General features: G+C 38.1%; 2 protein-coding genes across 2 annotated transcripts; both read left to right on the top strand.

Moving 5' to 3' along the window:
- The first annotated feature begins 18,495 nt into the window (after positions 1-18,495).
- LOC131975957 (tetraspanin-8-like) lies at positions 18,496-20,003 on the top strand. Its single transcript, XM_059338798.1, is given in 2 exon segments — positions 18,496-18,562; positions 18,565-20,003. Coding segments are annotated over 2 exon segments (717 nt in total). The 5' UTR covers positions 18,496-18,510; the 3' UTR covers positions 19,230-20,003.
- A 4,938-nt stretch (positions 20,004-24,941) lies between these two features.
- Positions 24,942-58,279, top strand: znf385d (zinc finger protein 385D). The gene is made up of 6 exons (XM_059339879.1): positions 24,942-24,957; positions 25,525-25,776; positions 46,538-46,882; positions 50,061-50,242; positions 53,263-53,364; positions 57,302-58,279. The coding sequence occupies exons 1-6, from the start codon at positions 24,942-24,944 to the stop codon at positions 57,554-57,556; spliced, it is 1,152 nt and encodes a 383-aa protein (XP_059195862.1). The 3' UTR covers positions 57,557-58,279.
- Positions 58,280-72,089: the final 13,810 nt, after the last annotated feature.

Genomic DNA, 72,089 nt, shown 5'->3' with positions numbered 1-72,089 from the left:
TTCTCAGACTATTCATCTCACTTCAGTCTTTTTATTTCTCCACAATGAGAGTCAAACCCACAGACTGACCAACAAAGGATTCAGTCAAACTGAACTGAACATATATATCATATATCATATATATATGATATATGATATGATATTAAACATGTATGGACGACAACAACTGCAGCATTTTGTCAAACTTTCAAAAACTTGAAGCTCTGAATTTTTTTAATGAAACATTATATATTGTATTAGGAATTTCCTGATGTACATGGTGTCTATAGATCCCTTTGATCTTCTAGTTTCATATGATATCAGTGTCTCCAGTATATATATTTTTTTAAAGATATTCTTTGGCCATTTTTGATAGAAACAAAGTGAAGGGGGAAACAGAGGGGAAGACATGCGGGAAAGGGCTCCGAGTTGGATTTGAACCTGGGCCGCCCGGTCACAAGGACAATGCCTCTATGGTACACGCTTTACCAGGTGTGCCACCGGGAACGCCCCTCCAGCATATTCTTAAAAAGAGAGCCCGCTAGGGCCTCCGAAAAAAATGACGAAAATACTAACGGCCAGCCGGCCATTGGAACACACAGAATCGATATATCGATATATCAATATAATATCGCCAAGCAAAATATCACGATACTATGCTGTATCAATTCTTTCCCCCACCTCTAGCCCCAATGAAATATTCAGTCCATTAGTGGAAAAAAGTCTGGACTGCCCATAAATTGTGTTTTTCTCTTAAAGGAAATTCAAAATATGAGACATTTCATGAATGCTGGTCCTAAATTACTTACACAAGCTGCTTGAAAACAAATCTGTTTGTATGAATTTAAAATTTAAAGTTACAATCTTAAAAGATCTGTTTTATTCTCTTTGGGGCCCCCAATGGCGAGTAGCTGTAACTGTAGGTGTGTTTTAGGATCTGACTTGTTTCTGAAGTTTAATTTTCTATAGTCATTGCTCTTTTCTTGCTTGTTCAGCTTTTGCAACCATTTACTCACAGCGCTAGCAGTGACCAGAAACTAACTCACTAACTGTGCGCCACATTGTGATTTTTCCGCTACAGCCATCAAATTTTAAAAACTGTAAATGAGAGGGGCTTTTATCAGCGGACCACAGGCTCAGTAAGCTTTGTGTTCCCTCATTCAGCAATAGATTAATTGACATTTATTTAAAAGAAAATCCTATAAATTTAACTGCACAATATTAAATAGCTTCTTTCTCGTTTGTAGGAAGGTTTCACTCCCATAAATGTTGCCTCAGAGTAAGAAGAGGATTTTTACTTTATATAGTTAATTTTGGTAACAAATTTAATCTCTAAATTTACTCAGATTAACCGATTATTTTCCTGCAGAGAGGTGCAGACTTTGCATGACAATCAGCCTCAGGAAAACTGGTGATCTTATCTGAATCACTTTAAAAAAATGCTAGAATGAGTTTTATCCTGCATGAGGCCAGATAAATGTATTGGTAACAGAGTTTGATATGGCTTGTGTCTTCCAAAAGCAGAATTAGGTAAAAGACAGTATCTCTTTACTGAATAATTAAAAACAAAAACAAAAATAAAATAAAATAAAAACCTACAGCTTGTTACTGGAGCTTTTCCTCTCTTGACTGTGGTTTTGCTAGACACCTACAAGTTCCTCCACGGTCCTGTTGAGGCACTTACTCTATTCTCCTTGATCTACCGTCACCTGGATTGTACCTCATTTGTACGCCGCTTTGGACAAAAGCTTCTGCAAAACACAGAAGACGTGCGCCTCTTGTGTGTGGATCTGTTTTCACACTGCATTGATCGTTTAATGAGCTGTAAGAAATAAACCCATCGGGCCGCACAATGAAGGAATATTTCACCAAATGCATGGGTATTTTTGACGATTTTGGGACAAAACTCAAATAACATGAAGACAAAAGCAGACAACACAGACGATGCTTGTTCTTTGGTTAAATTCATTGCTGTTTTTAGTCTCTGTTGGGGAATTGTTGATGATAATAAAGACATGCAATGATGCCAGCGGTGTCCCTAAAGTGCTCACTTGGGGGGTACTCAGCCTACGGTCGTTACAGCGAGGATCCTACAGTCAAACGCTGAAAATTTTAGCCTCAAGTGAGGAGATAGGGTATAACTTCTTGATATGTCTGTTAGAGTCTGAGCCAGAAAGCACCTGTTGAGGTGAAAGATGAATGGCTGTCTTTCTGAAAAGCTCCAGGCAGCCTGTTTTCTCTTTACAGCCTAGTGAGCGATGGAGAAGTGAAGGTGATTTATAGGTCAGCTTTAGCACCGTTTTAATTAGCCTCTCTCTGTGTCTCCGTCCGTCTTCCAGATGGACCCCGTGCAGAAAGCCGTCCTCCATCACACCCTCGGCCTCCCTCCCACCGCAAAGAGGAAGCACGTCTCCTGCAGCGTCTGTCAGCTGAGGTTCAACTCACAGGTGAGCAAGTTTTCTTCTGAACAGAGAAAGTTCAGAGTTACATACGCGTGAAAGAAACACAAATTCCACTTCATGAACTCTAAAGAATTTCGTTTTTAACCTTACGTGCTCTGGAGTCAGCCATGTTGTCCTTCACATAGTTATCATTCTGATAGGGAAAGCCATATTTTCTTATGCAGTAACAGTAACATGAACAGTGTATTTTCAGCCGTGCTTACACCATGGCTTTGTGGATGGTTATGTTACTATTTGATGGACCACAACTTTGGTCCGGACTTAAATATCTCAAAACCAGTCCAATGGATTTCTATCAACCCATTAAAACCCAGACCTATTTATCCTTAAAGGAAAATTATGGGGGATATACCACAGACCAAGTGGACCACGTAGAACACATTTATGATGTTTTAAAAAAAAATACTACCCCTAAATGTAAAAGATCTGTCATGTGACGTATACATTACATTGGGCATTTATAGTATTTATGTTTATAATATTTTTTATTTTAAAATGAATAAACTAGACACGTTTTCTGCTTACAGAAACACAAATTTGCCTTTTTCTTTGCATCTCCACAACATATATTTTAATTTTAATTAATAGTGCTGTTTAACAACAAATTGTTTTTCAGATTTGTTTTTAAGTAACAAAATAAGAATAAATCAATAATAAATAAAAACAAATAACCATTTGCCTTTTTGTTTGCATCTCCACAACATATATCAAAAAATGTGACTTTGATTTGTTATTACAGTCACAATAAGTTATGAGTTCCCTATTAACAGATTAGAATTGTTAAATGGGTTTAAACTTAGCCTTGTAACAAAAAATAAGCTTTTTTAAATGAGCTACTTTTTCCACATTTCTGTTTCCATGTCACAGTCACATGACCACCACACCAGGGTGTTGAGTGTGTGTCGCTTAGGTACTTAATGAGTTAAGGTGAAGTATAAAGCTGAATATGTGAGATTCTAGAAGATTTAAAGTGTTTGTTACACCCGTCTCACCGTGGGTTCTTATGGGTTAAATATCTCAAAACCTGTCGAATGGATTTCCATTAAAGTTTGTACAGAAATTCACGGTTCCCAGAGAATGAACCCCCTGATTTTTACTCCAGCACCACCGCTACAAACATTGACTGTCAATTGTCGTTATTCAGTGTCAAATTCTAATAACTTTTGAAGTTCCAAATTTTAATTATTTAGTAAATTGTCTTGACAACTATTGGATGGATTGGCACAAAATACAGTACAGGCATTTATGTCTCCCTCAGGATGAATTGTAATAAAAAATGGTATTTATATCATTAGTTTACGCCTAACCCCCATATAACAGAGATGCTTAACTTGCTTTGACCTTTGCCAGTTCATAAATAATAAAAATATTAGCATTTATTTATCCTCCACTGGAAAAAAATATATAAGCAAGCTCTTTATTCATGCTTTTATGCACTCTGGTGCTTATTTACATTCCAAGTACAAAAACTGCCACTGTTTGAAAGAAGTGAACTTAACCTCCTGAATCACCTGAAACCAGCATTCATTTTAAAGGCCAGAGATTGAATTTTTCACATAGAAGTCTATGTGAAAATGATCCCACTTCTCACCTGATTTATTACCTCAGAAACCATTTTCCTGACAAGTTTGTAATCTCAATCACTAGTTTCAAGTCATCTTTAATACAACATGATGATAAAAAGGAAAATTATGGTCCCATTTAGAGTAAAAAAAAAAAAAAGTTAAAACAGGATATGCTTTTGGGCTTGGATATCTTAGTGACCTTTCCATCAGGATATAGGCTTAGCAATGTATATCCATGGCACGGTGTACTTTTAAATAGCTGCGCAATTGGTTTATTCAGATTATAGAAGCAGGTCCACCCAGATTTAAAGCCATAGTTCACAATCTAATGGATGATATTTAAAGTGACTGCGGCCACTTCTTTTATAATCTTGCAAAACTAATAACATTTGTACTTTATGGGTAGTGCTATTTTGTTGGATTTGCAGGTTTGTTTACAACCTGAGCTCCAATTGTGACTGACCTGTTTTTCACTGTGCTGTCTGATAGTAGTTTGTCTTCAGGTTTGTCTGAAGCTTCTGAATGGCCGTCGTCCGTATTTTAATTTGTTGAACAGTGTTTGGATAACCTTTCTTTCTGACCTATACATTCATAAATGAGGTAAAACAGTTAAATTGGGATTCATAAGGGTGGCCATGGAGGCACATGTGTGTGCATAAACGACAGAATCTGATTGATTTTTATTTTTATTTTATTAATTTAAAGAAAACACAACATAAATCACCAATGGACAAACACAGTTAAAAAAAAAAGGAAAGAAAAAAAAAAGAACAACAACAAAATCACAAAAACAACCTAAATAAATAAAACAACAATAATAAACAAGAACTTTAACACATTAAATAACATTAAAACTAAACTAGACACAAACAAACATCAAACATAATTACCACATAAAACATACAGTATATCAGTAAACTTGATAACCTAAGAGAAAATAATAAAGGGTTAAGTTAAATGCCAGCCTTCCACTTCAATAAACCTTTCCCACCTTTCCAAATACCGTCCAACATCACCATTCCTATTAGCAATATAACCTTCCAAAACAAAATAACGTTTAATAAGCAACCTAAATTGATTGATGTTCAAAGAATCTGCATTGACAGCTTTAAAAATAAATAATTTCCCCAACAAGATAATTATATTAACAATATAACTGCTTGATTGATATTATTTGGCAAGTTGTAAATTAAATATAACAAGCGAAACAACCCTCTGCTCTGAACACTAAAACCCAACTTAAAGTTATTCTAGATGCTGTTGGCAGTGTTACAATAAAATGTTCCTACATGTGCATACAGGAATAAAGGTGTTGTTACCACTAAAGGAGAGAAGAGCAATTTACAGTTTCTGACCTATTTCCTCCCAACCTTGCCTTGCACCTTTCGCTATCTGCCATCTGTGCTGTATCACTGATTAACAAGTGCAAGTTTTTCAGGTTTTCCCTTTTCGTGAACAGCATTGAGGTGCATTACCACCATCTAGACCAGGGATGGGCAACTTAAATGCTGGAGGGGGCCACAATTTTTCATCGATACTACCACAGGGCCACATATAGGACCGTGCACTTAACCAGATATGATGAAACTGCAATTTTAAATATGTTTACAGTGCAGTCACTTAACATATTTCATGCTCAAATGCATGTACAGTGCAAAAAGGTGTGTCTAAAAACAGGATAAAAACAGTAAATCTGAGGGAAATGATCTTGCTGCATGGACAGATAATTTCACTTGACAAGATTTCTTAAATTAAGATGATTAAATCTAGAAATCTAAGTTGGTTTTATCTTAAGAACCAAATAATTTGCAGTGTATAACAGTATAAATAGGAAGAAAAGATAAGAAAATAGAAAAGGTTTGAAGCAAACAAAAAATAACCACTTACTGTGATTTCTTTTGTTTTCAGTGCAAGAACAGCAGATCAACATTAATTGCAAGAAGTAATTTTGTGCATTTTTACAATGCACTTTTAAGATTTCATGCTCAAATGCATGTAGTTGTACTGAGGACCACTTCAAGTGAGGGTGCGGGCCGTATGCGGCCCCCGGGCCTCTAGTTGCCCATCCATGATCTAGACAGAAACCAACCCAACCCAGTCGTTACCAAACCATTGACAGAAAATAAAGAAACCCTGTGAAAGTTCTGATGTTCACATGTTCTTACATCACCTCATTTAGGAATCTGATGCAGAGGCACTGTTTGAATTTTAAGACAGATAAAACAGATGTTAAACTAAGAATCTTTTGATAAAGTAAAAACACCCACACTGTAAAAAAAAAAAAAAAAAAGAAGGTAAAAAGTAAAAAAAAAAAAACACTTACCGTGAAATAACATTAGACAACCGTACATTATTTCAAATAATTTCTTTTAAATGTGGCTTATAAACAGTAAATATCCAGATTTTAAAAAAATAATAGTATTTTTTTACTTTAAAATTACTGTTTGTGTTTGGTGACTTTTGCTGCCAGACATTTTTTAAACCATTTCATTAATGATTTCTATTTACATTCTATTAACATTGAATTTAAAGTTTCACTGTAAAAAAAACAACAACAGACAGTTGCCATACTTTTACATTCAACAATATTATGTGTATTTTTTACATAGAATTCACTGTATTTTAACATTTAAGACCATTACCCAATTGAATAATATTGTAAAAAACAAAAAACCCTTTAATTTTATGGTTATTTTTTGTTATAAAAGTAATTTACTTTGTTATGGCATTTGCACTTGGTGTAGAAAAAATGTCTTTAATAAAAGAGTAGATTTTTTTTCAATGTATTTGCAAACACATTTCCAGGTAGTGAACGACGTAAACATGAGATCAAACCAGCACATCAGACCTACCGCCATACATAACATATAACATAATTTACATTATTATGGTAAATATGCATGATAAAAGGATTTTTAGACTATACAAATGTCACAATGTGACATAGGAAGATTATGAAAATACATTTTATAAAAGTTCATATAAAGGTTACTGACAAAAGACTCTAAATCCCTTCATTGGCAGTTTGTTCTGCAGCTGAAAGGGGCAGAAAATAGGTGAATCACTGCAGCAAAGAGCTAAAATGCAGTCCTTTCTTCTGTAGGTGTTGAGAATGAATCAGACAAAAGGTTGGTAGAAAAATCACACATTGTTCGCTGCTGTTCTGTGATTACTGCGCGGCTTTGGTTTGTCAGATGGACCAACAGATGTGAGAGAGAAAAATGTGAGTTTGTGTCACATTACAGCAGGTGATGGAAAAGCAGCAGTAGGTGTGAGGGTTTTATTAGCTTTATAAAGTCAGATCCATCACAGAGACATAACACGGAGGTCCAGATGAATCTCGCCCATTACACACATCTCTGAGAAACTTATACAAGACATGCAGCGATGTAAGAAATGACACTTTTCTGACCGCTCAAAACCTCTGCATTGAAATAAATCACAAGCTTTGGTGTGATAATAAACGATTCCATCATATCTCAAGAAAAACAAGAACCAGATGGTTTTATTTGAGATGCTTTTGTCAAAATCTTTGTGTAGTTTTTTGTCATTTACTGTTGTAGAACTGGGTTGTGTTTGAAGTGGAAATGCAGACGTGGAAAATGAAGAATTTAAGTTTGGATTTTATCAGCAAAGTCAGTGCAGTGCTACTCTGTTATTTGTCTGATTTCATCTTATAACAGATTCATTTCTTCAGATTCAGTCATCTTTAAATGATGTGAGGAATGAAAAACATAAATAACAATATGGGAAATGGGAGCAATTATGTACTGATAAGCAGAGCACTTTATTTAAGAATAAACTTTCATTCCCTGTATGAAACTTTGTCATAGAGCTAAACCAAATACATCACCGGAAAGGTCTTGGCCTGGAGAGTAACATATATCAATTTCAAGGTTCTATAATATTCTTGCTTTGGGATATTGACCTTTGAACCTTAACCCTGGGGCATATTTAAATGATTATAACTAAGAGACAAAAAGGGTTACAGACATGAGACCTACTGTTATAGAAAGGTGTTGACATGGACTATAATGTGAGCATAGTCACTAAGGGGTGGGAGTGGGGGGACTTTAGGATATGCTGAAAAAATAAAAACAAGACATTGAACAAGACAATATTTAAATTCTGATGCCAAAAATGTGATTGACAACCCCTCAAACCCTTGGAAAGCCACTAATTAAGTATTTCCAACTTCCAATTTTAGGGGAAACCCTGTTTTATTATAAAAACTACAACTCCCTAGACCTCTCGTTTTGTAGTTCTTCCGTATTAGGGTTGTGAAAACCTATTTCTACCCAATATATCGAATATCACACACTGTCTAATAAATAATTATACTGTATGTATATTATCTATGCTAAAAAAGACAACAATGTTTGTTTAATAAAGATATTTTAACTAAAACAGGAGAGCAGAGTCCGGACCATTTACAGTGAAGCGCGATTCAATGAGATTGCACCACATCCGGTAGGATCGGACCACATCCGGTAGGATCGCGGTAGATTACAAAATAAAACAGATTTCAAAATAAAACACAGCGGATCGTCTTTTTCTGGCGAGATCTTCGCCACAAAGTGATTATGTACATTCACTGAGTGAATATTTAGGAAATAAAACATATATTTCTCGCTAGAAATGTAATCAAAATCAATTTTTATGCAGAAACAAAGTCAAAATATTGATTTTTTCACTAAAAATGAGATAACTGTCCGCCATGTTTTTCGTTCCGACCGCCGGAACCTTGAAAGTCACGTGACTTGGACACAAACCAATAGGAAAAAATACCAGGTTGGGATATCACTGTCATTAACTTGCATTGTAGCGAAATCCGTGTCAATTTCACGGAAATTTGAGTGATTCCGTGGCTATTCCACAGATTTTGAGTTAAGAAAATCCGTGGCTATTTCACGAATTTCTGTGAGACCAGGTTGATATTTTCTGTATAAAAAGAAGGTTTTTCCATCAAAAGAAACGCTGTTTTACCATATAATTGACAAGAAAACACTTTTTTATTAATGCCGCATAAATTAAAGATTTTACCATTAAATTTTTGTTGAGATATAGTGTTTATTACATTTAACAGTGAGAAAAAGTATTTTTTACAAAAGATAAATGCAAAAATTACAATGGGGGCTTGCATATATATTACATTGAACCTGGTCTCACAGGAATTCGTGAAATAGCCACGGATTCGCTTAACTCAAAATCTGTGGAATAGCCACGGAATCACTCAAATTTCCGTGAAACTGACACGGATTTCGCTACAATGCAAGTTAATGACAGTCATATCCCGTGGCTATTCCATGGATATTTTTTCCTATTGGTTTGTTCCAAGTTCCGTGACTTTCAAGGTCCCGGCGGTCAGAACAAAAAACATGACGGACAGTTCTCTCATTTTTTGTGAAAAAAAATCAATATTTTGACTTAGTTTCTGCATAAAAATGGATTTTGATTACAATTTCTAACGAGAAATATGTGTTTTATTTTCTAAATATTCACTCAGTGAATGTACATAATAATTTTGTATGTTGGAATAGCCATGGGATATGACTGTCATTAACTTGCATTGTAGCGAAATCTGTGTCAGTTTCACAGAAATTTGAGTGATTCCGTGGCTATTCCACGGATTCCTGTGAGACCATGTTGATTACATTAAATACATATTACAGTGTATTTTACGGTGGAGTAATGTATTTTTCAAAAAATAAAACTAAAAAATACAGTTTTGGCTGATGTTTCATTGTTACTGAAACTGAATTAACCCATTTATCATTTTACGGTCTTTTACTGTCGTGGTTTAGCAGTTTTTCACCGTAAAGTCTACAGACATTTTTTACAGTGCATGGTTGCTCACTGTTGTTCAGGTTCATGACAGCTTCATTACCACTGGCTCTCTCGTCTTTATGTTTGCTTTCAATATAATGCATCATATGAGGAAAGCAAATGACAGGAAGTAGGTTGTCTGAGTCTGAGTTCACCACAAAGTATTCCAGCAGTCATTAGCTCATGTGTGCGCCCCACAACACAATAATGAAACACACTGCATTAAAACAAGCTTGCTAAATCTAACCGATGGACCAGCAGATGGGTTTCGATTTCCCTCGCACCTAATTTCCATACAATTTCGAAAGTAATCAAAATATTTGAAAGGAAAATCACTGCTGCTGCTGCGTGTTGTTAAATCAGTTGCATCCCTAAATAGCAATGTCATCGCTCCTTCATTAAAGGAGTAATCAATCTATTTCTTACACTGAATGTGCCGGTGATTACTAAGGATGAGATTATTATGTTTTACATGGGGAAATCTATCCCGGTATATATTTACTGTCCATCAGCTGTTCATTGTAACGCTTCATTACAGAGATAGACTCGTGTTTACCTGTCAATCAACAGGTGGTGAGCAGGGAGGTCTCAAATACCCCGCGGGTATCTTCTCTTTGTATTTTAACCAGCAGAAGAGTATCTTAATTTGCTCCAATGACAGTTTGTCAAAAAGTGAAACTGCAGCTCGGCCTGATGCAGAGCAGGAACCCCGTGGTTTTGTGCTAAACACTGATCCAAGCTGCTCTGTCGAAGAGCAGACAGTCTGTTTGTAAACCAGTTAATGATCCGAGATCATGAAGAGAAAAGAGCGACTCTCTTTTAAAAGATTTTAAGATGTTTCCCCTTTACTAGATGCTGTCAAGTTTATGAGTCAAGATCATAAAGTGGACTAGAGTCTGTAATCTGTCGAGAGCAAGTGAGTCACCAGAGAGTCTTGTCTGTTTAAATTTAATGCATTTAAAGCGTTTCCTTTATCTCTTTACCTTGATTTGACTAACCTAAAGGGGATTCTTTACATTTTCTTGAAATCGACAAGAAGAAGTGTGCACTTAATTTCTTATTTTATTCTCATTTTCCATCGTGGGAATGTTTTTTTTATTTTTTTTATTTTTTATCAGCAACTGTTATGTTTAGGTCTCCTGCAACCAGTAAGGGTGCTAAATTTGGAAACTCTCCTGTGGGTCACATCAGAGGGTAGGAACAAACAACATATGTGGTGGAACGGTTTAGAGGACGTGTTGTTCCGAAGCTATTCAACTATCTAAAAGAAAGCAGCTCTGAAGAAGCATCCTGTGGCAGCTTAAACAAACACTTGGTGCCACTAATATCACAACCCAGTTTGCAGAATAAATGTTGGCATTGTGCAATTCTGCAAACCAGAGATATGTTGAATCTCAAAGTTTCCAACCTGGTCTCACAGGAATCCATGAAATAGTTTTATTTTTTTCAAACCTTGGAAATCTGCCCTAACAGACTTAGATTCCCACAGCCAGATTCCCTCATAGAGCTAAACCAAATACATCACCGGAAAGGTCTTGGCCTGGAGATTAACATATATCAATTTCAAGGTTCTATAATATTCTTGCTTTGAGATATTGACCTTTGAACCTTAACCTTGGGGCATATTTAAATGATTATAACTAAGAGACAAAAAGGGTTACAGACATGAGACCTACTGTTATAGAAAGGTGTTGACATGGACTATAATGTGAGCATAGTCACTAAGGGGTGGGAGTGGGGGGGCTTGAGGATATGCTGAAAAAATAAAAAATCCCCCACTTAACGAGACAATATTTAAATTCTGATGCCAAAAATGTGATTGACATCCCCTCAAACCCCTGGAAAGCCACAAATTAAGTATTTCCAACTTCCAATTTTAGGGGAAACCCTTTTTTATTAAAAAAACTACAATTCCCTAGACCTCTCTTCAGTACTTATGTCGACATCAGTAAACTTATTGTAGTTCTTCCGTATTAGGGTTGTGAAAACCTATTTCTACCCAATATATCGAATATCACACACTGTCTAATAAATAATTGTACTGCATGTATATGATCTATGCTAAAAAAGACAACAATGTTTGTTTAATGAAGATATTTGAACTAAAACAGGAGAGCAGAGTCCGGACCATTTACAGTGAAGCGTGATTCAAAGAGATCGCACCACATCCGGTAGGATCGCACAGCACATCCGGTAGATTACAAAATAAAACAGATTTCAAAATAAAACACAGCGGATCGTCTTTTTCTGGCGAGATCTTCGCCACAAAGTGATTATGAACATTCACTGAGTGAATATTTAGAAAATAAAACATATATATTTCTTGCTAGAAATGTAATCAAAATCCATTTTTATGCAGAAACAAAGTCAAAATATTGATTTTTTCACTAAAAATGAGAGAATTGTCTGCCATGTTTTTTGTTCTGACCGCCGGAACCTTGAAAGTCACGTGACTTGGACACAAACCAATAGGAAAAAATACCAGCTCGGGATATGACTCATTAACTTGCATTGTAGCGAAATCCGTGTCAGTTTCACGGAAATTCAGAGGGGGGGCAGGAGGGGCGACCGGCCCCCCTCATGCTTCCATGCTTGAAAAAGAGCTCTAAAGTGCCCTCAAGAGTGGTGAAAATGAGAGGAAGTGTCGTATTGGCTGCTCTTTACACATGCAAAAAATGAATGGGTGCCCTCTAGGGTGCTCCTTCATATAATAAATTCTGATGATGTGCCCTCTAGTGCAAAAAAATTCGATAATGTGCCTTAATGAGTGCCCTTCTAGTGCCCTTCTGCACTTCTAGTGCCCTTCTAATGTCCTTCTAGTGCCCTTCTAGTGCCCTTCAAGTGCCTTTCTAGTGCCCTTCTAGTGCCCTTCTGCACTTTTAGTGCCCTTCTAGTGTCCTTCTAATTCCCTTCTGCACTTCTAGTGTCCTTCTAGTGCCCTTCTAGTGCCCTTCTAATGTCCTTCTAGTGCCCTTCTAGTGCCCCTCTAGTGCCCTTCTAGTGCCCTTCTGGTGCCCTTCTGGTGCCATGGTGCCTCTCTTAGCCGATGAACGGGGAAAGTGAAAGAGGCGTTGCTTTCATGTGGCGTCAATATGACGGACAGCTACATCGAGTGGTACTAAAATCCAAAATGGATAATGAAGCAAAAAGCGGATTAATAGTCTGCCTGTACCCGTGGTAGAAAAGTGCAATCAGATGCCAAGTTAGACAACACAATAAAGTGCCCTAGCAATAGAGAGAAAAAGAATCATCTGCAGTGATACAAAAATGTCACATTAGGATATCAATAAAGATGCTATAATACAATATCATTGAACTGTGAAAAATGTTCTGTGAGGTTTTTGCTATCATTAAGCTCTCAAAGTGCACAAGATTGATGCATTTTACTTAAAAATGTACACATTTTCTCCCAGGCGGGCATACCCCCGACCCTCCAACATGTTTTGGTTCGATGGTTTTGATTGTCAGTACCATATCATTAATTACTTTGATCTGGATCTCCTTTTAATTTAGTGCTAATCGTAATCAAGGATCAGGACTATTTCATCATACATGATGCATCATAGCTTTTTGTGCGTTGGTGGGCCCCATGTTGTGCAGAATGTGCCCTTTTTATTTTTTCACCCCTGCCCTTCAAACAGTCTGAGTCCGCCACTGCAGAAAATGTTTAATATAAATGTTTCTGTGGTCTGAAGAAACATATGTCAACATTTTGTACTGGTGACTGGGCTGGATATCAATGTTTAGAGTAGGGGTGGACAGTTCTTTTAAAGTTTAATGACATTAAAACAAAGTTATATGTAGTTTGACTCCCTGAGAAGTCTAAAGAAAGTGAGATAAAGAGAAATAGAGTGTGTGATCGAAATGAAAACAAATCTTAATTTAAACCTTTTATCTGACAAGGAAGGAGCCTCGCTGGAATTAAACGTCTGTTTTCACACAAAGACATCAACAGACGGATCATTTCAAAGAGACGGAGCAGCAGCCAATCTAAGATAAGGGAAATAAAAACAGATTCAATGTTTTTTTTAATAAGTGCATAGAAAACACAAATCACAAAACAGATAACAATGATTAAACTGTGACATTGCAGTAATGTACTAAAGCCGAACTAAACTAAACTCTAGGACTCTGTCTTGTTTTCTTGTGAGTGAAAATTGCATCTCAAACCAGGTTCTGTTGAACCAAAAACTGTGGATCTGGATCTTTGTGGTGTTATTTGGATACTCCAGGTGCACTGTGCTAAGTCCATTGTGTGAATGGCTCATTGCAGGAGTTGCAATGGTCTCAGAAAGTTAAAAAAAAAAAGTTTCCCTCAAAACAACCCAAGGCAAACTGTAGGGTTTGTGGAAAAAGGAAAACAACTTTATTTTACATTGTTCTAGTTACTTTTCTTAATGTTATGATAACTTTACAAAACGATTAACAAAAATGATTCAATCAATCAATCAATCAATCAATCAATCAATCAATCAATCAATCAATCCCTGAGTTTCTTTAAATGTTTCTGGTCATTCTGACTTGGTAAATTAGCAATTGCCCAATTTACAAAAACATCAAAACATCTTATTATGCACTGTTTCCTTTAGGATTTTTTTCAGGGATAAATGGTTATTCGTCCCCTGGATGGTGTGCGCATGTAAATATCAATCAGCAATTTAGAAAGTATTTAAAAAATGACACTCGACTGCAAAACAAGCTTCAGAACCAGTGTTTCCCACAGGATTTTAGGAGACTATGATGGGGGGCCTGAATCAAGTCGGGGGTCTGGGGACATGCTCCAATGGAGAAATGTGTTGCCGTAGAAGAATACATTTGTTGGCCTCTCCCACATTCTAATGCCACTATTCCATCATATACACTGAACTTAATCATTGCATATTTAAATGAATTATTGTAAGGGAGAATAAGGGAATTAATTCATATGGTTTCCAATTAATACCAACATTTTACATCATCATACTCAAGTTTAGCTTTTTGGGATTGTGTACTCACTTTGCAGTCACATTGGCCTTGTTAAATGTAGTCCGTATTAAAGTCTGTCCAGGCTACTAACAGCTAAAATACTAAAGTATTAGTGGCAGCACTACTAAATGAACATATCGGAAACCCTTGTTGTGTCACTCATTGACATTGACATATTGCATTTGTTTCACAATAAAACTACAGATGTGACTAAGTCAAGTACTCTGGGTATTTTGTATTGAGGCTGGATAATTTGAGGTCTGAAAAAGGTTCTTTTATCCTCACTCCTAACGCACGATAGTTTGATTCAGACTGGAATTCTCGCCTTTATCTTTGGTTTCAATATAATGGATCACATGGGCAAAATTTAGTCAAGAATGGAGGAATAAGTACGTTTTTAGTCATAATTCAATAAGGCAAGACAAATCCAAGGATCCACAACGAAAAGACTGAACCAATAACCAGGTATCAAATACAAACTGATTCAACAGCTGTATCCCAAAGTCAAGGAAGGATCCTCAAACGGCTGGATTTGAAGGATACTACGTCATCGACATCCGCTGAAGGACTGTCCCAATGTCCAGGATCCTCCAGAGGACAGAGTCCTTCTTCTGCCCAAATTACAAGGATGCATGTGTGTATCCTCCGTGCGCTCCGACTACCCATAATGCCTTGGGCACACCGGTCTACCGAGAGAATAAAAAATGGCGAGCAAAGAAACAGCGACGCCGGCGGCACAATATGCATTTAAATATATAAGTATTTTCAGTTTACACTGAATGTTGTCACATAACTTACAAAACGTGTGTTCAAAGTCAACTAAAAACATTGTTATTGTTAATTAATTTATATGCGTTAGATGATGACGTACTATGTGTAAAGTATATTTAGCTCTGCCATTCAGAAAGTTATACATGTGTTTATTGTGTTAACACGGACCGACAGTCTGCTATTATCCTTTATTGTTATTTATAAATAACTGTTATTAAATTGCGGCACTGAATTTAAGCAGGATGTCCAATTATGCAATGACGCACAGCTGCACACTCGGTCTCTGAAGGATGGATCCTACCAAGGAAGGATCCTTGACTTTGGGATACAGCCAACGAGTGGATGAAATGAAGGCGGAGAAAAGGGCGGAGGAGGGGAAGGAGGTGATTAGGCAGCAGAGCAGGCAGGGGGCTGATAGGAAAGGTACTCAGGGACTGATTAAGCTGATACAGAGCAGGTATGAAGACGAGTAAAGGAGGGAAAGGCAGCATGGGAACACAGATGGATATATTCCAACTGAAAACTAAACCCAGGAAAACAGCTACTTATAATACTTAAGTAACAAACTTCAAACTGTCTCTGAAAAAAACTGGGGAACAAAATCCTCTGGAGTAAAAACACAGAAACTAATGTAAGCAACTTAAAAGATATATTTGTCTTCTTTTGTTCAGTCTGAACAAAAAGTCTGAGGGCCTCAGCCACTAAATAGATTACATGAAGGAGATGGAATTACAAACTGAGTTCTGCACAAAGTATTTCTATGATGAACATGATTTCGATCCAAGCCCCCAGGAAAAGCGTCAGGCTTTGAAGCCAATCCGACATAGTGGCCAAATGTTACATTACAACGTCAGTGTCTGTCACGCGATGCCATGGAGCCAAAACAGACTTTTTTTTTCAAATAGAATTACATTGGGAATGAAGAATAGAATAGAATAGAATAGAGGATTAAATCATTTTAATCTCTTTCAAGTCAGTAGCTGAAGTAGCTGGCTCTGCTGTCGGAAGTCTTGGTGCACTAGCTCTATGATCCCTATACATGCAGAAGATTCATCGAAAAACTGGGTTTTTTGATGCATGGAAGTCAAACTTTTTTGGCTATATGCACCACTGGGCAGCTGTCATATAAATATATGGGGCTCTGCCTCAAGCGCAGGATCCAGTTCTCTTTATTCATCAAAGTTTTGAACGGTTTTTAAGGCTTCCACACAAAAACATTTACATAAACTTCTATTTCTCACAGAATATTTTCCCATTTTCCAATGTGCCAATACATTTTTTTCCCTATTTTTGTGATAATTTCTTTTTAACGCTGACCAAAGGTGCAAATGTGCAAAGAGAAGGCTTACCACATAATTTGGTTTAATGAGCCCCCCCCAAAAAAGAAAAAGATGTTTAAGAAAACGGAGTGGTTGCCCCAAACAATGAAGTGAAGCCAACGTCAAGTAAACACGACCACATTGTAAGAATGATCGCATGTTGATAAATGTGGCGGCTGGAAACAAGTGCGAGAGTTTATGACATCGAAGGACGCAATACAGGCAAAAAGAGGATTATTTTTCCCTTTTTCTTCTTTAAGTCACCTTTATTGGCAATTGCACCGTTACAAATAATAGCACAGAGAAGCGAAATAAACATTTCAAGCAGAAATTCGCAGCAATGGGGGTTTATGAAATAAAAGAATTATATACTAAGGCAAATTCACTGAGTATTTTAAATTTGGAGCACAGCTTTTTTTCACAGCTTTCTGGTTGCAGGAGGTAAGCAATGTTGTAAAGTAAGTTTAAATTTCAAATGAAGTGGAATTTCTCGTCCAACAGCTGCAACAGAACCAACTGGTTTTGTCTGGCCGCATAAATAGTTTAAACAAAGGAAATCAGTTTCCACTGTTGCAGGGTTTATTTGTTTTTAATGATGTTTAAATGATAAATGATATGACTTTCATCAGAGTTAGTTTTATCAGCTCCAGGCATATAATCTAAGATCAATTCTCAGACTCAGACGTGTCGACTTTACGCTGATTCCAATTTGCGTAGACGAGCTGAGAGCAGACGTGAGATCTGATCGTACCCTCCGCTCACGTCCAAATTGATAAATGCTGAGCAATGGGTAGAAATGATCGTACGGCCACATTCTGTTGTACATTATTTTGATAAATGAGGGCCATTGGGACTAGAATGCCTAATTTTCACTCTTTTTAATGAAATAAAATGCAATCAAGAAGCAAAAGAAAATGTATCAATTTACTTCTTTTGACTACTTCGTAAGTGGATTATTTGGACAAACAGAGGCATCAATTGTTTTATCTGAATTAATTGAGCCTCTCTTTTTCCCTCCATGTCATTCTGTTGTTTGAGTAACCACAGTTCGGGGTTGAACAACTGGGAGAACTACTTTTTAACCACTAAGGGCTAGATTTGCATGTGCTCTGCTTTCAACAAGCCGATTCCTCACTGACTGAACACGCCCCTAACTGTAACGGGTCGTGTATGGACCCAATTGCAGCACACAGGAGGCAGAAACAGGAGGTAACCAGTCTTTAATCACAAGCAAATGTACGGTACATGGGAGTTCAGTCAGCAGAGCAGGCAAACAATCCAAAGGGATAAGGCAGAGGCAGAGTCCAAAAACAGGCAAGCGTCAGAGTCAAAACCAAAACGTACACAAGAAAACCGCTGGAGAGTAGGACACATGGTACACTAACAACCTGGCAGTGAGTGTGTGAGGCAGGAGTCTTTATAGTGGCTTAATTAGTGATCAAGGGCAGCTGGGTAAACAGGTGAAGAGAGTCTGGCTGATGAGGAGGGAGTGGCTGACAGGTGGAGTGAGGAGGAGGCGGGCTCAGTGCAAAATTACTGGGAGACAGAGCTGAAACTGTGACACCCAACAGGGAGTTCCCACCTGTATTTAAGCATGCAGTGGCAGAGAAGTTTCATGCAACAATGACGCTCAAAAAGGTCACCAAATACCTTCTCTTCGTCTTCAACTTGTTGTTTTTATGGGAGGAATCATTCTCATCTCTTGTGCCGTACATGTGAAGAGCAACAAAGCAGACTACGACCTGACTGATGAAGCTCTCCCAGCCATACACCTCCTCATATTTATCGGCACCATGAGTATGATATTAGGCTTCCTGGCCTGCTGTGGAGCTATCCGAGAGAACCGCTGCCTGCTGACCTCGTTCGTCCTGAGCCTTGCCGCAGTGTTCTTCCTGCTGCAGGTCATGTTGTTGTTGGTATTCTTATCAAGAACGGTAGCTGCCCGGGAGCTGCTGAGGAATCAGATGAAGCCGCTGAATGAAAAGCCAGAAGACTTTCAGAAGGCTTTACAGGGTGCTGAAAGGAGAGAGTTCTGCTGTGGTCTCTTCGTTGGACACCTTGATTGGGGCAACTCCACGGTGGTGCCCGACTCTTGTAACTGCACGGACACCTCTAGGGACTTCATAGATATGGACGGACGCCAGGTATACTCAACGCCCTGCATGACCATATTCTTCAAGTGGTGGGACCATGTGTCAAACTCAGTGATGGGCACTGGGTTTGTATTTGGCTTCATAATCCTTGTGGGCTTGGTTTTGGCACCCATCCTGGCCAGTTTGATTGCAGAAGAAGAAGAGAACACTACTACTATTTTTTATAGGAGAGTCAGAAATGTTGAGTAATTTGTGTAGCAGAACTTGTATTGTATCTCCTTCTCCTCCCTCTTTAATCAGCTCATGACCCCTCAGATTCATCTTGTGACCCTTTGGAGGGGCCTGACCCCTAGGTTGTGAACCACTGAACTAATCTATCAGAATGAAAAATGAAAACTACCTCACCTCAAGCAGCTACAACATTAAAGTGCTGCATCAGTACCTATTATACTTACTCTTGAAATGGAGCATATTTGTTGATTTTAATGGCTTACATGTGCTATTTTTAAACATAATCTAACTTATTCTTAGACCATAAATTCATGCTTAAACATCCTTAAGGATTTGATTTGGATGAACGTTACTGAGGGAAAATATAAAAATCCCCAGCACATAACCAGGTGCTGACTGCAGTCTGATGCCAGAGGAAAAAATATCTTTAAAATGTGTTTATTTCCTAAAGTGATAAACCCCCTCTCAAGTTCTTGACTCCACTCATCTGGTTCTGGTTCATCTCGTTTTTTTGTTTCTGTTTCAATAACTATACTTAGTCAGTGCTATACATGTATGCAGCAAACTATCTTTTTTTAATTTACTAGTACTATCATTTGAGTTGATGTTGCTCTTGTCATCGATGTTATCACATGATAAAGTACTGTTTGCAGAAGAGAACCTGGATGAAGGAAGACATGGGGCAGATAAACTAACTATTATGGCTTTTATTGTGATTTTCAAATTATCATTATCTTTATTTTTTTTCTGATTTTCAAGTTGCCTATCAATTTAGGTATAATTATGTCTTTATATGAGTATTGTGATGGAGTGTAAATGCTTTTGCAAGGATGTGATTTTGATTTTTTTTTTCTTATATATAATATATAAACTTATAAATATTTTATTTTTTTAAACCATTTTCTTTATTTTTATGTTTTGATGAAAATACCTCTTATGTTTACAAGATGTAGAGCAACATGTATGTGCTGTTTTGTTTTTATTCAAATAAAAAGTTTTTACAAAAAAAAAAGTGTTTATTTCCATTTGGTGTAGATAATAACTAGGCGGACCTCCAACCTAAACCCCAAAAATCTGCATCACAACAGGCTGTAATTTACATTCTCTGCTGCATTACATTGTCCTTCCATTCGTATGGAACTCCTGGCTCTACGCTTTGGCATATACTCTCCGAATCTAGGTCATAAAGATTTATGGCTGGCTAAAAATGGTGCATAAACTTAGTACCACAAATAAAACCGTGAGACGACTTCAACTCTATAAATTAAACTCTATCAAAAAGAATGAAATAAAACTGGTCTACAGATGCAGAAAACCCTGTGTAATGTATTCCATGAATAAAAGTGATTTAAGGGAGTTTACCCTGCATTGCATCATTGTTGGGCTTTGGAGATACTTTAATTTGAACATTAAGTTAATAAGAATTTGTTGGATGGTTTATAAGAACAGGATTCAATGAATCTGAGCAACTGAAAACACACACAGCTGTACCGTGTTGAGCTCTCGGTCTGTTCTGAATAACCCTGACCACCACTGCTGTTTATGGAAGAAACTGATCATGGATTTCACATTGAGTTAATTGAATTATGAAGCCGGAGTAACATGTTCCGAAAACCTTTTAGTCATGATACTTAAAATTTCCCCTCTTTTGTTAGTGAAACAATGACCAGTTTGATGTTGTTATTACAATGTCAAACGTGGTTTTTCAAGAATTTCCAGATTTTTGGAGACAAGTTTATCTTGTTTTCCACGTCAGCCTCACCTCCCCTGCCTGATCACATCATCGTTCAATAGACTTTACTCACTGGTTGTTTTAAACATTAAGTCTGTTATGAATAGGGTTGCAAAGGGGTGGAACATTTCCGTTAAATTTCCATGGGAAGTTAAGCTGGGGAATTTTGTAAATATTGAAAAATGTTGGGAAATTATGAAAATTAACTGGAAATTGGAGGCACCATATGATATCCTAACATAAATATGAAGATTTATGTTTTGTTATAAGCAGGCAAAATAATACAAATAAATCTGTTGAAATGTCATTTTTTAAATTGTAAGTAGAGCTTTATCAAATTTTAATTATTTTATTTAAAATATTACTTGTCTGCCTTGAACCAACCCATTCAAAAATTAAGTAAAATGGTCTAGTTGTATTTGTCAAGATTATGCTAAAATATATATTTTCCTCAACTATATTTAAGTTCCTTGTTAAGGGCCATTGGTGAGAGAAAAGAAAACAGTTGTTTCCAACTTAAAGTCTATGAAAATACAAGTTCAAATCTCAAGGATTTATCTGTAACCCCTAGGACTAAATAAGAAAGTTAACAGTTGAAATCGTCAGATATTATTTAGGTTATTAGAAGTTAAAAGCTCAAATAGTAGCCAACTAAAAACTAAGGACAGGAGTGCAGAAATCTGTCATGAAAGATTCACCACAACTTTTGGTCGGACCCCATCGATCTTCGTAAGAAGCCGATTTAGCAAATATGTTTTCAGCATAATCTACATTTCATCCGACAGTCACATTCAGGTTTACTTACAGAGCCAAAAGGGGCTCATGTCTGTTGATGGATACACTGGGATTTAAACTGTGACCTTTTGGTTTCCAGACAGCCCCTCTAAATCCTATAACAACCCTCCCAAAGTGATTTGTGTGATGTCTTCCCCCCTAACAGAGCACCTGGATGGAAAACAAATGATTCCCTTCCCAGTTTTAATCATGCATGTGTCAGACTTGGAATTCAGGCAATTCTTCCACTTCATTGCTTTGATGAAAGATGAATTATTGGCGTAGTCGCATTAAACACTCATCCATATCACCTGAGTCTGATGACAAAAAAAAAGAAAGTTATGTCTGTGGTACCTGGAGAGTGATGAATGTGGGTCAGAATGAATGGTTTCATGCCAGAACAAGATGTGCACTCAGTTTGAAAAAGTGACGCCTCATCCAAAAATGGTTTCTGGAACGAAGGGAAAACATTTAAGGCACCTCAGCAATTTCACAACCTCTGCCAACAAAATGATTGAACTGCGGTAACTTTATTCCCCTCATATAATGAAACCTCTTTACCTGTCTCTTTCTATTAACTCGCGACACTCGTAAGTTCACAATCAATACTGTAAGTAAATTAGGCCGAATTCAGCAATGAAAAATGCTAAAAGAGCAAGGCCTGACATAATTACAACATTGATTATTGTATGATAAATAGGCATGAACACTGTAATTTTGGTTGACCTCCATATCTCTCGTTGTGTTGACATGCTGGTTTGTTTACTTAATAATGTCACCAACATGATGTTTGACAAACAGCAGGTTTTACCCACTATTATAAGATGTTTTCACAGCCCAATTAACAGGAATAAAACATAATTTCTTCTTTGTTGTTCTATTTATTGAGGATATTTTAATAATATTTCACATTAGTGTGTACATTTTCTTAAGAATGAAAAGTATACTGCTCTTTGAAAAGGTGAACTTGTATAATAATCGTATTATATTATCATTATATCAGTGGCATAAATTGGTCTTAAAATTAAAATAATATAATTTCTGGGACAACATATCATATATCAAAAATAGTTATAGTGACAGGCTTAATAAGAGCTTTGTCATGAGATTATGAGCTTGTTTTGTACTTTTTCTTGGACATACTTGTACTACCAACGTATGTTACTTTATACTTCAACTCCACACTTTATTGTACTTTTTACACCATTACATTTGACAGTTTGTGATTAAAATATGCTTATATGATGCATAAAGGGTTGCAAAATTCTGGGAATTTTCAAAGTGGGAAACTTTTCATGGGAATTAACAGGAATTTATGGGAATAAACGGGAATGAAAAGGGAATTTGGCCCTTAACAGGGAACTTAAATATATATGGGGGAAAATATATTTTAGTATAATCATGACTAAAACAACCCGATTTCATGCAAGTACACTTGAATATCTGCTATTCTTCAATCACATGCACACACAGCACACTGCTTACTGCAGGGCTGCTGAGGCCACGCCCCCTACATGCACTGTGCATTGATTTACAAGTTGGAGGGAGAGGGGCTCTTTAATAAAATTATTAACATGTTGAATGGGACTTTTAGGTTTTTTTTTGTTTTTTTTTGGGTGCGGCAGGGGGTCATTTTTCTTAATTTTTGAATGGGTGGGTCGGGGGGATGAGTAATATTTAACTCAACATTCACGTTTCTTTTGTTCAATGAAACAATTGATTGTTCAATAAAATAATTAAAACTTGATAAAGTTCTACTTACAAATCTGTTGAAATGTCATGTTTTTTATTTTATTTTATATTATTTCAAAAATTCTCCAGCTTAACCTCCCTTAAAAATGAATTGATATCATGTTGATAATAATGTATAATTAATCCAGAGCCTTTTTAATTATTTCCATTTCTTTCTGTCCTCGCTTTTTTTGCCTTATTGTGTTGATGGCAGAAGTTTGGTCTTGTGAATTATTTTGTTATCATTTAATCTCTACGCTTTTGTACAATAAGACTCTCTTTCCAAATCCCTAAAATCGTATCTTGTGTGCAATTAATTTGCCGAAAAAGAGAAACACAATGCACCAGACACAAACTAAAAAATTAATTTGATAGCATAAAATAATGACAAAAATTGCTATAGATATTGCAATAAATCAATAATTATTTCACAGTAATCATATAGTCAAATCAGTACTATACTACTGATCTACCCAGTACTTTTACTAAAGTTCCATTTTCAATTCAGGGCTTTTATCATGTAACAGAGTATTTTTAGACTATGGCATTTCTATTTTTATTTAAGGAAAGAGTAATTTATTCTACCACTGGCTCAAACAACCGGCTAATTGCTATAAAGGAACAACAGGAAACAGGAGGAGTGTTTTGCTTGTGTGGTGCTGCAGAAAGGACTACCTGGAATGGTCTCTTTGTCCCAGCAGTCTTTAGTGAATATCCCCACTGTGGCCCATAAATAAAGATGCTTACAAATGTCTTCAGGGGATGCATGGTCGGCGCACTTATTTATTCCAAGAGGCAATTGCATCTCTCCTGATACCTTCCTTCCTGCCACAGGCAAAGTATGCAGGGACGTGTGCAGAGGTAAACAAGGACAGCTCAAAGTCTTTGCATATGTCCCACTTCTGTGTGCCTGGGTGAATATTTTGTGAAGGTGAATGTTAGTGGGGCTGCGTGTTTGGACTTTAAAGCGAAAAGCCACTTCATAAATTATACATCTTGGGTCACACAAATGTATCAATCACTAATGTGTCACTCCATGAGTTTTCTTTATTAAATTCAGAAATGAGCTTGTTTTTATAAGTTTGAATAGCTGGACAAATGTGAAATCTCAACAGCTATTCAGGAGCTGGAACCAAGGAACAATGACTCAGATTTTACAAAATTAAAAAGTAAATTAATAAAAAATATATTAGCTATCCATGGCTTGGAATCAAGAAAAGGGACTAATATACGGGAAGGATTTAAAAAAATAATAATAATAATAATGAATAAATGAATAAAAAAAAACATTTGACACTAAGGCACTCTAAGCCAGTTTATAACAGTAAAAACATAATCTGAACAACTATCCAGGGGCTGGAACCAAAGAAAAATGACAGGTTTTGCAAATAAAAAATAAATGGATGAATAAAAATATATATCTGACATCAAGGCATTTTAAAGCAGCATATTGCTGTAGAAAAATATCTAAAATCTCAACAATTATCAAGGAGATGAAATCAAGGCAAGGTGATTTATATAAATGGGTAGATTTAGCAAAAAATAAAGTTGTAATAAAATATTAACTAATTAATAAAAAATGTTTATATATGACATTAAGGCATTCTAAAGCAGCCCATTTCTGTAGAACCAATTTTAAATCTCAACAGCTATCCAGGGGTTGGAACCAAAGCAAAATGACATAGGGAAAAAAGAAGAAAGAGAAGAAAAATGAATAAATATTAAAAACAAAATACATAAAATAAATATGTATGTATATATACACACACACACACACACAAATCAGTGCATTATACACACATCAGTGCATTTTTAAGCAGTTAATTGCTGTAAAAAAATTTAAATATATATATATTTAATTCCAAAATGCTAATATACAGATTTGAATTAAAAAAAGGAAAGTTATTTCCTCAATACAGCCAAAGCCACCTAAATTACTTAGAAATACAACTACCTGTGTGTTTTACCGACTTTGTAAGGGAAGATTTCATGTCACCACTTTTTGCTGGACTGCAACATGTATCAACTGCTAATTATGTTTAGTCTGGTTCATTGACTCCGACTCTGCTCCTCCAGTTTTCATATTCCATTTCATCCTGGCTCTGCACGGAGCTGCTTTCCCAGCGTTTAATCGAGCCTGTTATTTGTTCTCCTCACAGAGCCAGGCCTTGGCCCACTACAAGGGGACCAAACATGCCAAGAAGCTAAAAGCCCTGGACACTCCGAAGAGTAAGCTCAAAGGCTCAGTGGTCACCAAGGAAACCACCAACCAGGAGATCGCCAAGGGCATCAACACCTCGCAGGTCCCCGACGGCACCGACAGGAAAGGTTTGTGTTTTCCTGCTTGCTGCACATTCCCCAACACATGTTCTTTGTTGTTTTTCTTTTTGTAGCTGCTGCCCGTCTGTTGAGAGTCAATGTTTGACCCAAAAACCCACGTTTTTTATTATTTTACATTTGCTGCACACAACATGCAATCACTTTAGGAGCTGGATGGGCTCACTGCTGATTATATCAACTCCGTGTTGGCCGGTCTGCCGATGGCTGGCGACTGACTCAGTGCTCATAAATTGAATTTTTAGAGTTCAGAGATGTCTGCAGGACACGGCGGACAGTCAGACAGATGAAGGATGAGGTAGGGCCTCAGTATATTTCAAAATAAATGTTCCGTTGTATAATCTGAGGCTGCGTTCGAACAAACAGCACTGTATAGAAAAAAAACATGGTTTCATTTCATTTGAAAGAGATTATTTAGTCGCTGCAACAACAAAATGCAGAGCTGTTTTCAGTACGGAGGGCCAATACCACTTTCTCAGGTCAGATGCTGGTCCTGATACAATCCCATACCGTCTTTTCCCCTTAAACAACTAAGCTGTTAAAAGATATTTTTTCAGTATTCACTTTGCTTAACCTGGCCATCTAAAAACATCAGGCTCAAACTGTGAAACTCCCCTCGAGGAAGAAATGCATTGCCCACAACAATACTCACTAACAATTTAACAATATACTCAATATAACACTAACTGTTCAGGTCTCTCTACAGCAGCAAAGTTTAGTGAAGCAGAAAGCAATAGTTTAGTCTTATGGATCGGATTATAACTTTATTCCGATATCCGATCACTTGTTCTCCTCATTCATCAAATCACAACAAAAATGCATACTATCAGAGAGGTTGTTCAGTGCACATTCAATCCACACAATGTCGGATTCAGTTTTGGCTTCAGAATGAATGAAAACGTTATAGAGACTGAAACATCTTATATCCTCATCGTGGCACGGTGCCACTTATTCTGCTACATTTAACTTTGTGCTTACATGGTAAAGTTGTCAACATATGTTTACAATGTATGTGTTCATGTGTGGTCAACTAAAGTGTTCAGTGGCAACACAAGTCTTGTTCCTCAAATGCACACATACCGTATAAGTTTACGCTGAGCTTATGGATACATGCTGTGCAGAATTACTTAGAAATGCATCCTAACACCGATCCAGTGATTTTGGCCAATATCAGCCAATTCCAATACCCAATATCAGTTTAGTGCAAGGTTATTATAGTTACAAAACTAACGAAATAACTAGAATTGAAAAAACATTTTCGCTAACTGAAATAAAAATAAAAACGAGTTTTAAAAAAAAAAAAGATAACTCACTGAAACTGTATTGTGTGGTTACAAAACTAACTAAAATTAACCAAAATTATAGTGAAAATGTCCCTCGTTTTCGTCTTTGTCAACTTTTTACGTAAACCTTTTGGTTGATATGAAACCTATTTCATGTATCTGGTTTTATGAGTTAATAAACTTATTGGGGCTGAGATGGACGGATTTCGCTACAATGCAAGTTAATGACAGTCATATCCCATGGCTATTCCATGGATATTTTTTCCTATTGGTTTGTGTCCAAGTCACGTGACTTTCAAGGTTCCGGTGGACAGTTCTCTCATTTTTAGTGAAAAAATCAATATTTTGACTAAAAATTGATTTTGATTACATTCCTAGCGAGAAATATACGTTATATTTTGAATGTACATAGTCACTTTTTTATGTTGGAATAGCCACGGGATATGACTGTCATTAACTTGCATTGTAGCGAGATCCGTGTCAGTTTCACGGAAATTTGAGTGATTCCGTGGCTATTCCACGGATTTTGAGTTAAGCGAATCCGTGGCTATTTCACGGATTCCTGTGAGACCAGGTTGGATTTTTCAACGGACATAACAGCTTAATAGATTTCAGAGGGTTAAGCCTTAAAATTTGACTTTGGCTTCCATAAAATGACTTAAATCACAAAGTAACGTATACTTTAAGGACTTTAATGACCAAATGTGGAACAGATTTTCAGTGCTCGGCTTCACTTAGCACACCTGGGTAAGGGCAGATTTCAATGGCTAAGAAGGTTTGGTGCATCTCTTATTTTTTCTCTTCACAAGAGAAAACATTCAAAAGAAATTTTTATGGAGAATGTTTCTGTGTGAATCCCGTTTTCGGGTGGCCTTTATCAGGGTCGTCCTTTTAAAAAAAACCCAGATGAAGGTTACAAGCTGGTCTCACAGTGAAGCAGTTCTTTGTACAACATAAGTGTTGCTGGAGTTTTGACCTTGAGTGGGAGAGAAGTTTTTTCTCTCCCAATCTTTCTTTCTCCCTCCCCATTCTTTGCAAAACCTCCTTTGTCACGCTTTTGTTTGTAAACCCGAGTGCAACACGGTGAATGCCTTTGAGGAGAGGCTGTCTGAAAGGGTGTACCATTATCACCGTTGGTACCTTTCATTGCGGTGACACTACAAAGACACGCCAAAGCCACAGAGTTCTTGGAGAGGGATCCGGGAGGCAATTCATACAACCATGTGCTCCGGAACTCACTCCTACATTGGATTTGTACTTTGGGTTCGCCTATTATCCCGTTTTTAATTACACTTTTGCTGGTGCACGTTGTTGTGTGCTGACTGTGTGTAACTTAATATTCATCACGTTGCAGCCAGGTGGCTGTTTAAATCCGGTTATCTCAGCCAGGTGTCTGCAGAAAAACATTCTCATACTCTCAGTGGAACTCCTGCTTTAAACATGTTGAAAAAAGTAAACAAACACTAACTGCAACTTCCAGCACCTGACAGAAGCCAGATGCAGATTATTTTGAATTATTTTATCTGCTGTGTTTCATATTGCTTGTGTGGAGGATAAGGTCTTTGGCTGCCGAGCGGCCCTGCTCTCCATTCATCTCCTGTGCTGCAATATTCTTTAAGCTGCCTGTTATTATGTCATGAAATTGGCCCAATGAAAGTCTTCCCCTTTAACTGTAACAATAGACTTTTTTTCTACAGGAATTGGAAACACATTTAGCCTTCGAGCTCTGGGATTAATTTTACCTCTTGCCCGTGCATTCTTCCAATATTCCACAAGTATTTAAATTAGGAGCACATTTCTGGAGCTCATCGTGTACCGTGACCTATTTGTCAAGTCTGACCTATTCATGCTTGACGCTTAAAAGGTTGCTTGAGGTGAAAACACATCCATTAAACGCTTGAGATGCCCAACCAGGTATTCATACCATGTCTCAGAGGGAATGTGTGAGTGATTTTGGCTCATGACTGCTACAGATATTACTAATGTTCCTCTGTTGAGTTCAAAAGTAAGTGAGAAAACAGTATTAACAGGTACTTAATGCTACATATTTAACCTCACGTAGGCCACACGATATAGTCTTTATGTTATTTTAAGAGCTTCACACCTGGAAGCGTTCTGCTTTGCATCCCACAGAGTTACTAAGCTGCTATACAAATATAAAAACCGTTAAGTGGAGCAATTTGCACTTTAGCAAACCCTGAGCTAATCCACGCTGCAGTTTGTCGACATTTACCGTAAGAGAGCTTTCAGGTGATGTAACGCAGCCTCTGGTTGCCATCTTGGTGGTCTCTGGGTGTCAGGTAACAGTGTGTTTGAAATCTTAGTTTCAAGGGTAATTAACAACTCACATGAGGTTTTTTCACACTTTCATATTCACGGTCATCTTTCCTTTATGGATCTTTTTACAACAACTTAAAGAATGTTAACTGTGACGTGTTCAAGTGCTATAGGAACCTTGAGCGCCCAAGACTTAGCCAAGCAGATCTGAAAGAAGCTTTAATGAAAGAAGCATAACACAAATTGACTGAATAACTTTGGAAATAAATATAATGCAGCCCACAGATATGTCTGTAAAACCTTCATACAGAACTTGTTCAGATAAAGAGTTCAGATTTTGTATTTTTCTGAAGTTATTTCCTTTAATGTCAGCCTTTACATACATGAATTGCACATTCAATTGTTATTATAGAAGCTCTCTTACAGCCTGAGCTATCAATCTATCATAAAGGAAGTCATGAAAAGTGTTTGATATTGCATGATTAAATAAAATAAATATTCAGATGAATGAATACTGACAAAAGATACAACCATAAAAATTATTAAAATAATCAAAATGTTTTGAAATTCAGGTCATTATTGACTGTTTATTTTATAATCAAATTGGTCACCTGCCAATCAATCAAGACCAACAGGGCAGAGCCAGCTGTGTGTGTGTGTGTGTGTGTGTGTGTGTGTGTGTGTGTGTGTGTGTGTGTGTGTACACTGTCTGCTGTTTCAGACAAAAAGCAACATTTGTATTTTCAGATTTTCCTAGTGAACATCCAGAGAAAGTTTTAGAGAGAAAATAAAAAATATCTGAGAAAGTTCACACCTCAAGTGGCGGCGAATGTTCAGATGAATTATAGCTGCCAGGAAGTAATTTAGTAGTGACAAATATTTGTTGCACTGCATCTTTTTACCCCTGTGTGCTGGGCTTCAAATAAAAAGATCACTCTTCAGTTTCCCACTCACTCTGTGCTGGTAAACAACAACAAACCAAACCCAAAGATATTTTCAGTTAAATTCTATTGGAGCCTTCTAAGTGAACTTTAATAAGATGTGGTCTACAACCCTGCTCCTGGAGAGCCACCGTGTGTTTCAGGTGTCTGTCGACTCTAACACACCTGATTTAAATGGTCAGTTTGTTATGAAGCCCTTGAAGAGCTTCAGCTGCTTAGGATGCTGTGAGAGAGCTGAGCACATTCTGAATCAGATTATTCCCCAAATTCCCAAAAACACTATACTGTAAAAAATGTCTGTAGATTTTACAGTGAAAAACTGCTAAACCATGACAGTAAAAGACCGTAAAATGATAAATGGGTTCATTCAGTTTCAGTTACAATGAAACACTCTAAATGTATATATCAGCCAAAACAGTACCCCATTTTACCGTAATATTAGGTTCTGGCAACCACAGCTGCCGTTTTTTTTACTGTAAAAACAACATGTTTTTTACAGTGTATAATGAGAACAAAGAAACCAAGTTAAATCACAAGAAAAAATGCATTAACCTTACAGTATAAAGAGAAGCCGTACTGGGCAAAAGATAAAGGGAGAGCTGTTCAATCAGTTCAGTCTGTATTTTGTCAATTGGATCTGTATTTTAATACTTTAATTAAAATCCCGGTTGTTTTCCAAGAACTCTTCATTGTCGTCCATTGTTTGTCAAGATTTTCCTCAACAAGATACCTTAAACATGCAGGACAGCAGCTGTCCAGGAGCAATAAACATCATGCCTGAACATGCTGATAGAGAACAATATGCATGTGACACTGTTACTGGGAATCCCCACTGGGAGCAATATGTGAGTGTGTACGTTCTGTTGTGCAATCCCCACTGACTCCATCTTCCGTTGCATTAAGTGAAGCATTTTCTGCATGGACAGCTCTTTAGGTCACACACATATTTCACTGTGTGTGTGTTTTCAACGTATTTACTGCATGTTAATTGATTAATCAAGGTTTGTGGTTTCTCTGTAAGCTTCACTCTGCAGCTGTCTGTCTGCAGGAATTGAGTGGACAGCAGCTGACTTAACTGCCTTCAGCACAAAACACTTTTCATGTCAGCTTCATGGAAATAAATTAGCAGTGTTTGCATGTATTGATTAATTGATTTATTTAATTTCCACGCCTACTGTTGCATGTGAGGGTAATCTGCCTGTAGTGACACAGACTAATAAGTTAAATATTAACTAAAAGTTAATACGTTTAAAACACATAGACAGCTGGATATTTGTCAAAGTCATAAGTCAAAAGTCAAAGTTACTTTATTGGTCTCCTCAAGGAGAAATTTGTCTTGATAAAAGGGAAATTGCTGCATCATGATGAGCTTGATTGAGAGGGGGATTCAAACAGGTGTCTATGCAAAAAACACTTCACAAAATGCCCCAAAAATAGAATTTAGTATAGACTTAGACTTGTTATAAATGTGTGACACCCTCAGTGGGATCTGGCACATTTAATAGAATGGAATCCTATTTGATCCACAAGACATGCAACATAAAAAAAACACTTCTAAAAAGAGTGAGACATTTGACGGCTTCTTAAAGGGGAAGTGTAGGTTTAATTTTGATGCTTGCATCCATAATGGTGTGAACATTGGCATGCCTTCTTTATTGCATTTATAAACCTCTATGAAATGCAGCGACACCCCTATTATCTGTAAAGACAGGATTCAGACGTCTCCACCCATCTGTACATGCACTGAGTCTGCACAGCCCTGACAGAATGCACACGTACAAAAAACATACCAAATAGTAAACCCATTATGCACAGGCAGGGACCTCAAGAGACCTTAAACAACAAGCCTTCATAACCAAACAGACAAATGGCGATAAATCATCCCCGTGCCCTTAAAACACAGCTGCACATTTCTGCACCATCTCACCATCGTATCTCCAGTGCACGGGGGTGGCGGTTTGTCACAAGTGGCACTGGGTAATGAATATTAATGCGCTCAGATGTCAGAAGAATTAATTGTCGAGGCGGGTAAATGCTGCATTATCTGTAAGGCTGAAGTATTTGACGGTATATCAGTGGCACCAAACTGGCTCTAATGAAAAGCAGAGTTCAGGGAAGAGTAATGGCCGTATAGTGAGAGTAGGTAGACACAACAGGGAGGAGGAGCTCTGTTTGCTTTTGCAGAGTGGGCTTTCAATGGCTTTGTTTTTGCTCTAAAATTACAAACGAAAAACAAAAAATATATTTGGTTTGTAATAACATTATTCCAAAAGCACAACCATATCAATGCTAGGAACAATGGCAGGTCAATGCTTATTTTATTTTTCAGAAATACACTTTATTGTCATTCAAGAGCATGTGAAGAGCTTTGGTAACGAGAGGTCTAATTACTTTTATAGTGTTTTTTTATTGTTGTGGCAGGAAACAACAAAACAGTGCTGTTGTACACTGTAAAAAAAGTTTCCCTGCTGCCTTAACAATGTCAGTCAACAGTAAACGGAGGTTTAATTGAACTGTCACCTGTGAAACTCAGTTCATTAGTTTGCAACAATGACTTCACAGTTGTGGGCGCTTTGTGGTAAACTGACATGTCACTTTTCCCACTGACCTGGTTTATTTTGGGGGTTATGGGGAAACTTGAGTCCACCTTCTCTGTTTTCATTATTACCAGAGAAAGCAACACAAATTTAAAGTTAAAATGCAGAAGACTTCTATCTTGCTGTTGTGTCTATTTATTGCACTTTCACTTTTTTTTAAGTTCCATCGTCTGTACTTGTTGCTCTTCTCTTTGTTTGTATAACCATAGTAACTATTTACTTGCAAGGCTTCCAAGACTGGAAAAACAGCACGCATCTTCACACTTCAGTGAGTTGAAGAGCGAGTCTTTTGTCAACCACGACTGGGTGATGGGACTGTGTCATGTCTTGTTCTGATGTCCCAATAAGTGATCTTACTCTAACCCTCACCAGGGGCCTCATGTATCAAAGAGTGCGTAGCTTTCATACTGAAAGATGGCATACTCCCAAAACTAGAAAAGTACATACAGAAACTCACCTCCACATGTATCGAACTGTGCTTACGCCAGATTCTGCGCACCTTTCCTTGATACATCCCAATCAGCGTGGAACTGAGCGGGAATGCACTACAAATGACTATAAATCGCCGGCATGCCCGCTGATTATCTAAAAACAACGGCAAATCAATGTGCTGCCACTGTTCGCGAGGTTGACGTGGTGATCTACGAGGTGGAGGCGGGAAAATTAGCTTTTTGGTGCCTCAGGTCTGGGTTCAGCAACAAGGTGTTACTGTGGCTGTGAACACAGCCGGATCAGACTTCTTCTAATCTCCACCGTTGTTTAATTATTTGAGAACCGATGGAGCAGCCAGTGCATAATGCTGCCAAAATCGTATTTACGCATCAGTTTATAAGCCACACTTAACTTGTTGTCCCAATTAAACATCACATACAGGAGCAATTATTCATCACACCTGACTTATTCTGAAAGGACTCACGTTTTTTTCTCCAGAGAGAGGGATCTGTGCGTCATGGATCCTGTACACCTGCAGCGTTAACACCTCCATGTTAAACCAAAGGGGAAACAATCGGCGATCAGGACTTTGATCCAGTAATAAAGGCAGGTTATCTGTGAAAAATGTGTGCGCTCCATATTGATCCAAATCAGAAATACTGAAATTCGGTATATATGTATATAAAAATAGTGGAAATAGCAAAATATATAGACTTAACAAAATATACAATCAAAATACAAAATATACAGACTCCAACATACTATTATTGCACAAGTAAGCAGCAGTATGCAGGTTAAATCTAAAAAATAATAATAGATGAAAAAAAAAATCGTCTATCCCCTCAAGTTTAGAACGGGTTATTGAGGGTGGAAAACGGCACGTTTTAAACAGAGCATAAAAGAAAGTAGTTTCATGTTGATACATGAGGCCCCTGGTGTTTTTTGTGTCGAAACCTAACTATTCCTTTACAGTAAATGTGTGACATTATATATGTATATCATTTTATTTTTTATTTTTCAAGCATGTTGCCAGTCATTGGACTCAAGTGTGTATTTTTGGACTCTTTTAGGACTTTCCCCTGATGGGAGACTGTCACTAACTGTGTGCCACTCTTGGATTTTCCTGGGAATGTCACCACAGACACAGAGTTCATCATACCTCAAATGCAAAGGTTTTCATCACTGGGCCTTAGGCACAGTCACATTTGTGTTACCTAATTTGGCCATTTTGATTCGAGGTTTCTATGTTCCTGCTCTGCATGTATTCATAAGCTCAGCGTAAAGTTGATACTTAAGAATTTGTATTTGAGATACATGACTTGGGTATTAGGTGAAGCAACTTCCAATGTACACAAAATATCTGGCACTGAGCCACGACTGTATTAACTGCCTCAACGTCATTGTACTTGTATTCATTCTGCTGCATGAGAGATGAATCCGACATTGTGTTCATTAAAACACGTGCATTGAACTCCACTACTTCCACCACCTCCTCATTTCAACCACATCTAGAAAAATGCATCATATCAGCAATAGATAGTGACTTACAGAGATTTATTTAAATTAATATCTTTTTGGTTATTAATTTAAGTGACTATTATGTATGTTTTCTTCAGAGAATAAAAAATTAATGGTGTCTGTGCATGCTGGAAGGTCTGCTATTATAGACCATTGATTCAGCGTTGGTTTCCTATAACACTGTCTGAATCCAAACTATCCAGAGATATTCTTTTGGTTCTATGCGACCTGCTTCTTTGGGAAAACTTACATTACCCAAGATGCAACTCAAATGCCGACAGTTCTGTCAGAGATTCAGGTGTGTTATTCCAGTCGTGGCGAATGTAGCTTTGATGTGCTAGCCTCAAGCAGCGATGAGGAGCAGACTAAATGTGTCTGATAGGATCACTTCTTTCTAACTCCACACCCTCAGATTTGATCATTTTCACTCCTTACCAATGCTGACTCAGGTACATCACTTGAGACTTTTTTTCGCATATATGCAGAAGTACTCCCCAAGACCTGTATACAGACTTTGATGTATAAAATCAGAGTTCCCTTTTGACATAAAGAGTTGATTGAACCCTCAGTAATACATTCATTCATCATGTCAAAATACTTAAGTTTGTAGGTTCTGAGGTTGTTGAATGAGGTCAACTTACTTCCATTTTGCTAAAAGATGAGTTGATTCCACTAAATTCCTGATTGATGTTTTACAGTGCAAGCACCATATTTCCCTGTTTTTACCCAGTAAATCATCTTATGAAAGCCTCTGTAGCAACAGATGCAAAGCAAAAAACAAGCTGCTGGGGTAAAATGCTGAAACACAGACTTCTTACACAACGTAATGAAGGAAATCCATTGTGGGATGAAATTAGTTCATTCAGATTTCATAAGTCCATCTGCTCAGAGTGGCTTTAAGTCAATATGCAAAAATGCATAAGTGCACTGTTGAGGAATAACATGTCTGCGTGAAAGAGTGTAATCACAGGGTAGATTTCATAAAAATGCACCGAGCATTTACCTTGTTGTTAACTTGTGTATGTTGTGAGACAGACGGACAGCGGGACGTGGCGAGATAGTATAGATTAGATGAGTGAGTCAGCGACTGCCTGTCAAGTTTGTGTGTGCGTGTGTGTGTGTGTGTGTGTGTGTTTGTGTGTCCTTACACAAGCGCCAGAGAGAGTACAGATAGAGGGAGAGAGAGAAATGCCCACAGCACAGCCCGCCATCTCTCAGTTCCAGTCCAGTGCCTGAGGAAATGTACCCTGATATTAGCTATTAAAGAGCAGATTGTCAGGGGAGCCATGCCAGCACTGACAGCAGCTGTACAATGGAGCAGACTGCAGGGAGGCAGGAGGCTAGCTAAGGCTCCCCCTCCACATCCTTCTTCCTCAGGTCCCCACCGGCTGCTGGCGCCCTCCACCACCCCGTTCTCCTCCACCCCGTTCTCCTCCACCCCGCCAAAAAAAAACTGCCTTTGTGTCTAAGTCTGCGTAGATACGCGCTGGGTTGGAAAAAGCGCTTACAGACAGACGTCAGAGACAGCAGCAAACCTGATGAGTGTGTGATTAGATTGGCTCCATACCTGCGCTGTGCTGCAAATGTTCTCATTTTGGGGGATTTTGGATGGCGATGTGTAACCCGCAGAAACTTCCCAACAGAAATTAGGTGCGGATCATTTGCTTTCGGATGAAATTGGAAAGAGATAAATCAGTGTGAATTCAATTCAATGGCTCCTGCCGCTGTTAAATATCTGAGATAATGTCGCTTTTTTTCCCTCTGACAAAAAAGGATGATTGCAGGCGTCAATGCACACTTATTTGTGAATGCAAATTTTTCACCTTATCAATCTTTTATTCGAGGTATATTCAAGCGTGACTCTTTTCTCATTTACTCACTTTGAATACTGACAAGAAGGGGGAGTGGGGGGGTGGGAGGAATCATAGACGTCGAATGAAATTTGACAGAACTCAAGAGCCATGAGGGATTTCTGTCCTTTAAGTTGTGACAGCATATAATAAAGCCCAATCATTTTAATTAAAGAGCTTAATCCAGCTTCATTGAGAAAGGTAATCAGATCTCCGGGGAGTCCTGTGATTGCCTGAAAGCCTAAGCAGAGTGGAAGGATTTCAGAGCGCCGTTTCTCGTCTAGCACCAAAGCAAATCTCACGGGAGAGGCTGAGGTACGAGTGGAGAAAAGAAAAGAGGCGGTGTCCTGTCTCGAAGGGTCGCAGCACCTGTCCTGGTCTACTTTTCTCTTGATTCTCTCCATCTTTGTTGCCTTCACCACTCCCACCTTCTCAATTTCTCCCTCTTTAATTGTGTCCCATACTCGATTACTCTCTCTCAATGTTATCTCTTTCCTCTCACCTTCTCACGTCCCTTACCTGCCTTCCCCTTTTCTCTCTCCCTAAATCACACAGAGGATTTTCTGCTTGTTGTTCTGCTTTAAAGTTTGCTTAACTTTTTCAGTTTCACTTTCATTTAACTTTTTCTTTTTTTTCTCCAGCTCCCTCTCGTCCGTCTTCCAAATCTATCCTCTTTTGTTCTTGTGTCTTATCCCTTCTTTTACCTGGCCTCTCTATCTTTCTTTCTCCTCCTTCTTCTTTGCTGTCGGGCCTCATTCGCCCATACCAACTTTAGATTGATCACAGTCATTACCTCCATTAATGAGAGGGGATTGAGTTCTTAACTGGGCCTTGCAGAGCCAGTTAGGTCACACTGACTGGGGATATGGATTACTGGAGGCTTCCCAGAGTGCACGGCGTCCTAGGCTGGCCAAAGTACACTTTAATCACCTGCCCTTCCAACGACAAATGGCTCTTTAATGACACCGTGGTAGATGGGTTCACCCCAACACAAGGGCAAAGACATGCTTGTCTTAACATGGGATGGCACCACCAACCAGGCTTTGTAATAAGGGGGCAGATAAAGACAGAACCTTCCTCGTTCTCGTTGATTATTACTTAATTTTTTTCACTCTATCATACGGAGATTAAACTCTGATCTGACGTGTGTCACCCTCACTGTTGCTAGGATTAAAGGAATAGTCTGCCATGTTGGAAAATATGCTTGAACGAAAAATTCTCTATAGTCCTTAATGGTTCTAATGGTTTATCACGTCTTAGCAACAAGAAAATAGCCATCTCTGCTGTCAAAAGTGCCCTCTAGCAACTCCAAAACTGTCTTCACATCATGGAAACGAATAATTAAGGAAATAACTGTGCAACTTTCAGCAATAAAGCCAATAAATGGGCTTTATTGCTGAAAGTTGCACAGTACCACTCTCAGCCTAGCTTAGCATGAAGACTGCAGCATTTGGAATCAAATCACATGACTTATTCAGGACCTCACAACGTGAAAATGAAGCAAGCAAGTTGAGCCCTGCCGTCAACGTCCCTCTAAAGAACTGACCTGCAGCTCCATTCCAGTCTTGGTTTGACGATGATAGGCCAAGTAAAACTCAAAATATGGTCAAATATATTTAGTATAAAAATATAGAACGAGAGGTTATTTTCATTTTTACCTCTTATTTACAACCTGTGTTCACATTCTTCATTGAGCTTTGAAAGTTAAAAAAATATATATGTTTTTTGTGTTCGAAAGTTGATCCAGTAAGTCAAAGTGAAAAGGTAATTATTGGTGAGGTTGTACTGAAAGAAAGAAAAACAATATGGCATGGCAAACATTTTTTAAAGTGGTATATACAGGCAGAATGAAAAGTACTCAAAAATGCCCAAAATACCCCAAAACTATCAACTAAGGACTTTACAGTATATGTCAGCTAGTTTTAGCAGCTCACACTAAACTGGCTGAACATCTACTGATGAACATGATAAGACAAGATAATAATGTGTTCATGCTCAATATTAGAAGTGTTGGAAGGTTTATTTTTCCTCTATTGGAGATTTCCTATTTCCCCTGGCTCTCAGTCCTAAGTTAGGCTATACAAATCATGGAGCCATCTATCTACTGAATTCATGAAAATGAAATTAATATCGATCTTCACACTCCACATATCAGAGCCAACAAGCAGATTGCCAAAGTGTTGCAGCATTCCTAAATAACAGCACCCAAAACAATTTACTCCCAACTGGTGTTTGTTGTTGAGAACACTGGGTCAATAAAGAGTCAGTCTTTGTCAGAAACACAAACTCTTGGTGAGAAAATGATTCATATTATACTTCCCAGCTGTTGATAATCGAAAGAGGAAAATGAGGGCCATCTACAAAAAAATAACAAAAGCAATCTGTGATGGCCAGCAGATAAAGCACCACAGCAAAGAAAACACCAATAAAAAATCTCTAATGAGGACCAGGAAATCTCTGATTACCACTTTAAGGTTATTCTGATGTTGAGGACATCTGCCAAAAGCAGGTAAATGACGACTTGCAGGCGAAAAACCCGGCTGTCGGTTCACACAAACCCCCAAAACCTTAACTTGCAATTTCCTGGAAGCACACTGGTCCTGGTGACCGTGCCATTGAAAAGCTGCCCAGAGAAGCAGGTGTGATGGCAGCCTTTGGCTCGCTGGAGAGCGCGGTGAGACCGAGTGAGTTAATCGCTGTGATTTCAGGTTGTTTTGATGCCTGGCACACAGAAGCCGACTGGGAGTAGGTGGTTGCTAATTGCAGGGGGCAAATAGGTCGCTGCCTCTCTGCTCGTGGCATAAACATTATTCATCACGAGTGACAAGGTCAGACACATCATAAATAGTTCACAGATTCATTATTGTTCTTGTGGTAATGGCTTGAGCTCGATGAGACGTGCTAATGTAAAGTTACACTTACAGGTCGTTGATAGCTTTTAAACCATTAGGGTTTAAAGCTGATGTTGTCAACGTGAAACCTGAGAAGTTTAAATGTAAGAGTGTTCTTTTTTGTTTTCAGAACTGTGATCTTGTTAAGTCTTAGCATGCCGGTTTTTGTATTATGGATCAATATCATTATAAAGTGCTTTTGATGTCCTCATCAGAATTGCCCAGTCGTCATGAAAATGGAGCAAAATAATGAAATTCTGAGGTCTTATTATGAATGGCCAAACATTTACACACATATCAGTACAATGAAAAGTCTCCTAAAATGTGTTTCCTTCATTTTATACTCTTTTTTTTCATCGGATGTGGGTGATTTTGGCATGTCCCACACACTGCTCCGCCTAATTAGTGGTTAAATGATACTAATTCAGAAAAACAATTACATGGTTGTATTGTCCGTAACAAGTTATTTGATAAAATGAGTAATTTTGATCATATATATTTTATTTCATAATCATTTCAAACATGTTTCATGTGTCCCTGAAATTGCAGTCCGCCCTGTCGTTATGGTCTCAGTGACACTTTTCCCGCTAATTTGTCTGTCTTTAATGGAGAATGAAACAGTGGCAAAATAAGTATTTACGCTTATATTTAGTCATTTTCATCACAATATGTGTGTAGCTGAATGTTGTCAAGCTTAACATGTCCACCCTGTCATAGTGAAATATCAGGTAATATCAAAACCTTTCTGAAATCTGAAATATATTTTCTAAACAGTACACGGTGAACTTGCTAACTGAGTCACGTTACTAACTGAAGGTCCCTCCATGTTAAATTAAATGGTAAAATTAGCCCAATATGTCCACCCTGTCAAGACAGGGTGGACATATTTTGCTGTTTGCATGTACATTGTCTGCCATATAGTTACTTTATTAAAAAAAAGTGTGGGAGCTTGACCAACATGCATTTCTAACAGCATAACCTCTACTTAATACAATAAATATGAAATTAAATGGAAAATCTGAACTTTTTGGGGGGGAAATGGGGAAGTCTCAAAGGCACCTTATGTTGATATTGACTCTTATGTGGGTTGGGAGAATTGGGTGGATTTTGTGGCTCTGGCCCTGTAGCGTATTCAGCCTCAACTCAAATTAAACAGAACATAAATTACGCAGAGCTAATAAGTGAAGTCACTGGTCCCCTTCCCAGAGTCCAGAGACTTTAAATAAATGTTCCAGTCATGGTTTTGAGTGCAACATCCTGGAATAACGGCCGTTTCGTGCCAGATGTTCTTCTTTAAATCATACATCTGCAGCGTCTACTGAAAACACACACAGGTTTTCAGGTAGAGGTCAGTTAGTCATAGCTGCAGCACATTGCATCACTGCTCGATCCTCTGCTGGCAACAGTAGTCTATAGGCGTCCTTGTTTAAGGTCACCTCGCCATATGATGGACAGACCCTGTCGGGGTTGTTCTAACAACTGCTGCAGCAACACTGACACAGTCAAAAGAGAGGCTGCTGGATGTAATTTAATTTACAACACCATGTAATCAAGTTTATAATTTAAAATATTGTATCCTAATTAACTTTATGCGTCTGAAAAATGTGCAACTTCGGCCTTGAATTACTTTGGCTTATTTCTAAAACAGTATCGCAACGAGGGAAGAAGTTCTTGGTGTGACTGACTGGCGGATCGGTGCTGCTGTGTCTGCACCAAGGTTTCATTAGTTTTAGTTTTAATTTCGTTGTCAATTTCTGTTTTCAAATTCAGTTAGTTTTAATGAGTTTTTAGAGTGTGTTTGCTAGTTTTAATTAGGTTTTTTAGGGGGGAAAATGTTTAGTTTTAGTTTGGTTTGTATTAGTTTTAGTGTTTTTGTAATGGGGTATTTGTTGGGTGCGATATTTTCAATAAGGTCACAATAAATGTTGCCTTTATTTCCTCTGCCTTATCCATCTCAGCCCAAATAAGTTAAATAAGTCATAAAACCAGATGGATGAAATATATTTCATATCAACCAAAAAGGTTTACATATGAAAAAAGTTGACAGACGGAAATTAAGGATAATTTTAGTTCGTTTTAGTTAGTTTTGTAACCACAAAATACAGTTTCAGTAAGTTATCGTTTTTCAAAAACGATAACTTTTTTATCAACATTTTTTTCAATTCTATTTATTGTTATTTCGTTAGTTTTCGTTAACTATAATAACCTTGCTCTGCAGTAGTGTGGACCCTTTACTGGACTGTCATGGTAAAAAGGGAACTGAGTTTTTGGCTAATTTCTTGATTAAACTGTTGGTGACGTTTCAACTCCCAGCAATGGACATAAACTTTGACTAATGACCAAAGGATGGATCGTTCATACAAGCAGCCAAAACTAGTTTCCTTTAAAGAGTGGATGGGCTCGCCTTCAAGGTTGTGTGGCTAGTGGAAGTGTCACTTAAATGGCCCATTTGTGTGACATAGAAGTTTCCATATTGTTCCCATGGTGCCATTTAGCCATGCTGCCAGAATGTCTGGTCCTACAAGTTACTGTTACTGTTACTTTGCCCGTTTGCTTCAATTACTAACCAGGCAGCGAGGCCAAAAATTTAGTTTTAAGGCCAACTTGAGGGATAAAACGTTACACTTTATTGTGTTTTGATTATTCACGCTGCTGGCATTTGCTAGCAATGATGTTTGGTGCTGATTCAACTTTTTTGTCAGTGTGGTTTTTACCGGCATCCCCTGCAGTCCACAATGCTGCAGTCGATACACACTACCCACATTCAAATGGCACCACACCAAACAACTGATTTGGTGTGAATGCAGCTTTACAGCAGCTTCAAACTAAAGACAAAAGAAGGTATAGTTTTCATGAGGTAGTGTGCAGAATTTACAGTATCACATTAACAATCCGGTATCTCCTTTAGAGTCAAATAATGAACTTTTCCACCATTCTAACCTTCTGCAAAATTGCCACTATCTTAACTTCATCCTCCCAGCAATGCCTGAATCCCATTGGATGCACTTTGTGGAGGTCAGAATATTTGTGTCGGGTTGTGTCGTTTTTTGCGACACAACCCGGTGGAAAATCAGTGCATGTCTTGTGCAGCTGCTGAGAGTAAACCGGTTGGAAACAATGACCTTGCTCTTGCACATTTATTGTGAAAGCCCTGTTGGAGATAAGTCGAGGAGCTCAAGGATCTCAAAGTAGAACTGCTGCTCTCTTGTTTTTAAATGGGCCAGCTGAGATGGTTCAGGAGTCTGATTAGGAGACTTTGTGAACGCCTCCCTGTGGAGGTTCTCCTGATATGCGCAAATGAGCGGAGGCCCAAGGGATGATCACTTAAAGGGATTTGATACCCCATCTGGTCTGGGAACGCATCAGGCTCTCTTGGGGGATGAAGCCAGGGAGAAGGACGAATGGATGGAGTATCACAACAAAGCAGACCATAAAAACAAAAGTTGGACTTAATGGTTTAAAGTTGGTGCAGTTGTGAGAAGTAGAGTCATAGGGTGGTGTCTGTTCTGGCTGCTAGTTGTGCTTTTGTTGCTGATTCAGTGCAGGCAGGCCTGCTGTATAAACATAGCCAACACCCCAGTTAAATGAGTGTGGAGCCTGACCAATACACTTCCAAACACCATCATCACTGTCATTTAGGCTCTACTTTGTTGCTCATCAACCCTGCATAAAATATCATTCATCATATGATTTATGATTTTGTTCCATATTGTTAGAGCAAAACCTCGTCTAGTTTTTGCACATTATCTACCACCTGCTCCTGTTCATTACTTTAAAGATCTGCATTCAGAGAAGGCAGCTCGTTTCATGAAAGCGCAGCAAATTTCAGAGTTGGAGTCAGTCAACTGTAAGAGGAGAGTGTTACAAGTATAAATGTGCCTCAAACTCATTTCAAAGGTTAATGGATTGGATGCTCACAAACACTGAAATACTAAAAGAAAAACCCACAATGCATACATTTACATACATTTAAAGCATTTAGCTGGAGCTTTTATCCACAGTGTTGGTGCAATAAGATGCAATCCTTGGATGCCATTCAATATCTCAGCTTGAATAAATAGACAACATTGAGCAGAAGCTGTCTCTGATTCTCCTTATCTAAAGGATGTCTGTGCTTTTTTCACCGCAGGTCATAACAGAAACATACCTGCTGCTCTAAACCTATGATGTACTTTTTTAACCTTTGGCATGAACTAGGTGACGATGTGACTTTGAGCAGGATCACAGCGCCAACCTCCGACACCTCCGCTTGGATAAATAAGAACCATATATAATGGCTTATAAAAATAGCATGACATAATTCACTATTGATTTGCTCTCCTGGCTGCCTGATCTTCATTTTGTGATGCTGGAGTGCGGAGAACTCCGAGGCATTGGCATCGATCAGGTGGCGCTCCCAAGGCAAAATTAAATGTTCGTATATGTGGCAGCAGGTCCTCTGTATTCCATACACTGACGTGTGTTGTTTTAGGAGTCAAATATATTGATCTGCTGCTGTTTTCATGCCTAAAAACATCAGACATTTCTTTCAGAACAAAGCTGCTATTTTTGTAACATGTTAATGTGATGTCACACTGTTTCTGCAGAGTTGTCAGCTATCATTTTAATAATACAGATTGAATTATGACTTTGATATGTACATACATACCATGGCATATAATCAATTACCTCCTGAATAAGTCACCGCTCATGTTGTGTGTTTGGAGTACTTTCTTTTTTTTCCCCTGTTTCATTTTTATCATCATAAATATGAATCAGGGACTCTCATCTCTTGTCTAGAACGCTGAGTCTGATCCCAGATTGGGCTGGATTGCTGCTTGTTTATCACTGTTGGTCTTGCCAAAGTTTTCCTGCATATCTAAAAATAAAATGGGTAACAGTGTTTCCTCTAATTTTGTTTTGCAGTGGGTTATGCATCAATTTGTGCCTCTTCTGCATCATTTTATGTTGATTACGCTTTTGATTTATGTAAATAAAGACATAGCGCAGCTTACAATTTGAGGTGTGAAATGTACCGGTATACAGCCTAATGCAGTAGAGCTCTCAGGTTTCTGTATGCTTTCAGATATCTATTCACCTGTATTTACGAGGTGCTACTGAATGCATCATTCCCTGTCTGCACCCAACTTGTAATCCTCACAATCACCATACAAAACGATTTACACAAAGTTGAGATGGTGTGACTGCAGTAATAAAATGAAGTATAGAAACATATTTCTCACTGTCAAAATAAAGTAACTAAGTTTAATTTTTTCCCTAGCAGCACAACTGTGTTGAAGCTAAAGTACAAGCACAGTACTGCCAATAAACACTAACATGCATGCTCTCTTCATCTTATAATTCAACTGCAAAGCCAGTGGGCTGTCCTTTGGTTATCGGATCACACACACAGAATGTTAATACATTACATTACTCCACTTTTGTTAACCGGCAGCTAACCTCCTGTACTGGAGAGTCAGGACACAGCACATAGAAAACACTTTGTTTACTTCACTTCGCAATCGACGTTTGGCTCATGGTAGCATTGTGTTATTGTGTCTTCATGACATTTCATAAAGTTCAGAAGTACCATGGTTAGTAAATGTTATGTGCATAGACGAAAATCACTGGATAGTTTGTTTGGAAGAAACCTGCCAACTCCAGCATCTATAACGTTAACGATCAATTAATTGATTAATCGTATATATATATATAATTTAAGTTATATAACTTATATATATATTATATAAGTTGCCTATATAAAAAACTGGTAACTAATGTGTGTGTTTCTTAATTAGATTTTTATTTTCATGCTTCAAAAGTCTAGGGCTCTTAAACACAAACAAGGTATAGTCTATTGTATTATGTATTGCAGGGATGTGCAAAAAATACCACATGTTTTGTCTCTATATACTCGATGCCAACATCAGATAGATCAAATTCTTAACGACCATTAATCAATTATCGATTAATTTTTCCCATCCCTAGTAAACACCATATTATCCTTCCTTTTTCTTATTTGGCTCTTGGACTACTCTTCTAGTGATGAATCTTATATTGCATTTCCCTAAATTTCTAAGTTTTTTAATTTGTTTAATGATTTGGTAGAAGATAACCAAGAATGGTGTAGCTGCAAACAGAAAATATATTTGGATAAATAAATTACACAAAAATATTCAATTTCAAGCATCTTTATAAATTAAATATTGTGAAATGTTTACAACCACAGAGGTCATAACTTGAATTTCATCTGTTCAAACTTTAACCGAGTGCGGATAAGCGGTTAAGGATAATGAATGAATGAAATTTCCAACACATCACCATGAGAAATTCATCAGAATATAGTATGTGTATCTATGAATTATCTATTATATATTAACGCTGGAAAAATATAGATATTATTGCAAGTTGTTGCAAGGCCTTTTCTCTGAAAGCTGTCCTGCTTGTTTCAGCGGACGGCTCTGATTTTTATTATTTGAGACTGAGCACTTACACTCTCTCTGGAAACTTTTGTGGTTTTAGAACTCATTTCTGTTTTTTTCTGTGTTTCAGTATGTCTTTACTTGGTCATGTCTCTAACTCTACAGCATATTTTCTAAATTCTGCACAGAATTAAAATTAATGGAAATGTTTTCTGTATTTGCTTTAGATTTTGTTTGTCCGCCTCTGTGTTCTGGTCTTCTTCACAAACTCTTTGAACGTGGCTCTGGTGGCATCATAAAAATGAAATGTTCCTTCATGCACACAGCAACATGTGCAAATCAACAGAATATCTGTCTTTAAACTCAACTCTCACGTCATCTAAATAAAACCCATCGTTGTACTGAACTTTGGAAATAACCTTGCATTTTTGTTTTGTTTGTATGTTTTCTCCTCTAATAAATAAACATATTCAGCCACCTGGTGTTTCAGATTACATGAATAAAACATCTTAATGATGAATGGCACCATATGATTCTAAACAAATCTACTTCCTCTCTGCAGATGGCGTTCCTGGAGCATTGGCACTACCACTATCCCCTGTGCTCAGACCGGCACTACCTTTGGCATCTTTGGCCTCCTTGACGACCCTCAGGACGCCAACGCCAGCACCTGTGGCCCCACCGATACTCCCGAGTGCCACGCCGGCCACAGCCCCTGAGACTACCTCAGCTTCAGGAGGGGACTCAACTCTCAATTCTCCCTCAGAACCAGACCTGGAGCCTGAGGCCGAACCCGAGGCGGAGACTGACCCAGAAACAGAGGAGGAGAAAGCCAAACGCCTTCTGTACTGCTCGCTGTGCAAAGTGGCGGTCAATTCGGCCTCGCAGCTGGAGGCTCACAACAGCGGTAAGAGACATGTGAGAGACATTTGCTACGCATGTATACAGCATTTTCCAGTAAATAGCTGTTTCCACTAGGGGGAAAAGTGGCCGGGAAAGTCTCAGGCCACACCCTCTCAAAAGTCCTCTCACTCCGTGTGTCTCCATTACAAGTTAGCCCCCAGAGGGATTTAGAGACTCTGGAGGTGACGTTTGGTTTTCGCTGTAGCTAATTGTGCACAACGTTAGCAGATGAAAGCAGCATGGCTAATTATGCACTCCATCACTAACTGTGCACAGAGTGTCTGGTGCTTGTTGTAAGCAAACAGAGATCGCTAAGTGAACACCTCCTGTAGCAGCAGCACATACACACTGTACTACTACAGAGCTAACTGTTAGCCTGTTAGCACATACACACTGTACTGCTACAGAGCTAAATGTTGCTAACTGCCGCTAATGGCTCGTTAAGAAGAGTAAGAAGGAGTCGCTGGATTTGTCTCCAGTCACTTTCTCGAAAAATAGTCGCTAAGGGAGTCTGAAAAGTTGCTAAATTTAGCAACAAAGTCGCCAAGTTGGGAACACTGCTTCACCGGCATTTACAAATGGCGTGTGTGGTTGTGTAGAGTACTACGTCACATCCTGCTTAGCGATCTATCCAATCAGTAACCATGCTTTGTTCAGGGGGGGAAAAAAAGACCCTGCTCCTCGACAGGGACGAAAAAAAGTCCCGACAAAAGCCCGTTCCAGACCGCTTGTATTCAAATTAGGGGCGTTTCGGCAAGTGAGACCCGTCTCATTCCGGGTATTGGCTGGTAGTGGAAACAGCCCTATAGTAGGAGGTATTTTTATAGAACACAAAAAAGTTCTTCTCATCAAACATCTTGACGTTAGCATGATTATTCCTTTCTATGTCGGGCAATTCACACACCGCCGTGAGTGTGGAAACTAGTTGTTAAGTCCATGTGTTTTGTGAAAAAGGTTGTTATGTGCTGGGTTTCCACACAATCACCCAGCACCACTGTTGAAGTGTTCTTTGTCAGAGTTATTGAGTTATATTGGCAAACTTCAACAATAATTGTCAGGTCGAGAAAAAAAAAATTGGAATTTTTCTTCAGTAGAAAGTAGAAAGATTTTCTATAGAAACCTAAAATCCAACATTGATCAGGTATTGTGAGACAGTCTTGCTTTAGAAAACAAAGACTGTATTCTGAATCACTGTGTCAAACCAATTTCTAATACCTCAATCACACACAGAGTGAGAAAATGACACAACTCTTAATCATCTGCTTCTTCAGTCGTCGTTTTATGCACAGGAATGTCCAACTGCTTGTGCCTCATAATTATTTTGTAATGAACATTTTATTGAAGGCTTGAACAAGAGAACAAATCAAATAACGATCCATCAACCGAGGCATGGCAGACACAAACACACTGACGTCTTCTCCACAAGTGACCTCGAAGAAACAGAGAGCGAGGCAGTGAAAGAGTCCCATCTGAGCGCGTATTGATCAAGCGTGTTCAACAGAGAGTATGTGACTCATAACCAGCCAGCTGAGCCATTGTGGTGAGCCCTTCTTGATAAGTGGATGGACACATACCTTCCAGTGTCTCAGAAGTATCCTTTCAGCTGCTGTAATGGTTCGGAAGGAATGCTCTGAGAATGGCAGTTTTATGAGACTTGGAACTACTTCTTTAGCATACAATAAATAAAAATAACAATACGTTTTTTTATATAGCCCCTTTGAAGTGTAGATGTCACAAAGTATTTTGCAACAAAAGATATAAAAAGCAGTTTATAAATACCAAACAACAGTCATAAAATGTAGGCACATCGCTAAAAATATTAAAACAAACACACACAAAAAACAGGAACTAAGAAATAACAAGTCTGAACAAACAGCTCTTGAGCAGCTTTTGAAAAGTTCCACAGATCTGGATTACACAATTTGGGAGCTACAACCTCATAAGGGCAGTCTCCTTTTGTCTCGAGTCTAAAGCGAGCAACAAACAACACAAAAATAATAATAATCAAAATAATAATGATAAAAATAATAATACATTTTGTTTAGAAGGTGCCTTTCTTGGCACTCAAGGACACCGTACACAAAGAGAGAAAAAAGAAACAACAATAAAATACACAAATATAAGAACAATTACAATAGATGGGACAGGGCAATTGGCATCAGAGGGAATATGCAGTTTTGAGTTGTGATTTGAAATGGTGGAGTAAATAAATGTTTCTGTGTTTGGGAGGTAATAAATTCCAGAGGCATCATAAGAATCTTAAAATGGATTCCAACAAACCTTACTTAGCACCAGCATTTTGGACTACTTACCAGTCTTGCCAATACAAGGATAAAGGGATTCTGCAATCTTCATAAAAAACAATTTCATACACAGCTGAGTATGTTGGTCAAGACTGAAAGTCTGATCCACAGAGACACCAAGATTACAGATGGCAGGGTTAACAGAAGAAGATAGAGAGCCAAGACCTTTTACTTGACTTTATGGACATGGCCAGTTGGGGCAGATATGAGAACTTCGGTTTTGTCTGAATTGAGCTGAAGAAAATTATCTGTGATCCACATTTTTAGAGAGTTAGGCTATTCTGTAAAACAAACCATTTTGCAACATTTTGAAGCTTAAATGAAAAGTATAATTAAATATCTTCTGCATAACAGTGGCAGGAGATGTCTTTAAAATGATTCATCTGCCCATGAGGAGGCACGTACATAGCAATTGACATCGGACCCAGAACAGAACCCTGGAGGGGTGTAGTACCTTTCACCGTTTACCCTTATTGCCTTGAACTGCATTTTCTGGGAGGAGAAATGCATGGCAACCGCCGATGCCGCACAAGAGTGCATGTTGACACAAACTGTACCAGCAAGTAATCAAACCAGACATAAAAATGCATTTGCACATAAAAGCCCAGTCACTTCAGCTAAATTGGTGCAATCAGTCCCCTGCAGTGGCGCCAATGGAAGGGAAATTTGTGCAAACCATGGCATTTTGCATGGATGACTTTGGCAGGTTTCTCTACTTTGATCAGGCAGGTTTCGGGTAATTTATAAGTTGACCCTCATATTTCCATCACCAGAAAGGGATAACAGACTTAAACTTCTGCTCTTACCTTTCCTTTAGGCTATATCTGTTTGGTGAAGTTTTCGTTTCATTACCGTGTCGTTTCCTGTTTAAACCTGCAGGTACGAAGCACAAGACGATGCTCGAGGCCAGGACCGGCGTCGGCTCCATCAAGTCTTTCCCCCGACCAGGCGTCAAAAGCAAACTGGCTCAAACCTCTAAATCAACGACGGGCCTGCAGAACAAAACGTTTTACTGTGAGACGTGTGACGTGCATGTCAACTCAGAGACTCAGCTAAAACAGGTGAGGGGGGTCAGAGGCTGACTTTGAAGAACTCTGAAGAACTACTACTACCAAAGACCTGAATTTACCGGGTTATGGAGTTAGGAAAGTAATATTTATCTCCACCGAGTATGTTAAGTTGGTTGTTAAGTATGTTTTTGGTTCAGTTTGCTTGTTTGTCAGTTGGATTAAAGAAAAACTACTGGCCCAATTCTTATGAAACTTGCTGGAAGGGTGTAGCGTGGGCCAAGAAAGAACCCATAAAATTTTAGGGCGGCTCTGAATTATTGGGCGGATACTCACATTAATTTTCACTGTCACTAACACTGCGAGTTGGGACATGGTCTTGGCGAATGTCTCTGCTCTGAGTGCTCTTCTAGCTTACTTTATTTTATCTTTAATGAACATGACACATTTATCTATTTTGCAATTGATTGTTGATTGTTGACATTTTGTGAAATATGTTTATTTGCTTTTACTGCCATCAAGTTAGATGTGAGGTTTGATGCCACACTCTTATCTGTCAGCAGTTTTGTTCACATCAGCCGTAGGGGTATGAAGTGGTTTTTCCATCCATATGAACACACAAAGATTTTACTCTGTCGTGCACAGAGTTCACTGCTTAAATTCACTGTGTCTGGCCAAGGAATAGTCTCTTACTTAATTCTTGTAAAAGTTAAAAAATATTGCTTTAAAGTTACAGTAAAAGGGATAGATTTCAGAAACAGAATTTATGGGCAGATTTAAATCAAATCCTTAAGATTTTATCATGCAAACATGGGGGTGGCTTTGTAAATACAGAGTAATATGATTTTTCCACGGTAAATATACTGACATTTCATAGTAGGAAAACAATGACTCCTTTCTGTTGTCCAGTCCAGTAATACTAAGACCTGAAACCAGAGCAGCTAAATGGAATTCAGTCATCATTAATTTTATTGTTTATGTGCTTCTACTGCGACATTAGTAAAAAGAATAAATCTATATTTTTTCACTGTCAAGTTAAAGATAACGTCATCAAAAATAGAGTAATGATTGAGAGGAAGATAAAACTTTTACTATAAAACCACGAAAAAGAAAGAACTGGATCATTAACACAGGAACACGTAAGAACTTGTAAATGTATTTTTATTCACTTTTTCTTCAGCTCATTTTTTCTCTTTTAGTGCATTTAGATTTCATACTACATAGCCTCAATGTGTCATCAAGCACCCAGTTTATGTTCCTGAATGTTGCGTTAAGTACTTTGCTGTTCATCTTCGGAAAACCTACTTATTTAGACTCATTTACTTCAGTGTCGGATTTCACTTTTTGTTGGATTTAAGATTAAAATATTTTGGATACAAAGATGTGCCGACACTGGTAATGATCTTTCCTTTCATCCCTCTGCACTGCTGTCACAGCCAAGCTTTCCCGGCCTGAAGTCTCTGACAAAAACTGTTCTGGTTAAGCATAAACTATACACGGCCAAGAAATGCAGCAGAAGTAAAGCCAGCCGAGTTCCTCCTAATCCCTCTACTAAAATAAGGAAATTGATTTCTATTTTAAATGATGTTAAGGAAATCAGAAAGCTGATGATAATCTGATCTCTTTCTAATATTTTCCTAAGTGTAGCTTGGCTGAAAAACCTTCCTAGGAATGTGTTTTGTGGTTGTTGCTTTGGGGCACCACACAAATCTTCTTTTCTTGTAGCTGCCGGTCATTCTGTCACGGGGGGAATTTTCGTCTACAATATACTTGAAAACCACTCGGTTTTGTCTGAGCTAACCTTGAGATTTCTAACTGAAAATAGACAGGCTTTGTATGAATTTTTCATGCAGGGGCTTTTACTGAGTACTTCTAAAACAGCAGCAATTCTCTGTGAAAAGAATCCAGCATGACAAATTTCAGTTACAGCTTGAAACCAGAGGAAAGTGTGATTGTTAAATCCACTGCAAGGACTTGTGAAATTTAGACGCAGCCAGAAATCTGCCTTCTGTTGTCAACGTGTACCCACACTGAATTATTTATTGGATTGAGGTTACAGAGGATTTCTGTGTATTTCACTCCAGATTCTTGTATTTGGTCTTCTCTGGTCTTTCAACAACAGAAAAGGTTTAATATAATTTCTCATGACATACTGTATTTAACATGAGAGTAATGTGTCATTTGGTAAATGCTTTCCTCACTGTACTCTGCACTCATGCCATTACTGCAGTCATTTTCACCGCGGGTGGCTCCAGTCACAATGAAACCTTCAAAGCTGTAATACTTTCCGCCTTGAGACGAGAGGTGTATTTTTAGTCCTGCTCCCTCTTCTCTGGTGGACAGGTTCCCTCCTCAACTCATGATAAGCTATCTACCATGAAATGACATCCAGTCTGAGGCTGAGCTAACAGGCATCTTTAAAGTATTGCAGCGACTCAAAAGATAATGACATTTTTTAAAATTTTTCTCTGGAACCAAAACCAGGTCAGTAGATTGCCATAAAACGGACTTGTCTATGTTTTGTACTTACATAGCCCTAAAGTTGCAAACAATTTTAAAACCAGAATTAGTGATAAATCAAGGCCACATTTAAGTTAAACTTTATAGATCTCGGTTGTTGCGTTTTTGGCTTTATTTATAAAATATTAGGTAACACTTTAGATTAAAGAACACATATTCAACATTAATTAGTTGCTTATTAACATGTAAATAAGTCACATTGGCTCTTAATTAGTCATTATTAAGTAGTTATTAATGCCTTATTCTGCATGACCTTATTGTACAACCAGTAAGACATTAACTAAGAGTTTTCCCTCAATAACCTCAGAATGATTGCATGCTTATTTTTAGACTTAACAATCTTAATTAAAGAAATCTTGTCAAGTGAAATTATCTGTCCATGCAGCAAGATCATTTCCCTCAGATTTAGTGTTTTTATCTTGTTTTTAGACACACCTTTTTGCAGTGCACGTATATAAAGTTACAATGATTGATATTTTCTATCCTGTGACGTGCCGAAACCAACTGTATATTGTGACTCAGGACCTGAAACTCGTTTTCTGTCTCCTCTTCAGCACATCAGCAGCCGGCGTCATAAAGACCGAGCAGCAGGTAAACCAGCCAAACCCAAATACAGCCCCTACAGCAAACCGCAGAAAGGCCAGACCAAGCAGCCGGTGAGTCACTGCACGCCTCAGTCGCCTTATCACAGCAGCACAAGTCCTGGTGTCGACACAACAATCACAGTGACTCAGTTCTAATAGTGTCTTAGGAGACAGACCCATGATAAACTGTTATTGTTTGATATCTGACACTGTCTTTATTGACATTCTTCTGTTGCAGTCACTTCCTGTTTCTGCAGTTTGCAAAGCTCTGCTCCCAACACTAACATGTACCATTCTGACAGACAAAACTACATGCTTGTTTCTCTAACCCTCTGGGGTCTAATCCTATTTTGGCCGTTTTTGAATACTTTTGATTTTGCCCTTCATGTACCACATAAAAATGTTTACTATACCCATATTTGGTATCCATTTTTTCTTCACCTATATGATCTGACTGTTATTTTTTCACTTTAACCTACTTTATTAACATATTGAGCCCAAAAATACACAAAAATCATGAAATCTGAGTTGAAAAATTATACTATTTACGACAGTAACAACCACAGATATGCTCATTGAACTGTTTTAGAACTTGGAAATGTAAACATAGGATGCAAATATGAACATATAAAAAGGTCAAATTTAAATATAATAAAACTATATACAAAAAAGTCCCATAAAAACATGTATATTTAGAGGCTTTTTTTCCTCGTTAGCTGCAACTCAAAAACAAACCTTGTGCAAAATTACACAGAGAGCTACACCAACGCTCAAATATTTCTGTACTATCAAATTAAAACTATCATTTATTTGGTTTTACATGAGCTAGGAATGTCAATGTTGAATGATTTTTTGTTAAACGTCACGTGATCTGATCAGGACGGCACGATCATAGACCCCAGAGGGTTAACAGCAAAAAAAAAAATCCTTTCTTCTAAGGTGTCGACAAGGCATATTCAATCTACCTGACAGCTCCTAATTCAATAAAATGTCAACTTGCATGCCTGGTTCACCTGTTACCTGGCTTTTATTAAAGATAAAAGGTCCTTGGCAGGAAACAGTAGGGTGTAATTTGAAAACTTTGTGTTTTATTGACAAAAATGACATGCATCAAGACTCCTCTGGAGGCAGAATGCAGACTGGGGTCGAATGCTGTTTATAAGTAATTGTAAATGTCGGTTTTAACTTATTTGGAGCGGCTCAGCATGCGGTCTTCTGCATCAAGGCTGAATTAGTGTCAGGGAAGTTAACAAACCACAGCATAAGAGAAGTTAAGTGAAAGAACTTTTAAATGAGGTGATTGTTTAACTTTCTGGTACTGGCTGTCCTACGTGGTAAACCCCGGCATTCTTGCACTCCGGGAGATTTAAAACAAATGTTTCAAGTTTTCACATGACGCAGGATTGGTAGGATGCATGAAGAAGTCATACTGCAAAAAAAGAAAAGTTGGGTGAACTCAAGGCAACAAACTTCGTTAAAATTTTAAGTGGGACAATTAAACAAAATATTTTAAGTTTTGTTTTTGAGTTTGCTCAACTCTGAATTCCGATTTTTGTCAACTCAACTGTAAATTGTACTGACTTATAATTTTACATTGTAATAACTTTTAATCCTTACTTCTGCTAACTTCTGCAATGTGCTGAATTGGCGCGATTGTAACGCCGCTATGAAATGTCAGGTAATGTTGCGACCACAATTTTGAGTTAGCATTGATACGCTAATGGCTACTCTCGTAGCTGTAACAAGCAGCGCTGCTAGCATCAGTTAGCCGCTAGCTTTCGCTAATGACCGAATTTCACCGCTTTCACGCATTTCACAACAAAGAAATAAGAGTTAGCAGAACTATTGTCCCTTGTTGTGAACCCCAACTTAAAGATATAAGTAACTGTTTTTGAGCATACAACTGGCTTCCTTTGTTGTGCTTACTTACATTATTGCCCTAAATGTCAATAATTTATATTTCCAAATTTTACCAACTTAAATCACTGTTTTAGGTCAAAAAACACAAGTTGGCTTTTTTACAGTGCATGTGGATTCAATGTAGGAAAGATAAAGGAGAGCCTGATTTTCCATCCAACAGAAGGTCTCTGAGAACGGTATTAATCACACCCACTGTTTGCCGAGAGGAAGCGCGGGGTTACCAGTGTGGGGGAAATGACTTTTTCTGAAACCCATCATTGACTGAGTTAACGGAGAGGAGCTTCTTTGATGAGCGGAGAGTAAAGAATGCTTCCCATTGGGTTACGATGCCTGAGTCAGTGATTGATAACCCATGACAACGGCTGCCGTCCTGGTGCTTTGAGACCACAGATTTTCCATTACTGATACAGAAGATTAGGCCAGATAACTTTGGTGACCTTTTCACCCTATTAGGCTGTTGTTGGAAGTTTGTCCTTCTGTCACTGTCATTTCTTTCATTTCTTCTTCCTTGGTCTTTCTCAATAAAAACTACAACATACTCACCCTTAAAACAGGTTTTGTTTTTTTTTGGAGAGGGATTCCTCTTCAGTTTCTTTCATTCTTTGACACATTAAAAGGGCTTTTTGGAGTAGCTTTCCTTTCAGACTGATTTCCAGCTGCAGGTTTGATAGGATCAGTAGTCGTGTCTGAATTAACAAATTTTGATGCATAATTTGAAGATCTGCATAAGAAAAGCGTGACGGTAACACTGAAATTCAATAAAACTTCCAAAACTGCGCACAAAGGTTTTTGTGCTTGCTTGAGGTGGTTTTTGTCTTTTTCTGAAAAAAGTTAATGCTCTTAACTAGAGATGGCAAAGCTTTTTCTGAATAAGTTCTGACGTAGCGAACATTAACAATTAATGTTAAATTTAGAGCGAATAAACAATAACTGCCCAGTGTAACTCACAAAGCTTGGATCAAATCATCAAACTTAGTAGCGCTTAGTATCTTGAGAAACAAATAATTGTCAGTGCATTCTGCTCGGCCCAGTTCATCGCTGCTTGCAGCTTTAATTGATCTTGTTTTAAGAGTTATTGTCTTATTTTAAGTGTTCAACATGCTTATTTCTAGATTTAATAATCTTAATTTAAAAAATCTTGTCAAGTGAAATTATCTGTCCATGCAGCAAGATCATTTCCCTCAGATTTAGTGTTTTTATCTGGTTTTTAAACACACATTTTTGCAGTGTGTATATAATGTGAAGAGGCTAACAGTCTCTGGTGTCTCACAGCTCACCTGGAACACTTTCAGTAATTAGCTGCTGATTTCTGGCACCTGTTTAATCCCCTGCCGTCCGACTCTCTCTGTGCCTGCAGCCTGCGCTACAGCAGCAGTGTCCTCAGCCACCGAGCTCTCTCTTTAATCATGTTTCTTGTATTAAATATAATGTTTGTGATACCACCATGTTTCCTCTGTGGGTCTAGGATTGTAAAAGCATGGAAAATCATGGCAACAACACAATTAGAACTGTATTGACCAAAGGCAAACTTTACTGACTGTTAAATGTCAAAGTAGTAAAAAAATAAAAAATAAAAAGGCCATTTCAGAGCACAATGTGATGTCTTCAGATTGCATGTTTCGTCTGACCAATAGTCCAAAACCCCTGATATTTAATTTACAGTGGTACAAAACTGAGAAAAGCAGCAAATCCTCATGTTTCAGATGCTGGAAACAGTAAATCCTTTGCATTATTAAACTTGAATATCAGGATAGTTGTCAATTAATATTCTGTCAGTATAATTTGTTAATTTAATTAATTGGTGTTATTATTTTAGCACTAAAAATGTGGCTTGGTATTCAGCATCAGAAACCAACTGGTCAAATTTGCAATTGTATTTCCTTGTTCTTTGATTAAATTGTTGTGGGTTTTATCAGGAAAAGTTATTTTAAAGTGTCTTGTGACAAAAAATGCTTTTGTAGATAGGTTAAAATGATTGTGCTTTGAAACAGAATTTGCAATACTGATTTCTGGTATTTTTTCATAATATTTGTACTATTTTGCCCAAACTGTGTACATGTATTGACTGTATTTTGTCTTCCTTCACCAGATAAAGCTGACCCTGGGTAAGGATCGCCAGTGTCCGTCTCTCACCGCGCAGATCATACCTGCTCACCTGGCAGCGGTGGCAGCAGCCGCCGCCGCCAGCCTCAGCAACACTTTCACACACCGCACGAACCACGCCACTAACCACGCCCCCACCCCCGGCCTCTTCCACACACAGACCCTCCCCGCTGCACTGCTCCGCCCGGCCCCCGGGCCTGTCAGGACCTCCCACCCACAAGTCCTATTTGCCCCTTACTGACCTGTTTGACCCGGGGGGCGGCTCTGCACCGCCTCCTGTCAAGGACCAAACAATGTGTTTCACCCAAACCAGGCCAAGGAGTCGTGTCAGCATCTGCACTCCTTCTATGCATCCGGGAAACATCGTCCCACCTCTCCTTGTATGGATTTCAAAGTTAAACCGGACTGCAGCGAAGCATCAGACGCTGTCTCATGATGGATTTATTTCTGTAATTCTACTGACAAACCTGGACTACAGTAGACCCACTTCCTGTGCCATCCTGCAGCACATGGCTCACACCCGGACCTGGACCTACATTGTACCGCAATAATGTATAAGACTAACCCCGTGAACTATGCAGTGTCATTATTTCATGATGCAAGGCACAGTTTGAGCTAAAAATACAATAGGGATATGCTTTTTGTAAAGATACAGCGTGGCACTAAGATCATTGCTTTAGTGGAGGATTACTGTCGCTCGTAATTTAAAAGGCTGTTACTGATCATAAGAGCGAGCAAAGGCCCTCCTCTGTTCCTGTATGCACTTTAAGCCCCTCCTCTGTTGGTGTCTACATTAGATGGCTAGACTGTGTTAGATTGTTAGAGTACGTGTCGTGATGTGTGTTTTTGTATCTGTCCTTGCATATCTGTATGTATGTGCGCAAGTGTGTGCTTCTGCATGTGTGCTTGCTCATGTGTGCATGAGGGTGTGGATTTGGATGTATGTATGTTTCTGTGTGTGTGTGTGTGTGTGTGTGTGTGTGTGTGTGTGTGTGGGTGTGGGTGTTTGGAGAGAGAGGAAGAGAGAGCTTCCCATCCACCATAAGCCATCCTAGTTGATATCAGCACATATTTTCACCGACCATGTCACGGGCCAGAGGGACCACAAAGGCTTGTGTATATTAACTGTCAGTGTGTAAAAGGTGAACAATTTCAAATAAAAAGAGCCCTAATTTGTTAATGCTGGTGATCTTGTGTAGTTCAGTACATACAGACAGTACTTCAGATTCAGACGATTTGGTTATTATCAGACTATTGAATGGGCGATTATAAGCGCTTATCATCTAATAAGTGTGGGCGAGTATTAGCCTACTCTATCTTCTGGTACAGCAGGTTGTTATCAGATCATTTAATGGGCAGCTATGTTACTGCCCTTTAGTGTCTAATAATTATGACTGATGCCAAGATGAGTGTGAAATCAATGGGGAACGTAGTTTCAAGCACAAAAAATGTATGACTTTCATCCAGGAGACCGGTGTTTGTGTCCCATGTGAAACCAAAAGTAAACAATATTATTTGAAGTAGGGATTGGCGTTTGGAAGAAACCTGCCAACTTGAGGGTCTATAACGTTAATGATCAATTAATTGTATAATCGCTATGTTTTTATACAAACTCCAATGTGTATAAAAACATGCATACATGGGCAAAATAAAAGATATATTAACAGTTCTGTGCAAAAGACTTAGGCCTGTTTTGCTAACAGACGCTTTTATTTTGAAAGGACGGAAAAGAGACTTCCTTTGATAGTAATCTGGCATATTTAAGTATGTTTTGTGTTAAAATAAGTTTTGGATAAAATTAAACTTAGTAATTCATGCTATCAAGGTAGAGAAGTAGTTTTGTAGGCTAAACTGAACAAAACTGCATCCTTTTTTTGGTACGAAACTGAATGAAATTGAGAGCGAAATGTAACAAAAAAGTGACCAGCCATTGAATGGGTTAATAACAACCTACTGGACCCACTAGTAGGTAGAGCAGGCTGTTGAATGGGCTAATAACAACCTACTGGACCTACTAGTAGGTGGAGCAGGCTGTTTAATGGGCTAATAACAACCTACTGGACCTACTAGTAGGTGGAGCAGGCTGTTTAATGGGCTAATAACAACCTACTGGAACAACTTACTGGAAGGTAGAGTAGGCACCTACTTGCACATACTTATGGGATGATAAGCATTATAAAAACCCATTTAATACTGTGATAAACTAATTATTGGGTGGACAAATATAAAAGACACAGTACATACAGTACATGTCTTACTATGAACTTTAGGATGTTCGTTATTAAGTTGTGCATTCATAGCAACACTCACTAAATCCAAATTCAGAATATGTAATTAAAATTCATGGCACGACATTTCCACTACGAACAAAATATGCTTCTGAAGGATGTTCATTCTCTTTGTTTGTATCGATGTGTGTTTGTAATACAGAGGCTAATCTATAATCCTGATGTCAATATTCCTGCTGGATTCTATTAAATTATTTACTGTATCATGTTGCTTTTAACTAGACTGAGCAAGCAGCGCAGACATGTCCAAAAAGGGTTTTCAATTCATTACATTTGGGTAAATACAACAAAACAAATACTGAATTACTGACTGACAGATGACCTATTCGAATAATAATAATGCAGCAGATTGTTTTCTGCATGAAGTCAGTTTTACTGCCGGAGCGGGAAAAAGCTTTTAACATTTCGGCATTGTAACAGGATCTGTACTAAATTCACTTCAAAAGGACGATTGAATTTTTGTCTTATTATCAACAAAATATGTCCGTACATCTGTCAATACTTTCTGATTCATGCTTATATTGTAATAATAATAGGTTTTATTTATAGAGAGGAGTTCATTCCCAAAAACAAACATCTCCCCTTTGATGTATTTTCCTTAAATCGTGGGGCTTTTTTTATTGTTTTTGGTGCAGTCCAGGGAATAGCAATAAAACTGTTATGGGGTTGTTTTGGTAATATATCTCAAAACTTTTTGTATTTTCTTTTATTGTGCACTCAAGGGAAGATCGATCAAAATGGTGTTTATTCGTTTTAAGACTGGCTTTTATCTGTTTTTGCAAATTAACTCTTTGTCAAATTTATTTCAAGGCACTCAAAGACGCTTTATCTGACAGGTTAAGAAAGATTCTAGATAAAACAATAAAGGCACAAGGTAGCACAAAACATTAGATCAAACATTTCTCCAAAGGTGAGATCTGAGAACTTATTAAACATATTCAGATTGGTGCAGTCACACATTGTGTTTGGGGAGAAAGTTCCCTCACATTTACAGGCCTGTTTGTTCCTTCATCCCAAGTCACAAACATATATTTTCATTCAAAAACCGTTTTAAGTAATTTCCACAAAGCAACTGGAAACTGTAGTTTTTAGCAGAAGCAAACAGCTGCATTTGTTGGGACTATTTTCAGCTGTGGATTAATACACATTATGTGCTCTAGTGAGCATTTCCAGCAGCAGGATGGTGTGTGTGTGAGGGATTGACTCAAAATAAACTACAGTGTGTGTTTTCATAGAAATGAAGGAAAATGTTAGACACTGGTTTTTAAAATAGTTTTTGGACACTGGAGTTCTGTGGCACAGCGGGATAAAATGAAGAATATCATATTTTTAAACCCCTTGGTGGTTTTGGACTTCTCATGGGAGTTGTTGACAGAAACCCTAACCCTTATTCTTTAATTATCCATGCCAATGGAATTAGTTTCTGGCACAGTGACACTGTCATAAGGCTACGCTCTCATCATACATACACAGACGTCTACAAAGCTGGTTTTTGAGTTTGTTTCTGCACAGTAGGTCAACCAATAGTCAGTTCTCCCCATCTTTGGGACAAGAATTCTCAATCTTTGCTCTGCAAGTCTTTAACATTGTGGACCACATTAATACATTCTGCACAAAACAGGAAACACAGTTAGCAGCACATCCACAGAGTATTGACATAACCATAATTAATCATTTTTTCTGCCGCTGTTTTGCGCAAAATACATTTGACAAAAGGTACAGTATTTTGTGACAACTGCACACAGAGGTTTCAATGAAATACATACATGTGGTAAACAAACATCAGCCCATACATAAAAAAACAACCTGATGCACGCATGCACACGTACACACTGTAAATACATCCATGATGTGTGACATCCTAAAGCCCAGGTGGCTTTCTTCCATCCAGGAAATAACATCACTGACAAAACAGACCTGAACTCCTTAACTTTGACATTTTGGAGAGACCCCAATTCACCACAACACCATAACTCATACGGTACATATTAAACTCAGTTGTTCAGTCTGTGAACTTTTCCATGAACCCTAAAGATTATTCATCCATCCCTCGTTTACCCCCGAACTCCCTGATGCATGAAAGCTGGCCATCCAGCCAGACGAGGGAGCTTCTTTTCCCCGTAGCCCCAGCTCGTTCTCCAAAACCAATACAGAATCTCTGGCCACCATCTCGCTTCCATTTAATCTCACTGGAGCAATGATCACAAACATCTGTAAGTGGGATGCGGAGCCTCTCTATCTGCTGTACAGGAGAGCTATCAGCAGAAAAACACTGCCTGACTCCTTCGCTGTCAGCAGGGAAAATGCAATGAACAGCTGGATGTCCAACCAAGCGAGTACTGGAATGTAGATTACGCCTGAGTGTGACTCAGAAAAGAGAGAATCTCAGCTTTTGGCTCGAGTTGATGACCAGACGGATACTGAAATCAACTGAACCTCAGCTGAAGTTTGTTTCAAGACAATGAGTGCAATAACAAGGAATTAAACCCTGACATAACGTCTAACCATCACCAGTTTTTTTAAAGATCCTATAACTAATAGTCAGCAAATAGAATGTGTGTCTTAAAGGAGAAAAATATATGATATAAAAATGAAATTATTTCCATTACCAGTCAATACTTCAGTCAATATATACGCATATTTTATTTTCTAATTATTGTCAAGCAATGTAATAGTAAATGCATTATAAATACCACAGAGCTAAATCTCTCTCTCTCTCTCTCTCCCTCTCTATCTATATATATATATATATATATATATATGTGTGTGTGTGTGTGTGTGTGTAATAATGTGCCACTTGAGAGCTGCTGGAAACTGAACAAGGAGAAGAGGAAAAAGGCCTTATTATAACATATTTATGGGGAAACTGAAGTGGTGCAAAAGAATCTTTTTCATTTCATTCGTGTTTAATGGATTTATATATATATATATATATATATATATATATATATATATATATATATATAATTTTATTGACAGACTAATATCTGATAATATCTGAATGAAACAATGTATTTTTACCCCCTAAAATATCACCCAAAAATGCTAAATAATATGAGTCTAATCACAAAACTCTGATTTTTGGGGGGATTTCTCATATTTGATTTATAAAAAAAATGTTTTATAATATTTGACAATACAAGTTTACAGACCCATACAATAACATTAAAAAGAAAATTCACCACGAACAACACATTACTACAACAGTTTTATAATTTTGATTTCCTAACATGAAGGGTTAGGGTTATAATATAAATTTAATTATATGTTCCTCAAATGTAAAGCATATGTTTCCTTGCATTGGGCGAACAATTTGTGGATTGCGAAAGTGGCATTTTTTGTTTTGTTTCTTATCTTGGTAAGAGTGCTATTAACCACATGTACAATTTTCCTTTATCTAAGAAAAGAGCGAAAGTAGGAAACACTCTTGTGTACTCCTGTAAAAAATGTGTCTTAACGAAATGAGAGTATAAAATAATAACACTAGTAAATTAAATGATGTAAGAATGTAAACCCACAAATTTGAAGAATGCTGTAAAACAACTGAGCCTGCAGTGGCTTTGCTTGTGGAATGAAGAATGGTAACTTCCTGTGTTCCCGGGCCAAAACCAGAAAAATGGCATTAAAAAAAGAAAATGGCCACAAAAATGGCAACAAGCTTGTACAGATGTGGTCGACACAGCTGTAGAGGCTGTGGTAAGTCAACTAACAGTAATAAAGCCTTATGATTTGTCAATTTTGTTTAATCAACTAAAGAACAAGTTGACTTTCCCTCACCACTACTAATGCTGCAATAATAACCAATAATATCTGATTGATTCAAGCTAAATGACACAATCCCCCCTGATAAAACACAGCTAACATGAACAGGATGTCAGTCTGAATGATGATGTGAAATTAAATCAGTCTGATTATCAGGCTAAAATAACAGGGTTTTCAGAAACATGACTGGCACAAATATAATTCTGACTTTTGGCAGCAGTGATGAAGGTTTTAACAGAATTAATGTGCCACTCGAGAGCTGCTGGCAAGGAAACTGAACAAGGAGGAGAGAAAAAAGGCCTTATTATAACATATTTATGGGGAAACTGAAGTGGTGCAAAAGAATCTTTTAATTTCATTCGTTTTTAATGGACAAAACCTGCATGTCATTATCATCAGGCCTGTGCAGCTCATTATGATCCGAAAATATAAAAAGGATTATTTTCCTGAGAGTCTGTTGTCACGGATCCTGAGTCATAATTAGGTGACATTTTCATCTCCTGTGATCAAAAAAAGTCCCTTCTTTGACATTCATGTGACATTTCCTTACACACGGTGTCGTACAAAGAGAAAAAATGGAATAAAAGCATCACGTTGTCAACTTATTATCTGCTCGGTGCAACAAGCACTTTTGGACCTGTAAAAAAAAATAACACAAAAGTATTTATGGCTGGTATTGGAGCCTTGTGCTGAACTTAAGAGTCCACGGTGACATTAAAGAGCGTGTCAACATCTGTTTTTTAAATGCTAGCCAACAGATAACCTTTTCAAATTTCCAATGGGATATTTACACGTACAAACTGAGTGACTTGTTAAACAGAATAACAGCTTTAAATAAAACATCAAGTGTGATTGGAATCAATTACAAGGCGATTACTATAGATTCACCTCCATGTGGTCTTCATCTCTGTACAGGAAGGTGATTTATATACAGACTGCAGACTGCCTGCTTGTGTTGGCCAAATTCCAGCCAGATTCATCATTTGGTGCTTCTCTGAAAGAAGTTCATTGCTTTTCATTAGTTATATCGAGTTGTTTTTCATTTTTCATTTACAGACGGTGGAGAGGAGAAAGCCCTAAAGGGCGCAGCACTCAGCCGGGATGTTGTAACAGATACTCGACATGAGCTGCTCTGACAGTGCCCTCGGGACTCCCGGCGGGGCCGTGCAGGTCCGAGCAGCCCTGCTTCCACGTCCGTGTAAAAGCTTTGATTCAACATCGTGATAAATGCCTCAATTAACATTCCAGTCCATTAAGGCTCTGACATTTTTACTTTATCCGGACGTTTACAAAAGGCCTCGCTCGCGGGCAGCGATCTTTTTGAAACATGGTCTCGCTTGTGAATTTGACAGAACACCTGCATTAAAAAGGCACCCTGGTTTTTAGTGTCCTGTGTGTTTTTACAGAGTGCTTTTAGGCTCCAGTAACAAAAGATAAAGATTTAACGAGAGGGGAGGTTCACAGAGGAGTCACTCGGAGGTTTGCTTGCAGGTTGCTCTCTGAACACCTTGGCAATTTTTTTCAAGTGACTCACTGAAGCTCAAAATAGGTTTAGAGCAAAAGGTTGAAGTCTTACTTAAAGGACATACACTTGCACATACAGTAAAGGCACACCAGTACACTTATTACCCTGCCCGTATGCACACACACATACACACAGGAATCATTGTAAACAGACAGTATGAAGTAACAGTGTCTGGGGTTAGAGAGAAAGAAGCTTTAGTGTTTCATTCCCCAGCTTCCTCCAATAAGCAACTTAACACTGTGTTTCAGCTAGAACACACCCACGTCAACAATTCAAAAAATGCAGTTAAAGCCACACACAGTCCAGCCCTTGTCAGGGGGGTTTCCAAACTCTGCATCACTGTCGAAGTGTCAAAATCACAAAAACAAAGCTTCAGACTTGTTTGCAGGACTGAAAAATGTGGTGAAAACACCAAGAATATGCGAGACAGATGGCGCCTTGAACCGGGCTGTTTACGGTGTTTACAAGACGAGTCCATTTGATTGACAGAATAAAAAGTGTTTCCTTAACTTCATGAGTAGGAGTTGCGCAAAAGTTAAAAGTTCATTAGTTGCAACACATGCTAGAAGGAAGAATTAGTGATGCATGGATCGGTTATAACATCAGCAGAATCCACATGCATGCATTAACCAATCATAATTATTTAAGGACCTGCATGGATATTTCACTCCCTCTCTACCAAACCATGTTCATTCATTCATTCATTCATTCATTCATTCATTATCCTTAACTGCTTATCCAAACTCAAGTAGCGGGAGGCTGGAGCCAAGGTTATTATAGTTAACGAAAACTAACGAAATAACAAGAATTAGAATTGAAAAAACATTTTCGTTAACTGAAATAAAAATAAAAACGAGTAATTATAAAAAATGGTAACTAAATGAAACTGTATTTTGTGGTTACAAAACTAACTAAAATTATAGTGAAAATGTCCTTCGTTTTCGTCTTTGTCAACTTTTTTCATATGTAAACCTTTTTAGTTGATATGAAACCTATTTCTGTTGGGGATGGATCAGACAAAGGAAATAAAGGCAACATTTATTGTGACCTTATTGAATCTGGCACCAAACAAATACCCCATTACAAAAAAACTAAAACTATCACTAAAACTAACAAAAACTAAACTAAAACTTAGCATTTTGCAAAAAATAAAACCTAATTAAAACTCGCAAACTCACTCTAAAAATTAATTAAAAGTAATTGAATTTGAAAACAAAAAATCACAACGAAATTAAAACTAAAACTAATTAAAAATCCAAAACTATTATAACCTTGGCTGGAGCGAGAGGCGGGGTACACCCTTGACAGGTCGCCAGACTATCACAGAGCTGATAATAAAGACAGACAACCATTCACGCTCTCATTCACTCCTACGGGCAATTTAGAGTCACCAATTAAATCTAAGCTGCATGTTTTTGGACTGTGTGAGGAAGCAAGGGGACCCAGAGAGAACCCACGCTGACATGGGGAGAACATCAAAAAAGCACCACACCGAGGCGAAAGTACCAGCCACTACAGACCCACGTAGCCCCCAGTCCATGTTGCTTTCTAAATTATGGCTTGTACTGATGTAGAAATGTTTTCTTTTATGATTTACTTTAACGATTAGAGATGTTGCTTTCTTAAATTGTAAGTGTTTGAAGGCATAATGTCACTGCAGCAAAATATTGCAGGACATTTAACGGTTACAATTTTAAATTGTGGTTTAATTAATGAATTAATCAAAATTAATGGATGTTACATCTACAATTCGATAATACCAGGTGAACCTGTGTCAGGGGTTGAGTCGGGTTATATTCTCATTTTATTATTGTCAAAAATCTCATAAAAGCGCAAAATGAACATTTGAATAAGGACTGTCTGTGCATCCAAAGCCTAATATCAGTTATTCCTCTGTGCCATAGAGCTTCATTGTTGTATAAAACTAATAAAACACATTAACAAGCCACATCACTATACACTGGGTGACATGTTTGTTTGTTACCATGAACATGGGGATTTGAGTTTATACTGTACGAGTTTATTCTATACTTATTCATGTCCATCCTGCTGGCAGAGATACTCACTGGAGCACAAAATATGTATCAATCCACGGCTAAAAATAGTCCCTAAGGAATACACAACTCTCCTGTTTGAGTAAAGTTTGCTAAACAGGTAAAAATTTAAAATTGTCTTTGACAATTGACACTTGCCTGGCTAAAAAAAAAGGCGGTGCAGCAGCGGACAGCAGCTCTGCTCTGGTCTCATGACATTTTATATAATGTCATTAATATTTTTTCACATGAATGATGTATTATTTTAATACCTGAAACCCAACCACTGTCGACCAAAATGTTAATTTTTATTACCCATTATCTGCGACTTGCATCACTACCTAGCACAATGTGAACTTTACTTCTCATGTCAGAAAAACAACCTGAAGGGTTCCACTTAAACAAAGTAAAAGTCAACAAAGCACCCTCATTTTCTATGCGAGAGAGACTCGTTTCAACAAATGCTATGATGTATAACTTCAAGAGACTAAATGACTCTTGTCAATCGGAGGACAGATTATGTAAATATAAAACCACAAAGTTGTAGACCACTGTTCATTTCCAACCATCAATTAGCATTGGTCTCTTTTAAACATGACCATATCTCATATCCCAAACCACAAGGTTATATATTTAACAATGATGAAAAAAAGTTCCCTGAACCTAAACAAATATGCATTTTTTATCAAATCTTTACTCATGATGTATTTTAACACAAATGATGGTCTTTCCCCAACCTCAACCAAGTTATGTTTGTGCCTTAATCTAACCAGACGATCATAAAACAGATTATTTGTGTCAAACTTAGTCACATATGATATGTCGGATGGCAGTTACAAACATACTATTTTGTATCTTTATTTGGAAAACCTGTTTTGTTGTCAGCTCAAAATAAACTACATATTTGCTGGAATAGCGCTTCAAATATTCTGATTTGTGAGTCCCTGAGCCAGCTGTGTTTTATGCAAGTATTACGATGAAATATAAAACAGAAACAATAAAATATTTACATTACAAGCCGTGCTAAGTATTGACAAAATCAAGCTAATTCCCAGAGAGCATTTAAAATGAGGGTTTCTTCTGGGTTTCATATGTTTGGTGAGCAGCTTCTGATCATTTAAGTGTGAATTAAATAACGTTCATTAAGGGAAAATAAATATTTGCTCCCTGAACGTGCAATTAGTGGGCTTCACAGTTATCATCTGCCTTTAATCTAAACTGAATTGATGCTCCATGTCTCCCTGTATCCACACTTTTTTTGTTTTTTTCTACTAGACTCAAAAACAGACATGATTTGTACCTCGGTGTGATTGGGCTTAATAACACACAGCCTGTGAAGTGTCTCACTGTCAGATGCTGGCTTGCATCTGGCTCTTGAAAACACTGGGACTCTGCTAAGAACAGGGGTACATGAACAGTATGAGTGCAATCCAAAACATTTCAAGGACTTGTCTGACAGCTGTGTTATCACAGCGCTCATGAATATAGACAGCATTGCCTTCTCCTGTTATTGTGACTCACACTAAGCAGCTGACACAGAAAATCATTCTCACTATTTAACTGTTCATCTCCCTTAAAGTCTGATGTTTGAAGTCCACTTACTACACCAGTCATTGTTTCACAAGTCATAAGTAATCCTCAAGTCTTCGTGTCAAGTCCCAAAACAAGACCGTTTGAGGAAAGGTTCAACATTTTCGAAAACACAATTATTTGCTTTCTGGCAGAGATTTGCATTAGAAGATGATATTGTACTCTCATCTGCCTGTTAAAAGTAAACGGCCAGACGGTTAGCTTAGCTTAGCACAAAGACTGGAAGCAGGGGGAAACAGCTAGCGTGACTCTTTCCCAGGGTTACAAAATCCGTCTACAACTCAACCTGTCACAAAAATATCAGCTTATTGTATGATATATGGACATGACTAAAATAATTTTAGCTGACTTCCAAATTGCCGTTGTCTTTACTTAATAATGTCACCAACACTTCAGCCAACATGATGTCTGACAAACAGCAGGTTTTACCGACTATACTAAGACCTGGCTGCAGAGCCTGAGCATGTTTTAACAGGATATTTTCATATTATTTTCACATTCATGTCTATAATTCTTCGAAAAAGAAAAAGTGATTTTTTTTCTTTGAAAGAGTGTACTTGCATTATCATCATATTATATTATCATTACATCAGCATAAAATGCTCTTGAAATGACAAGAATATCATCAATCGCAATTTCTGTGACAGTATATCATCTAACAGAAACAGTGACATATCAGATATTTTTTGTAAATATATATTCTGAATTTGACGCATTCTACCTTTGTTAAGTCAGGAGGTTGGTGAAGCGTCCCAGATGTGGTGTCAGTTGTTGTACACTACGTCACACTGCATGGCATTAAACAATCACTTAACACAGCTGATCACACTTTGTCACGGCCAGGTTGGAGTTATAATCAGCCTGATATTGTTTAGTCTGTTCCCAATTTACAACTTTTTAGAAATGGGGTTGGAGCTAACAGCGCCCTCTAGTAACCGTTGCAATTATAAAAGTGACGGTACAGAGTGTCATAGACTGTATCTATCTATAAACGCAAGAAGCGTTTGTGTGTGTGTGTGTGTGTGTCGAGGGCATACCTCTCTGTTAGTCAGACTGACCTTAGATTTCTTATGTGACTTGTGTATGGCACGAAGGTGTGCATCCTTGATTTTGAAGATTTTTGAATCCATTTTTCAAAATATCATTATTTACGTAGGACGTGTTGTGGCATTGCAGTAACACAATTCACTCTGGATTTACACCCTGACTCATCTCATCTGTAAGTCTATTTAGCCTACCTATCTTTGGAGTTTTAAAGTGCGCTACAAGGTTCGATTTTCCAATAATATTTGAATAGTTTCCAGCAAATATCAATGTTCAATGTGTATGTGCTGGATGGTGTGGTACCTTATGAAAAGTGTTTTATAGAGTTGCAGACGTTGTAGTGGTCTGCATGTAATGTGCAAATTCCGTTATTCGCGATTAGCATGCTAAGCGGAGATTTTGCTTTATTCACGTCTTGTGTTAGCCTGGGTATACCCAGACTGCCTTGCGCGCTCGAATTTGATTTCGAACCTCCAGGCGGTCTGGAAACCAGGAAGGAATCGTAGCCCTGTTTTAGGGATCCAATCACAGAGCGGGGAGGGACGGTGAGACGATGACGCGTACTACTCGGCACTTGGAAGCTTTCCGGATCCAACATGGCTGCTGCAGACGCGAAACTCTCTTTAGCTGTAGATGGTGTTTTAAATAGTTTAGAGCGAAAGTTGAAAGGCGAAAGGTCTCTCGGCGGCTCCGCTGTCCCCCGGCTCGTAACGAGATCACCGGTAGCGGGGCTATTAGCGCCGCACGGGCGGTTTCTGCGGCTCGTTGCGCCGAGCCGGTGAGACCGCCGGTCACCGCCGGTGATCTCGCTCCGAATCGGGGGACAGCGGAGCCCCCAGAGACCCGCAGCAGCTTGTTTATTGCCCATAAAATCAGTGGATGTGTGTGGCTGAATGACATGAGGGGGAATAAAGCGTGAAAATAAATAATCTTGCAGAAAGCGAGAACTGGAGAAGCAAAGCAGCAAGCAACACTCTCTCACAGACACACACACAACAAACATCCATTTCTGTTGCTCTACTACGTCATCTGGTATAACTGATCTGATTGGCTAAGAGCTACCTACAGACGCTTTGATAGACATTCTAAGCGCCCAATAAACGGCTCTGGAGGATCGTAAACCACACCTCCTCTACGGAGAAAAGCATTGAAGGTGTCCAGACCTAATCTCCAATGAGATTTGGTCTGGTGTTAGCCAGGCTAGTCTTGTGTTGCATTGGTATGTAATTCAGGGATGACATTCATGTTGCTTAGCGTCATGCCCATAATCATTTGATATGAGATACTTACATGCAATATAGTATATCAGCTAATTGGGTTCATGTTAATGTACTTTTAGTGCAGCATACTGCTTAATGTGCTATCTCATGGTTAGCATGCTAACGAATACATACTTCCTACGGGCACTGTACTAGTAGAAATAGTGGACGTAGTCACCCTGACGTCACCCATTGGTTTGTGGACTGCCAGTTTGAAGCATCGAGTTCAGCGTTAGGTCTGTTAGCAGTGGATTAATTGGTTAATGAAGAAAATAATTAGTTGATTGACTGTTTGTCATTAGTTGCACCCTTATAAAAACCATTTTCCTTTTGGGGCAGTAATATGTCTTTGTCAAGGAATAAAAGACTTGTTTAGCTGTCGAAACCTTAAAATACATTTGGATGATTCAGTCCAAAGTCAAGTTAAATTAAACCCAAAACTAAAACTATTAAATCCAAGTAGTTTACAAAGAGAGTTACGAGGAGTGAAAAAAATAAGACTTTTAATACGATTTTTTTTTTTTCTGTTGAAAACACAACTAGGCTGATGATGAATGAGCTGTGATTTCTGGGCACCAATTACTAATTTTAGAAAACTATTATTATTTAAAGGGTTCTTCCCAGACACCAAATACACGCCAGCTGTGGCAGTAGTATTTACTATGCAAATAATGGATGAATTAAAATTCATTAAAGTCCAGCTTTTTTCGTGTGTTTCAGTCCTTGAAAACTTTCAGCCAGTGCTCTCATGAAAACAGCTAAATAGAGTAGAGTGTTTCCTGTGCTCTAATGACTTACAGTGAAATATTCATCACTTGATGGACGCCACAGTCAATGTACAGTGTCCAATATTGCTGAGGTTATCTGGAGACCTCTCATTAGCATGCGCTACAGACTGACCTAACCTCTCCGTAATCTCCTTGCCCATATGACGGGCACATCAATTATTGAGCTATTAATTATTGGCTCAAACAGATGTCAGTCAAGTGAGACGGACACTTTGACCCTGATGAATAACACAGAGCTATAAACACACAGCGAGTGTGTCTGACCGTCCGGCCATGAGCACTCGTGTGTGAACGCATTTGAGAGGAGCTATAAATTTCAAGGACGGGGAACTAGTAAAAGGAGAGCTTCCACGACAATGACAGGCTCATATATCAGCCGTGTGATGGTGTAAATACTTACACTGCTCCATTTCACTTCAAGGAACCAAATAAGCGTCCCAGTAAAAGACATTAACGTATTTAATTTGGGCTCTATGGAGGGAAAG

The sequence above is a fragment of the Centropristis striata genome, chromosome 8 (assembly GCF_030273125.1).
Source record: "Centropristis striata isolate RG_2023a ecotype Rhode Island chromosome 8, C.striata_1.0, whole genome shotgun sequence".
Classification (NCBI taxonomy): domain Eukaryota; kingdom Metazoa; phylum Chordata; class Actinopteri; order Perciformes; family Serranidae; genus Centropristis; species Centropristis striata.
Note: the sequence above shows the minus strand (reverse complement) of the source record. Positions and strands in the feature narration are given on the sequence as shown.

Bases quoted from the DNA above. Each gene is read 5' to 3' on its own strand.
- znf385d (XM_059339879.1), top strand. The intron at 25,777-46,537 runs GTTTGTGTTTTC...TCCTCTCTGCAG, and splicing joins CGACGGCACCGACAGGAAAG to ATGGCGTTCCTGGAGCATTG. The intron at 46,883-50,060 runs GTAAGAGACATG...TTAAACCTGCAG, and splicing joins GCTGGAGGCTCACAACAGCG to GTACGAAGCACAAGACGATG.